This window comes from Callorhinchus milii, unplaced genomic scaffold (assembly GCF_018977255.1).
Source record: "Callorhinchus milii isolate IMCB2004 unplaced genomic scaffold, IMCB_Cmil_1.0 Scaffold4, whole genome shotgun sequence".
Lineage (NCBI taxonomy): Eukaryota > Metazoa > Chordata > Chondrichthyes > Chimaeriformes > Callorhinchidae > Callorhinchus > Callorhinchus milii.
In genome coordinates this window covers 3,311,176-3,383,264 of record NW_024704745.1, presented here as the reverse complement: position 1 = coordinate 3,383,264, position 72,089 = coordinate 3,311,176, and positions in this window count along the sequence as shown.

The window sequence follows — 72,089 nt, the reverse complement described above, 5'->3', positions numbered from 1 at the left end:
TGTAGGAACATAGGAGTGTACAGGATGGTAAGAGACAATTGTGGTCTATCCAGCAGAATCATGAATCTTAAATAAATACATAAATAAGTCTTTATTGGCAGTCAATAATAAAATATGTAATAATCCTTGCATTTGATATAGCGCCTTAGCATGTCTTCGAGACGTCTCAAAGCGCTTCACAGAATATACTGTAAAGTGAATTGACTGTATACTTTGTGGACAATTCGCGACAGCTAATTGCGCCCAGCAGTGCACCACAAGTAGTTGTGAATTGAGTAACCAAATTACTATTGTTGTTATTGTTATGTTTGGAAGAATTATTACCCTGGAAAGCGATCCACTAATCAACTAACAACTGGGTTCCTACTTACTGCTAGGTAAGCAGAAGCGTGTACGTGGAAATCAGGAAATTTGCCTAAGGTTTCGCCCAGCCCGGGAATCGAACCTGGGTCCTCTCGCTTGCGAGGCGAGTGCTCTAACCGCGCTACAGGATTCCACAGTATGTGGGTGTGGGTGCATGTGCGCATTGGACTATACTTGCAACTGATCTGCATAAGTGTTTGGAAACACTGAATTTTAACCCTGGATTGAGGAACATTTATTCGGTTGCTGATTTTAAGGTAGGAATGTAAAAGCAGACAAGGTATGCAGTACGTTCACTGAGAAGATCTTTTTTTTTAAAAAAGAATTGGGCATGAGGTGGGGTGGGAAAGGGTGAAGGAACAGCTACTCTTTATGTCCCTGGGAGTGGAATTTGATTAAATAATTCTTTAACTCGCTGTTACAGATTTCAGGCTTTACTCAGAATCTGCTCAGCTCTCTGCTGCTTCCTGGGTGGTGGTAAAACTGTGATGTCTTGAATACCAATAGTGAAAGTGAACATATGTGAACCTGTTCCTAATCCTGCTAATCTGCCTTCAAAAACCTCTCTGAAAGTGCAGGCAACTTCCAGATTTAAAAAGCTACTGAGCATTTTAATGACAAATAATCTTTGTAAAGGAGTGCCTCAGCTGGAGACGCAGTTTATAAACTACAGCAGGTAGAAATAACTGCCGTATTACCTCGTGTAATCTCTACTATTCAGTGTCAGATTAAGCTTCAATGCTACGTGAAATAGACTTCTCTTTAAAACAGGAGGCTTTATCCAGACAATGACTATTAAGCAGTAATTACTGGTGACACAGAGTTACCAGTGGTACAATTGTGGCTGTGGTGCTACAAGGTCTTTGCATTGATTAGACAAAATGAATGGATTTTGCTGAGGTTTCCCCCCCACCCCCCCATCCCACCTTTAAATTCCATCTGGATGTGAAAGGTTGTGAGGAGTTTTTGCAGGGTACTATTTCTAAACGACTGATGGACTTGGTTAGTTCAGTTCTATTGGCATTTCTTCGCTTTGCAATTATCGTAATTTACGAACACAAGATCAGTTTGGAAGACGAAGATTCTTCGACTTATTTGGTCTCATCCTTTCAGAACATCCAACTTTTTTTGGTCAACCGGGTGTCTGACGCATGTGGAAACCCATCCCCGTGCTTAAGAATATCCAAACCAAACTGAGAATTCCATGCATCCCACCTACACGTTGGAATGGGATGCACACTCCCTCCCAGAGGGATGTAAACTGCTCATCCAATTCCAGTGAGTATTAGGCACAGGTTGGCAATAGCCAAGGTATGGGGACCCCAGAGTGTGCTGGAGTCTAACCAGTTAAAACGGCATAGTTTGCCATTGATATCACTGTCTGGCAAGCTTTCCGCTGCTTGTGGAGTCCTGTAGCTCAGTGGTTAGAGCACTCGCTTTGCAAGCGAGAGACCTGAGTTCAATTCCAGGCAGAGGGCGAAACCTTGGGCAAGCTTCCTTACTCCACACAGAGCCTAATAATAATCCCTCCAAAAACCAAAAGCAATAATAAATTGGTCATTTTCAATCTACGACTGTTTGTGGGACATTGCTGTGCGCAATTGGCTGCCGCGTTTGCCCACAAATATACAGTCAATTCACTTTACAGTGTGTTCTGTGAAGCGCTTTGGGACGTCCTCCTGACGTGAAAAGCGCTATATCAAATGCAAGGATTATTATTATTATTATTATTGTCCAGCTAGTACCACACTAGCCATCAGGGCTTTGGCTTGCAGGGTTAACATGAGCTGAGTGGGAGGATTCCCTGCCCCATGTTCCCATCACAGGATCAAGCTGCTTTATTTAAAAAATAAGTCACTTCCTGGACTCAACTGCCCTTCGAGGTAACTTGGTCTAGTTGTTAATTACCTTCTGGGTAAAGAAATACTTCCTGATGTCCATCTCTAAATTGCCATTCACAACTTAAACCTATGGTTCTCTTGTATCATTGATCTTGTTTCCATAGGTAAGGCTATTGTATTGGAAGGCAAATCATTCAACAAAGCAGAGACTGGCTGGGTCATTTTTAGTACCTGCACTCTTTGTTCATAATGACAGGGATCATTTTTTGTTTTACATAGTTACCAATTTACCTATTAATCTAATCCATCTGCCTGCCAAAATGTAGCCTTGAGTGAGTCACATAAACCACAAGAGGTCCAAATCTATTCTGCCTGGTTGTATTTCCAAAGTTAACAATGAATTTAGAGTCGGTGGATGCTGAATTCATTCAAATTGTTAAGACTGAGGTGGATAGATTTTTGTTAGGTAAGGGTATCAAGGGATATGGAGCAAAGGCGGGTTGAAGTACAGATCAGCTATGATCCAATAGAATGGCCTCCTTCTGTTCCTATGTTCCCATGTCCAATATCAAACCTCCTTAACATGGATTGTTACCTTTATATGAAGCCAAGGCATCGCATTAAGAATATCATCTTCATAATTAGGAAACGTTTATAATTAAAACCGGGGTATGAATTTCAGTGCTGTACTGGGATCAGGAACATTGTATAATGGGATTTGGTACAGCCTTTGAAATAACTCCAATTCCATTGGGGCTTGAAATTAATTGGCAAAATAAAATATCTAAAATCTAAAGTCTTGGTGAGGGAAGCAATTAAATATGATGCAAGATGAAGCAATCAAGACTTGTTAACCAATTCCTCTCTCTGCAACCTTGATGGCTTGCGATTATACCAAGGTTACCTGCTGAGGTCTCTATTCTGAAATGTCCAAACAGCATCTGGTTATACATTAGCTATAGAAAAAGTCTGAGATATTATAGTAATAATCCTGGCATTTGATATCGCGCCTTATTACATCTTCAAGACATCTCAAAGCGCTTCACAGAATATACTGTAAAGTGAATTGACTGTTTTTTAGTAGGCGAAACACAACAGCTAATTGCACACAGCAGTGCCCCACAAACAGTGGTGGATTGAGTGACAATTTTTTTTCTAGAAAGGGTTTATTACCCCGGAAAGCAATACGACAATTGACTAACAACTGGGTTCCTACTTACTGCTAATGTAAATAGAGGTGATGGATTACAGAAACCTGCCTAATGTTTTGCCCTGCCCAGGAATCAAACCCGGGTTCTCCGCTTGTGAGACTAGTATTCTAACTAATACACTACAGAACTCCACAATGATTACAATGCGATAACGTGCTACGCTCAAATATAATGTGCATTTTATATAATGCCCTTCACGTATGGTACCACCTCAGATCGCTGGGATACAGGAATTATTATAATCTCCTTTCATACTAAAGGTGCCTCCAGCTCTGTTCTGCTCAGGAAAGTCCATCTATGTAGGAGTCCTGTGTCCTAACTGTTATCCCAAACAGGACATTGAATGCTCATAGCTTTTCCCAAGGCTACAAATGTTATTCTCTCTCACATCTCCAGACGTTGATGTCAGTTCAGCAATGATTTTCACGTAACTCAGAGATTCACCTCAATCATTCACAGAGCTTCAGAACCTGACTAACTAACACCACCAAAAAAAACAAATTACATTTGTATAGTGCCTTTCACATCGGTTCCTAAGGCACTGGACAGTCAGGGCTTTGGACATGAGCTGGGGGTTGGGATCAGGAGGAGTGGAGGGTAAGGGTAGGAAGGTGAACAAAGGCACGGTCGAAGAGGAGGGTCTTGAAATGGGTCTTGAAGGAGGCAAGGGAAGGAGCAAGGCGAAGGGACTGGGATGGAATTCCAAAGGATGTGGGGCAGAGAGGCTGAAGGCCCAACAGCTGATGGTAGGGCGGGCTGAGCAGGCGACGAGGATCAGTTAAGTGGAGGGAGCGGGCAGGTTTAAATGGTGTTAACAAGTCACTGAGGTAGGGCGGGGCAAGGCCGTGGAGGCCTCTGAAGGTTAGGGCAAGGATTTTGAACTCTATCCTCTGAGGGATGGTGAGCCAGTGGAGCCGGGCAAGGGTAATGGGGTCACAGAGCCTCGTGCGGGAGAGGACATGAGCTGCAGAGTTCTAGATGATCTGCAGCTTGTGGAGGGAAGAGTTGGGAAGGGCGACAAGCAGGGTCTTGGCGTAGTCGAGCCTAGACGTGATGAATGCGTGGATGAGGGTTTCGGCAGCCTGAGCGGTGAGGCAGTGTCGGAGCCGGGCGATGTTGTGGAGGCAGGGAAAGGCAGAGCGGGTCATGGGATGGATATGTAGAATGAACAGTTGAGGGTCAAACAAGACATCAAGGTTCTGGACTGGCTCAGTGAGGTGGAGTGTGCATCCTTGGATGACGTACTGGTTTAGAGATTGCTCCACATCGCTTTGCCAGGCATCTCTCCTCAAAGCCAATTCAGTCATTGGGAGATTGTTCCCCTTTAAGCCCATCTCCAAAAAAGATGGCTTACCTTTAAGACTAAAGTGAGCCTATAAATCCACTCCTTTCACCTGTGCTGATTTTCAAGAACACATGAAAATCCCCTTGGCTGATTGGCAATACATACAAGCTCTAACAAACAGCTAAAGCTAAAGTCCTGTGGATTAGTGGTTAGAGCGTTCGCCTCGCAAGAGAGATGATCTGGGTTCGATTCCCGGGGAAGGGCAAACCTTAGGCAAGTTTCCTGACTGCACATGTCTCTGTTTACCTAGCAGTAAGTAGGAACCTGATTGTTAGTCAATTGGCGGACCGCTTTTCCAGGAATTGAACAAAGATTCTCTCACTTGCAAGACGAGTGCTCCAACCAATAAGCTGCAGGACTCTACTACAGCATTACAATACTCTACCTCAATCTGCCAATCGATTAACAACCGGGTTCCTACTTACTGCTAGCTAAACAGAGGTGTGTGGAGTAAGGAAACTTGCCTGAGATTTCGCCATGCTTTCGTATCACTTCCACCAGTAAATCAATATGAAGTGGGACACTGACATGGACTTCACTTTTACTTTGACATTTTCACCATCTAATAATAATATATTATACAGAATAATATTACATTATAATAATAATAATTTGGTCAGTCAATCCATGACTGTGTGTGGGACACGGCTGAGTGCAATTGATTGTCACGTTTCATCCACAAAACGCGCAGACATTACACTTTACAGTGTAACCTATGAAGCGCTTTGTGATGTCTTGAAGACGTGATAAGACGCTGTATCAAATGCAAGGATTATTATTATTATCAAGTTGAAAAGCCACTTTTTAAGTAGTAAAGCAACCCGTTCAGGAATATGAATCTGTTAGGTCTTGTGGATTACTGCAATGGAATCCTGTTGTGTAGTGGTTAGTGTGCTCACCTTGCAAGCGAGAGGACCTGATTTTGATTCCTGGGCAGGGCAAAACCTTACTCTATACTGTTTATCTAGCAGTAAATCGGAACCCGGTTGTTAATTGATTGTCAGATCGCTTTCCGTGGGTAATAATCTCCTAAAAAAAANTGTGATCACTTATTCAACGAGTGTTTGTGGGACATTGCTGTGCGCAATTGGCTGCTACGTTTTGCCCACAAAATACACAGTCAATTCACTTTACAATATATTCTGTGAAGCGTTTTGGGACATATCAATGACGTGTTAAGGCACGGTATCGAATGAAAGGATTATTTATATCCTTCGAGGTTAAAGGGTTCTTTCTTGCAGAAAAGAAACTGATTTTGAGACACTCCGCACAGAGTGAATAACTCCACTAATAATCCTTACATTTGATGTAGCGATTTTCATGTCAGGAGGACATCTTAAAGTGCTTTACAGGATATATTTTGAAGTGGAGAGACTGTATATTAGGAATCTCCAAGTAGGAATTTATAAACACTCGTTATTCAGCATAGCAGGTTTGATATTTTTAAAAATCTGAATATATTGCATTTTACAGCGCTTTGAAATGGTGACCCTGAATTTTACTTGGCCATTTTTTCCCACCAAAAGAAACAATCAGAATTAGACACTCCTGTACAAATAAAATTCAAAGTTCATCTGATGTCGCACAAGCCTGCTGAAACAAGAGACTGAGACATATTTTTTATTATTATGCGTTGAAGAAAATAATAATCCTTGCATTTGATAAAGCACTTTATCACATCTTCAAGACATCTCAAAACTCTTCACAAAATATACTGCAAAGTGAATTAACAGTATATTTTGTAGGCGAAACGCAGCAGCCAATGGAACACAGCAGTGTCCCACAGTCATGGATTGAACGACCACATTTTTAAAAAAACTATTGATTTATTCATTTTAAGTGATTATTACCTCCAGAAAGTCAATCCTCCAATCGACTAACAACTGGGTTCCAATTTATTGCTGGGTAAACAGAGGTGTGTGGAGTAAGGAAACTTGCCTAAGGTTTCATCCCGCCCGGGAATCGGACCCAGGTCTTCTTGCTTGCGAGGCGAGTGCTCTAACCAATACCCTACATGAAAGAATTTGCATTGCTGAAAAGTCCCTATAAGTCATCACGCTCTCCAAAGTTGGCGCAACACAATGTGATTATCTCTTGTACTAAAGAGACTGGGGATGGCTTTCAACCAAGCCCATTAATTGCAAACCAGAACACAATTGACAGGAGAGTGGTGCTGGGTGTGATTATCACTTGCCAGATGAGAGCTATTAAGAAAATGGAGAGAGTTGTCTTCAGAGCACAAATATTTTCCTAACTATAATGCCCTCTTACAGGCTGTGAAGTGGATGGGCATTGTTATGCCTCTTACATTCACACGTCAACCATTTTTAACTGCCACGGGAGACTTCTAAGTGCAATTCAGACAAAGTTACCACTTGTGGCTATTGTCGTCTTCTCCATTCGGAGAAGGAAATCCACAAGTCCTTGTGTTTGTTCGTAAATCTGGGCGAAACATTTTTCTGTATAGTGTGTGAGTGTGTATGTGTGTGTGTGTTGGGGGGGAGGGGGGCGGGTGGGAGAGGGTAATTAATAATCACCCTTATTTCAGGAATGTCAGATAAATGGATCTAGGGTAGGGAAGGTTTTAAGATTCCCCTTGTTTTGTTGTGTTCTATTCTTTTTCTCCTCTCGTTCTTTGTTGGAAATCGCCATAGAACAGAGAATGTTTTTGTTAGCCTGGATTGGGAGGATTGTTTCACATCATCAGACTATTCATCGCTTCCCCTCCCATGTTGTAAAACACAAGCAAGTGCCAGCTAAACAGTGATGGCATTGTGCTCACTGTTTAGCTGGTGGTATATTGATACCACCCAGCTTCTACCTCAGCCAACGAATACCCCCCCACCCCCTTCCCTCCTTTCTCTCTTTCTCTCTCTCTCCCTCTCGTCCCTTCCCCTTCTCCCTATGATCCCTTTTTGTGTGCGTAAAAAATAAAGCACTCGCTGAAAGGAAGGCCCTATTGCTTCGTTCAACCAACGCGGACGTTTAAAAATAAAAAAAAGGGGCAAGATTGATGGGAGAAAGTTCTTCAAGAAAAACGGTATAATTTTTTTTTCCAGGCCAGTCAAGGGCAGTTGTTCCATTGTCCGAAGGCCATGCGTTTTGTTCATTATCTCTTACTCTCTTCTATTATCAGGAAAACCTGGAAAGAAAGGGATAGAGAAAAGGACAGGATATAGAGGTCAGAGGTTCTCATTTGACCACCTAGGTGTTCCATTTTCTAACGCCAAAAGGATGGTTAGGCCAGAGGGTGATCTTCAGTAATGCAGCAGAATGTGTTGGGTTAAAACAATAAGGATTGGAAGGCGTAATTTATAGCACGACCCCCTCCCCCTTCCTCTTTAGCGCCTGGATGTATGAAAAGTGGTACAATTTACTGAAGAAGTCTTCCCTGAGACAAGGGGCTGTTGTCTTGGGAATAAGCTTAGCTGAGTCCAGGCATGATGGGAGCAGCTGCTGGTGTTTTGGCTGGCTTGGGATTCTGTGCTGGTAACCAAACTGATTCGAAGGGGCAGTGGACGTGGCGTTAGATGTGAAGAGATAGAGGAGAAGGGAGGAGTGAGGAAATGGAGAGAAAGAAATTGCGTTGTGTGGGGGGGGGAGAATTTTTTTTTAAAAAAAAGGAGCAAAACAGCAGAAAAAAGAAATATGGGCCAAAAGTATTGCATTTCCTTGAACAACATTCTGTAAAAAAAAAATCATACACACACACAAACACACATGCACGCGTAAATGAATTAAATGGTGAACAAAGTACCTTTGACAGGCAGCTGCATCCAGCAAACACACAAACAAATGCTTTTACCCAGCAAATGAGAAAAAAAGAAAGTAAAATTGATAGAAGCGAAGAAAAAGAAGACGGGGGTGGTGGGGGGGAAGAGGGGAAGGGAGAGAGAGAGAGAGAGAGAGAGAAGCTATCGCCTTTCAAAGCAGCTGCAATGATCATAATGAAAGTCTCCAAACAGGTCATATAGGTGATGATGGCTGACAAAACTCCTATTGACTCACACTGCATTACTTCAGCTTATAATCTCCCAGCAAGACAAATTAGGGCTCAAAAATAACTAACCGTCTCTAAAAATAAATATATTAAATTATCCATCTTCCTGCATTTTGGTTTAACATTAATAACAACTATATTAATCCTTGCACTTGATATAGCACACTATCACGTCTTTGAGACTTCTCAAAACGTTTCCTAGAATGTACTGTAGAGTGGATTAACTGTATATTTTGTGTTCGAAACTATACACTGTTTATCTCTCTCTCTCTCCCTCTTTCTAACTGAAGAGGATGCTTGAGAGTCCTGGAGTCCAACTTCCAGCAGTATAAAGGTCATCACTACACGGAAAGCAATTAACGTGACCAGACAATGCTATTTTTATAGGAGATTGAGGGGGGGGGGGGTGGGGGTGTGGGTGATAAACAAACAGTTGTCCACTCGTGAATCGTTGCTTTCTAGCCTTTGATGGATTGAAAGCTCACTCACTGTACGCTTATGGTGACAGTTGGATTGCCAACTTCGCAAACCATTATCACTGTTAACATCTGACAGGTCTTAATTAATATGCCTCTCTCTCTCTGTGTTTCTCTCTCTTTCCCTCCCTCCCTCCCTCCCTCCCACACAAAAAAAAATAACGATGGCTGAATAAAAGAGGGACAAACTGAGAAGCCATTGTTATGGTCTTGTATGGCCCAATGCTGGCAGATTGCAAAGCTTGCTTCATGCACAGTTGCAGGTAGCAGCGCCCTGCTGTTAGACCCCGCTGTCTAGCACGCTTCTCAAACCCTGGAACAAAGTGTTTTCAATATTCTTCTCTTTGTACGGATGATCAACACAGACCTATTCACTTATGATGAGATATTAGTGCTCATTTAGAGGCAACAAAAAAAAACACTGAAGGAGAAAATTAAGTTCTGCGAATGCGATGGTAATTTTGCAAGTGCAGGCGGGGGTGGGGGGGGGGGGGGGGGAGTTTGAGGTGGGGGAGGGAGAGCACATCATTGATGCTCCACGCAGACAATTCCTGTTAATTGAATAACCCGCTTGCAACAAGACTGCATTCAATTCTCAAGCAGGCGCACTTTGAATTAAAAAAAACGGCAGTGGGTGGATAGTGGCAATGATGCCCTGGCATGCTTTTAACTCTGCCGCCAAATATAAACAGTTTTATCTTTTTTTAATTTGGATCCTGCTCTGATCATAATAATCCTGGCATTTGATACAGGGCCTAATCAAGTCTTCGAGACGTCTCAAAGCGCTTCACAGGATAATAATAATAATAATAATAATCCTTGCATTTGATATAGCGCTTTTCACGTCGGGAGGACGTCCCAAAGCGCTTCACAGAACACACTGTAAAGTGAATTGACTGTATATTTGTGGGCGAACGCGGCAGCCAAGTGCGCACAGCAATGTCCCACAAACAGTCGTAGATAGAAAATGACCAATTTATTATTGTTTTTGGTTTTGGAGGGATTATTATTAGGCTCTGTGTGGAGTAAGGAAACTTGCCCAAGGTTTCGCCCTGACCTGCCTGGGATTGAACTCAGGTCTCTCGCTTGCAAAGCGAGTGCTCTAACCACTGAGCTACAGGACTCCACATATACTGTAAAGCGAATTAACTGTATATTTTGTGGACGAAAAGCGGCAGCCAATTGCACAGCGTCCCACAAACAGTCGTGGATTGAGTGACAAATTTTTTTTTTTTAAGAGCACTTTAATATTAACGATTGATGTGATGTCAGACTTGCCATGTGATAGTGGGACCCAATTCACTTGTAAGGGTTTATCAGGCAGGGCAAGTTTATCAACATAGCTAACTCACTTGCGCTCTCTCATACTCACCTGAGTATAGTGGTTAGAGCACTCGCCTCGCAAGCGAGAGGACCTGGGTTCGATTCCCGGGCAGGGCAAGTTTCCTTACTTACTCCACACGCCTAATAATAATCCCTCCAAAACCAAAAAGAATAATGAATTGGTCATTTTCAATCTACGACTGTTTGTGGGACATTGCTGTATGCAATTGGCTGCCGCGTTCACCCACAAATATACAGTGAATTCACTTTACAGTGTGTTCTGTGAAGCGCTTTGGGACGTCCTCACGACATGAAAAGCACTATATCAAATGCAAGGATTATTATTATTAAGTAGGAACCTGGTTGTTAGTCAATTGGCAGATTGCTTTCTGGGGGTAATAATTCCTTCTAAAAAAAATAATAATAATTTGGTGACTGAATCCACGACTTTGTGGGACACTGCTGTGCGCAATTGGCTAACACGTTTCACCCATATAATATACAGTCAATTCACTTTACAGTATATTCTGTGAAGTGCTTTGAGACATCTCAACAATGTGATGAGGCGCTATATCAAATGCAAGCATCATGGTTATATTTATATTCTACTCGCTGTACCCGTAGCAGCTTCACTTGCAACCAAAGGATCCAATATGGAATGTAGATTGACACACAGACAGACATTTCATCTTTATCTATACTCATCCGGGAGGACTTCTGTGGGAGGACTCATTTTGGTGCGCTGTTGCAGTCCTTTCAGCATTGAAGTGCAGCCATGCTGTTCTTTGTTCTTCAGTTTCATTTAAGGGGCCATCTCTCTTTTGTCCAGCATTTTTATTTATCCTTGAAAGTTTTGATTTTCGCTTAGGCGTATTTATAATGATAAGAAAAATGTAATTTTGCTGTTCCCGCGGCTTAGCTTCGTCTGTGTTCTTTATTTTGTTCCTGCCGACGCTTAGCTACATGTGACGCAGGATGCCACAGCGCCATGGTCAGCCAGCGCAGCTACCAGATACAACTGCAGCATGGAATACATTCGCAGGTGCTCTGTGAGACACGATGCCGCAGCCCCACTTTGACTCTACGGCCACCAGGTGTAACTGCAGCGAAAAAAGCAAAACTGAAATACATTTTAGATTATAATTCATAAACCATAGGAGATACGCGAAAACAAATATGCCCATGTCACTCTCAGATACAAGACCTTTCCAATGAGATATAAATCATGTTTCTGTGTGAATTAGTTATTGAGCTCCTACTTGAAGCGCAGACAGCCATTGTTGTTTTATTAGTATATACAGATACTCTATCCAAAAACAGTTAAATCCTCAAACCAAGAGAGGCTGATGCCAAGTTACATTGGAACGCGGAAAAAGCGCATGGCACCCACCAAGGCAAGATAAAACAAAACACAACGCTCTCACCACACTTTTCAACAATTCGAACATTTATCGAATTTATTGATATATCAATATCAAGCGGAAGAAAAGCCAACTGAGTTGATCATGAAGTTTTTTTGATTTCATCTTTTATTCGTGTTAAGCTCTTTGAGACATCCTCCCGACATGAAAAGGCACGATTTTAACGTAAATTGTATTGTATTGAGGCTAATAGAATATATAACCACTGTTGAAAGTCTGCGTTAGAACAGTCTTATTAAGAAAGGCACAGCATCAAGCCAAAGGCAAACATAGTCCTTATTGGAATATTTTTACCAAGTGGATCGAGCGTAAATTTTCTTTGAGGATAGCAAACTCTGTACCACCATCACACCAGTTCTAGCCAGGCTCCACTGGCTCCCTATCACAGAACAGTTCGATTTCAAGATTCTCACACTTGTCTTCAAATCCTTTCCCGCCCTGGCACCTCCCTACCTCTCCGACCTGTTTACTCCCCAACCCACTAGCTGCCGCCTCCACTCAACCGACTCCAGCCTCCTGCTTGACCCTCGTGCCCTCCATTCCACCATCAGTGGCTGTTTTCAGTCACTACGCCCAAAACTCTGGAACACTCTACCTCTATCCCTCTGCCTTGTCCCCTCCTTACCCATTCTTAGGTTGCGCCTGAAGACCCTTCTCTTTGATAATGCCTACGGACACCTTCCCCTGGCTCGGAGTTGTGCTCCACCACTGTAAAGCGCTCTGGGATGCTACCCTGTGTGAAGCTTCACTATAGAAATGCAAGCCGTTGTTGTAGTAAACAATTAAGGACTATTTTATCATGGGTTTTACAATCAAGCGCTGCATAGTTTAAGCCAACCCCACCCATGCCTTCTGACTCCATATCTTTTAATCTATTTCTACCGCAGATTGTGAAAGATCAGGAGCAGATGGCACATATTCAATTGATCCTGTTTCAGCAAAAATTTACTGATAAGATTATAAAATGTCTGATACAAATCTTCCTGCCGATGCACCTCATTAAAATTCTGCAACAAACTCATTTAAATTTTTAAATCGTGCCCAATTATTTTTTTCTCGTCATCTCTCAACTGACGCATGCCTCTCTGCTCATGGTCTTGGAAATCGGGAACTCTCTCCTTCCCCCAAAAGGCTGTGGATGCTGGATCCATTCACATTTTCAATACTGAGGTGGATAGATTTTTGTTAGGTCAGGGTTTCAAGGGATATGGGGCAAAGGCAGGTAATTGGAGTTGAGGTGCAGATCAGCCGTGATCTAATAGAATGGTGGAACAGGTTCGAGGGGCTGAATGGCCTACTCCTGTCCTCATGTCCCTCCTTGATCTGGGATGAGGTTCCAAGAGAGCCAGTTGCTCTCTGGCACCCACCCAAGTGACCTTTGATGATTTGTAAAGCCTTGGTAGCCCAATGGACTGGAGAGGGCATCACAGCTTCTCTTTGCCCTTCTCCGCCCGGTCACCAAACACACACACACACACACATTCATTTCCACTAGAGGGTGCTGAAGAGGGACCAAGAGCAGTCAACTCAGCTGATTTTAACCTCCCTAACCTTGGGAAGGCCAATTCAGCACTGACTGCGACCAGCAACTCCCAGTCCATATCATGCATCTTTCACCATCTGGCCTTTCAATGGATGGTAGTTTTACAACAACAACAACAAGATTCCATTTATAAAGCGCCTTTCACGTCAGGAGGACGTCCCAAGGCGCTGCACAGTTGGGTCATGACCCGAGCAGGGGGGAAATGGTCAGGGTGAGGGGAGGGAGCGAGGAGGGGAGAAATGGTCAGGGTGAGGGGAGGGATGGGAGGGAGCGAGGAGGGGGAAGAGAGTCGAGAGGGGAGCTGAAGGCACGGTCAAAGAGAAAGGTTTTGAGATCGGCCTTGAAGGAGGAAAGGGAGGAGGCGGCGAAGGCACTGGGGGATAGAGTTCCAGAGCCTCGGGGCTGAGAGGCTGAAGGCCCGACCACCAATGGTAGGGCGATTGGGGCGGGGGATGTGGAGCAGACCGGAGCCGGAGGAACGGAGGGTACGGGCAGGTAGGTAGGGGGATAGTAGGTTGGAGAGGTAGGAGGGCGCAAGGCCGTGAATGGCCTTGTAGGTGAGGATGAGGATCTTGAAATCAACATTGAATCAAATTTTAGCATTGAATCACAGTCTGTCCAGCACCAAAATAGACCATTCGATGCATTAAAGAACAAATCGCACAATACTTAGTGAGCACTTATCTGCTTAGCTAAGTGCCCAGGCAGAGAGATTTCACTTAGCCAAGTGCCCAGAAGGAGAGTCTTACCCCAGCATGGCTTACCTGTATATGTCTGGTGATGGTAACCCCAAGATACCAGTAGGTTGTTTCCCTACTGCCTGTTTGTGGGGCACTGCTGTGAGCAATTGGTTGCCACTTTTCAGCCACAAATATACAGTCAATTCACTTTACAGTATATGCAGTGAAACGCTTTGAGACGTCCCAAAGACGTGATAAGGTGCTATATCAAATGCAAGTATTATGATTATTACAAACAGCATATTAATAAAGGAGATTTATCAGAAGGATACCAGAGTTGCATGAGGCACTTCAGTTATGTGGAGGCTGGGATTGTTCTCCTTGGAGCAGAGAAGGTTAAGGGGAGATTTAATAATGGTGATCAAAATTATGAGGGAGTAAATAGGGAGAAAATGTTTCCTCTGGCGGGTGGGTCGGTAATCAGAGGGCATAGATTTAAGTAATTGGCAAAAGAACCAGAGGGGAGACGAGGAGAAATATTTTTACCCAGAGAGTTGTTACGGTCTAGAATGCACTGCCTGAAAGGGTGGTGGAAGCAGATTCAAAAGTAGCTTTCAAAGGGGAATTGGATAGGTATTGAAAAAGAAAAAATTGCAGGACTATGGGTTAAGATCTGGGGAGTGTGATTAGTTGGATAGCTCTTTTAAAGAGCCAATACAGGCATGATGGGCTGAATGGTCTCCTCCTGTGCTGTATGATTCTATAACTATTCAGAATTAATAAGGAAAGTATGTTATGAAATACAACAAACTTCCTGCCCAATGCTTATTAATTTGGGGAGGGATGGGAAAAGAGTCCAGCAACATACAACAACAACGTTACATTTTGAAAGCGCCTTTCAAGTCGGAAGGACATCATAAGGTGCTGAACATTGTCATTTCAGTGATAGCCTGGCCAACTTTTGGAGTGAGGAAATATGTGGGGTATAAACACCAGCAGAGTTGGGACAAGTAACCTGTTTCCTGACTGTACAGCCTTTATATTATATAATGATAATCCTTGCATTTCATACAGCACCTTATCAGGTCTTTGAAATGTCTCAAAACACTTCACAAAATATACTTTAAAGTGAATTGACCATATATTTGTGGGCAAAATGTGGCAGGCAATTGTGCACAGCAATGTCCCACAAACAGTCATGGATTGAGTGACCAAATTATTATTACTACTTTTTTTGAAGGAATTATTACCCCTGGTAAAGCAGTCCACCAGTCAATTAACAACCAGGTTCCTACTTACTGCAAGGTAAACAGAGGCATGTGGAGTAATAAAACTTTCCCAACATTTTGCCCTGCCTAGGAATCAAAATCAGGCCCCCTTACTTGTGAGGTGAGTGCTCCAAACATTAAGCAACAGGACTCCAACGTTAAGTTTAGGGTTGCCTCACTTTGTGCACCCAAAGACTTGTTGGCCCTTAGCCTATGGCAATACATTCTCACAATAACAACACAGGCCTCAGTGCCACTTCACCGGGTCTCTCCAGCTGGTATGTATTAAGGTTAATGGTAGCTTATTACTCTTTCATTGGATGACTGAGCACTGCATTATCACCTGAAGGCCCCAAATTGGTATCACTGGCACATTTAATTAAGGATGAATGGATTCTTGTTAGTGTAAAGATATCTCAGGTTGGAACATGCTGCAATGATATAAATGACTAGTTGATCGTTTTCACATCCTCGCTACAGACATTGATCCTAAAATTCCACCCAACCTTTGCCTGAAAGATTATTTTGCACAAAATTGTTATATAAGACCATGCAGAACTGTGGAACATTCTTAAATTTAGGCTTAATTTGGAAGGTGGTTTCTTGTTTATCTAGCAGTAAGTAGGAATTCGGTTGTCGATTGGCGTTTTGTTTTATAATCCCTTAAAAAAACACGTGGTCACTAAATTCACGACTGTTTGTGGGACACAGCTGTATGCAATTGACTGCCATGATTTGCCCACTATACAGTATATTCTGTGAAACTCTCTGAGATGTCTCAACTACGTGATAAGGTGCTCTATCAAATGCAAGGATTATTATTATGATTATTATTATTATAAAAATCTGAGTTCTTTAAATAAGTACTTTATCTACAGTTTTGCCACTGAATAAACCTTGAACAATTTATTCAACTGTGCTTTAACACAGAACAGCACAAAATTACAGCAGAAAAAACACAAAATAATAAGAATCCTTGCATTTGATATAGCGCCTTTTCATGCCATTGAGAAATCTCAATGCACTTCACAGAATATTCTGTAAAGTGAATTGACTGTACATCTTGTGGGTGAAATGTGGTAGCCAATTGCGCACAGCAGTGTCCCACAAAAAATTGTGGATTGAGTGACCAGATTATTTATTTTTTTAAGGGATTATTGCCCCAGGAAAAATGTTCTGCCAATTGACTAACAACCGGGTTCCTACTTACTGCTAGGTAAACAGAGGCGTGTGGAGTAAGGAAACTTGCCTAAGGTTTCACCACGTGCCGGAAAATCAGGTTAGTAAGACTGAAAGAGTGCAACGGGAAAACTTCAATTTTTTTAAAAACACCAAGTGAATATCCTAGTATGAGTTGCGCAGTGAACACACTTGCATCATTATGCACCTGATCCAAAAGAGGAAGGCAGATTTGCTGATCGCACATTTTAGTCGCTGGCCTCTGTGAACAGTCTCTTTAAGAGCCGTACATACAAACTAGTTCATTCAAGTGGTTCTGACAAACAAGTCTTTGAAACACAACGTAAATGGATTTGTGGGGCAGTCTGCAGCTGCGCTGGCAATCGCTTTAACACTGGAAACATGGCTTCTGTGTTTTCTAAATCTGATACCGTTTACAATAGTTAAACCCAATGCTTTGTTCAGTGAAAAAATACAAAACTGAATGGAATGAACGACTGGAACAGTAAATCTTGGCGGTGTCACATCATTCAGCCCTGGTCGAACCAGTCTCTCCCTCACCCCCCCATTAGATCAGTAATTAAGAACACACAAAAGGAAAATCACCTTCTGAAAGAATGGGCAAAAGACGAGAGGAATAAAGGTACAGTATATTAGTGGAACCCGCTTTGCCTCTCGATGGGCGAGAGAAATTTCAGTGGATTATCTGCGTGTTAAGTAGATTAGCAATGGATTGTCTTCAACGATCCTTTTCATCAAAAAAGAATCAAGCATCTTCAGGACTAGGGTGAAAGTGTGCAGTCTGCAGGAAAGCGCAGCTCAAATCAGCTCAGATCACACAGAGAGAGGGGTGGGGGGGGGTGGGGAAATCAGCCTAGAAGCGGAGATAGACAGAGCTCTGAGAAAAGTTAACCATTCGATTGCGGTAGAACACTCTACTCCCCTTCTACTCACAAGGGACTGTGTCAATGTATTAATGTATTCCACAAGAGAAGTTGGTTTATTTATTAATAATAATAATCCTTGCATTTGATATGCGCCTACCACATCTTCGAGGCATCTCAAAGCGCTTCACAGAATATACTGTAAAGTGAATTGACTACATTTTGTGGGCAAAACTCAACAGTCAATTGCATACAACAACAACAACAAGAAGATTCCATTTATAGAGCGCCTTTCACGTCGGGAGGACGTCCCAAAGCGCTGGACAGTTGGGTCAGGACCCGAGCAGGGGGGAAATGGTCAGGGTGAGGGGAGGGAAGGGAGGGAGTGAGGAGGGGGTAGAGAGTTGAGAGGGGAGCTGAAGGCACGGTCAAAGAGAAAGGTCTTGAGACCGGCCTTGAAGGAGGAAAGGGAGGAAGCAAGGCGAAGGCACTGGGGGATAGAGTTCCAGAGCCGAGGGGCTGAGATACAGCAGTGTCCCACAAACAGCTGTGGGTTGAGTTACCGAATGATTATTATTTATTTATTTATTTTTGAAAGGACTATTAAGCGATCCATCAATCAACTAACAACCGGGTACCTACTTACTGCTAGGCAAACAATGGCGTGTGGAGTAAGGAAACTTGCTTAAGGTTTCACCCTGCTCAGGAATCTAACCCAGGTCCTCTCGCTTGCGAGGCGGGCAGACTAACCAATACACTGCAGGACTACACTCCATATGCACCAGTCCTGGTTAACTGTACCTATAACTGGCCAGTCTGCCTTGTTGTATTCCCAGTGGGTTGAATTATACCAGGATACTTACTACATACCTTTCTATTCCTCAGTTGCTGGTTTATTAACTTTAGGGTCTAACTTGTGGTATTTTGTAAAGATTTCTCAACATTGATTTTCCCCCCAAGTCAAACGTTTCAGATATTCCATAATTAGCGACTTAACAAATAAACCTTTCTGTTTAAAAAATACCAAACAAAATTAAACCCTTCTGTGCACTTTGTGGCATTCTGACTACGTTTTGAAGAGTTCATTAAGTTTAGTGTGTTGCCTGCTTGAGCTTTGGCATGTGAGAATGTGGCAGAATCCTAGCAGCAAAAATGAGACCATGTAGACCATGATAAGCTTTTTCATCTTGTACTGAACAGTAGAATCAGAGGACATGACCTGTGATTGAAGGGGGGTAAATACAGAACAAATCTGCGGAAACACTACTTCAGTGAGCGAGTGGTAAACATGTGGAGCAGGTTCCCTAGGGAGACAGTGGAAGCAGAAAGTGTTGATTCTTTCAAGAACAAATCAGATCAATATCTGTTAGGAAATGATACCTCGGGATACAGTATATAGTTTCGGACACAATACATGGCAGGACCTAATAATAATCCCTCCAAAACAAAGCAATAATAAATTGGTCATTTTCAATCCACGACTGTTTGTGGGACGCTGCTGTGCGCAATTGGCTGCCATGTTTCGCCCACAAATATACGGCCAATTCACTTTACAGTCTATTCTGTGAAACGCTTTGAGACGTCGAGAAGACGTGAAAAGAGCTATATCAAATGCAAGAATTATTATTATTAAGGCGAACTGGATGGACCTTGGTCTTCTTTCGCCAAACAAATTCTTATGTTCAAAAAGGCCTTGTGTTGTTTGTTCAACAGAATTCTCAGAATGAACCAGAAACATAGAGCTTTTTAAAAATATATGTATAGTTCCCGATAGATTGTCTTAGAATCATATAAATATACAGTAGTTTCTGGAAACGCATTTTGTTGCCTTCTCCTATATTTGCTGTTCTCTGCATCACATTCTCCGACCCTGCTATTCTCTATATAATTTACTCCCCTTTCCCTGCTAATCTCTGTATAACACATTCCCTGTAACTGCTATTCTCTGTATAACACAATCCTCTGCTGTACTTTCAGCCACTACGCCCTGAAACTTTGAAAATCTCTCCTCCAATCCCTCCGCCTTGCCCCATCCTTCCCCGTTTTCAGATCATGCCTGAAGACCTTGCTCTTCAACCGTGCTTACGGTCAGCTCCTCACTCCCCCCAGTTTGGCATCAGGCTCCGCCACTGTTAAGTGCTCCAAGGCCCTGACCCGCATGAAAAGTGGTATATAATGTGATTTGTTGTTGTTGAACATACTGTATGACAGAGTGAGTGTGTGTATAATTCAATATTACATTTGTATAGCACCTTTCATGTCATGAGGACATCCCAAGGTTCTGGACAGTCAGGGATTTGGACCCAAGCTGCGGGGAGGCGAGTTGGGATAAGGGAGGGTGAGGCGCAGGGAGGGTGGCTGAAGGTGCGGTCGAAGAGGAGGGTCTTGAGACGTACCTTGAAGAAGGCAAGAGAGGGAGCAAGACAAAAGGAATGTGGGATGGAGTTCCAAAGGTTGGGGGAAAGAGGCTTAAGGCTCGACTGTCGATGGGCGTAGAGCAGACCGGAGCCTTCTGAAGGAAGGAGCAGACAAGTCGATAGGTGTCAGTAGGTCACAGGGGTTAGCAATGTCCATCAGAGGTTGGGGCACGGCTGTGATTTCCCCCTTGAAGAAATTGCTGCTTGACTGATATGGCAGAAGGCTGGTTGCAAGCGCTCTTAGAGCCAGAAGTAGCTGAGCCGTAGTCAGCTACTTCTGTCTCAGCAGCGGAATAAGGAGAGAGCGAACCAGGACAGTGTACAGGGGAGAAATTGTGTACGTTTCTACTGCAAATGAAAGAACGGTAGAGAGAGAAAAGAATTAACGACAACAAAACAACTTGCTGTTTATATCGCGCTCTTCACGCTTAGGAACCCGGTTGTTAGTAGATTGGCAGATCGCTTTTCCAGGAGTACTAATTCCTTCCTTCCAAAAAAAAATTGGTCATTCAATCCACGACTGTTTGTGGGGACGCTGCTGTGTGCAATTGGCTGCTGCGTTTCACCCACAAAATATACAGTCAATTCACTTTGCAGTATATCCTGTGAAGCGCTTTGAGACGCCTCGAAGACGTGATAAGGCGCTGTATCAAATACAAGGAATATTATTATTATTATTAAGGCCGTGATCTTAAGGCTAAGACCACGAGAAATCTCAGGACTGTGATATGCCAGACTCACGCCACCTCCTCAGGGCAGTGTGTTGCTCCCTCCACTCCCCTTCCCTCCGCGCCACCTCCCAACAAGTCTGCAGGGCTACGGGGCGTCAGCGGGGGGGTGGGGGGGGTGGGATTGATTTGGACAGCTCTTTTCAAAGAGCCGGCAAAGACACGATGGGCCAAATGGCCTCCTTCTGTGCTGTATAATTCTAAGATTCTATGATGCAGTGTCACGGAATGGATCACCTGTGGACTTAGCCAGACGTTACATTCAGTGAAACAAATGCAGCCCCATTCTCTCTTTTTCAGCTGCAAATGCTAAGACTGCTGTTGGAAAATATTTGTCACAATCAAGCATCAGATGGTGACTCTTTTCCCACAGCTTGTGGGACTGAAAACAGTGAACATTACACCCATGTTTTACTGGCCAATCCCTCAGTGTGAGATTGAAGCTAGTCCCCAGTGCTGGTTCCCCTTGTTCCCCGGCTCTTTGTTGCTGCCTTTATCCACTGTTTTTTAGCACCAGAGACCATTCAGTCACCATTCAGTATTGTATGTCACTTCACATATGGTTCATCCGCTCCAAATGTGTGCATGTACCCAGAAAATGCAGCTTTTCATTTTGTATTCTCTGTGTAACAGAAAAGATTAAGATGTAAGCTTAGTGAATGCAGCGGGAATTAGTTGGACAGATGAATAAGGGAAAAATGAATCTGAAATGACGGCGGATTTAGGATAATGATTGTGGGAGGGCGTAAGAACTTGGTGGTAGGTTGAGCTGTTTTAATCCTGGATTGTGTATTCGACTGGCAGCAGAGACATGACTCGAGGAAACTTCAGAGAGAGAAGGAGAGGGAGAGAGAGAGAGAGGAGGAATGTACAGTAAACTGTTCCCTCTTGCCAGTCGTCAGTCTTGCCTCTGCCACTTCATGGCAATAATGGGGAACTTTTTAATGATCATTTTCTCTCTCTCTCTCTCTCAGAACAAGAAGGACTGCAAGTGGTTAAAATTAACTCTTCAGGTGCCAAAGATGTTTCAGCAACCTTCAACAAAAACACCAATCTCCCCCCAAACCCCTCACATCCCATCTCTCTCTCCCTCTCCAGGCAAATCCTCTGTGCAGACATGCGATCGCAACAACAACAACTTATACCTCCAAGGCGTTTTTCACATAGAAGGAATGGCCCACACCCCCGCCCGACCCCACCATCTACGGTCGGACCTTCAGCCTCTCTGCCCACCCCCCTACCCTTTGGAACTCCATCCCACAGTCGCTTCGCCTCACTTATAGGCCCGTCTCAACACCCTCCTCTTCGACCGCGCCTTCGGTCACCCTCCTACTCCGACCCTCCTCCTGCCCTCCACGATCTCCTGATCCCAACCCCCAGCTCGGGTCCAAATCCTTGACTGTCCAACCCCTTGGGTCATCCTCCCGATATGAAAGGAGCCATACAGCTGTAATTTGTGGTGGTAGTTGTTGTCGTCTCAAGGCATTTTTAAGAGACTGAGTGGGAGCCTGACACGCAAGATGGTCGGTAGTGGTGGGGATAGGGAGTGGAAAGCAGCCGATAGCACAGTCAGGGAGGTAGATCTTCAGGCAGGATTTGAGAGCAGTGGGAAGGAGCGAGGCAGGGGGAATTCAGTGGAGATTTCCAGGAAGTGGGGTGTTGGGGTTGGGGCGCGGGGGGTGTTGAAAGTGGCTCAAGCTCACCTGTCGACACTAGGGAAGAATAGTGGTAGTGAGGGGAAGTGTGGGAGAGGGGGACATGAAGCAGAATGGAGTTAGCAAGTAGTAGAGAGTGGCAGTGGAGTAGGTAGAATTCTGGCAGGAATTTTGCTATCGTGGAGTCCTGTTGCTCAGTGGTTAGAGCACTCGCCTCACAAGCGAGAGACCTGGGTTCGAATCCCGGGCAGGGCGAAACGTTGGCGAGTTTCCTTACTCCACACGCCTCTGTTTACCCAGCAGTAAAGTAGGAACACGGTTGTTAGTCGATTGGCGGATCACCTTCACGGATGTAATAATCCCTTCTAAATAAATAAATAATAATAATCTGGTCACTCAATCCACAAATGTTTGTGGGATACTGCTGTGCGTAATTGGCTGCATAAGCTTACGCTTAATAATAATGATAATAATAAAGAGCATGATGAGTGAACAGGACAGTGCTGATTAAACTGGGTGACTTGTATGAAAAAACCCCAAGGCATTCTCTGGGATGGATTTTACAACAACAATAATAATAATAGTATTATACAATAATAATCCTTGCATTTAATATAACTCGGAGGGCATCTCAAAGAGCTTCACAGGATTAAAATACAATACAAATTATATATAATAATAATCCTTGCATTTGATATAGCGCCTTGTCACGTCTCCGAGACGTCACAATTAACAGAATATCCTGTAATGTGAATTGTGTGCAAAACACGGCAGTCAAATGCGCTCAGCAGTGTCCCACAAACAGTCGTGGGTTGAATGACCAAATTATCCTTATTTATAAGTGATCTGCCAATCGACTGACAACCACTTTCCTACTTACTGCTCGGTAAGCAGAGGCATGTGGAGTAAGGAAACTTGCCCAACATTTTGCCCTGCCTGAGAATCAAACCCAGGTCCTCTCGTTTGCGAGGCAAGTGCTCTAACCACTGAGCTACAGGACTCCATTTACATTTATACAGCGCCTTTCACGTTGGGAGGATGTCCCAAAGTGCTTAATAATTCTGACTTGACACCCGAGCTTGGGGAAGCCGAGCGGGATAGAGAGGGGAGAGGTGACCGAAAGCACAGTTAAAGAGGTAAGTCTTAAGGCAGATCTTGAAAAAAGTGAGGGAGAGAGCAAGTCGGGATGGATTTGTGGCAAAGTGAAGAGACTGTGTATTTCGGAGACAAACACACCAGCCAATTGGGGCACATACTACATACTTAGCAGTAACTAGGAACCCGGTGGTTAGTCGATTGGCAGCTCGCTTTTCCGGGGGCAATAATCCCTCAAAAAATATATAATAATTTGTTCACTCAATCCACGACTGTTTGTGAGACACTACTGTGCGCAATTGGCTGCCGCTTTTTGCCTGCAAACATACAGTCAATTCACTTTACAGTAGGCTCTGTGAAGCGCTTTGAGACGCCTTGAAGACGTGATAAGACGCCTTGGGACGTCCTCCCGACGTGAAAGGCGCTCTATAAATGCAATCTTGTTGTTGTTGTTGTATATCAAGTGCAAGGCTAATTATTATTATAATACATACAGCCATGAAGAGAACGACCAATATCTTCAATGTGTAAAGAATGTGTCGGTTATGGGATCCCTTGCTGTATTCTCCCCACATAATGATCCCCAGGATCAGTTACAGCAAATGTACTTTGTGATAATATCCCGTGATGTTTGTTTTCGTTTGTTTTCTGAATTTGAAGATTATCAACCGAAAGTTACAGGGCAAAGTGTGACTGTAAGGATTTTATACCGGTGCTCATTTAATATTTTATTCAGTGTAAACAAAATCCACAGTAAGAACTCAAACAAAAAAATTAGAGTGTTACCAAAAAAAGTTTGTGCTCAGACTTCTAAAATGTGCTGTTGTCCCCGGGTGAATCTGGGCTTTCACTTGAATGCTTTTTGGCCTCTGATTCTTATTTTGTTAATAATAATAATAATAATAATAATCCTTGCATTTAATATAGTGCCTATCACGTCGTCAACGTACTGGTTAGAGCACTCGCCTCGCAAGTGAGAGGACCCAGGTTTAATTCCCAGGCGGGGCGAAACATTAGACAAGCTTCCTTACTCTACACGCCTTTGTTTACCTTACACTAAGTAGGAACCCGGTTGTTAGTCGATTGGCGGATCGCTTTCCGGGAATAATAGATAGATAGATAGATAGATAGATAGATAGATAGATAGATAGATAGATAGATAGATAGATAGATAGATAGATAGATAGATAGATAGATAGATAGATAGATAGATAGATAGATAGATAGATAGATAGATAGATAGATAGATAGATAGATAGATAGATAGATAGATAGATAGATAGATATCTGTTAATAATTTGGTTGCTCAATCCACGACTGTTTGTGGGACATTGCTGTGCGCACTTGGCTGCCGCGTTCGCCCACAAATATACAGTCAATTCACTTTACAGTGTGTTCTGTGAAGCGCTTTGGGACGTCCTCCCGGCGTGAAAAGCGCTATATCAAATGCAAGGATTATTATTATTATTATCCTGCGAAGCGCTCTGAGACGTCTCAACGGCGTGATAAGGCGCTATGTCAAATATTATTATTATCACGTCATCAAGACCTCTCAAAGCGCTTCAAAAGGGCTCGGGATTTTCAGGTAATATGGAGGGCACCGCATTGTCATCAAAAACCTCCACACGTTCACAAACTCGGTCGGGGCTTAAACAGGAGGGTGGGATATGGGTGGTGATTTGCTATCGTAGCTGTCACTCATCAGAGAGAGCAGGCTCTGGACGATGATTGACGGGTCTGAGTTGTCACTCACGCTGAGGTCAAGCTCTGGGATAATAATAATAATAATCCTTGCATTTGATATAGCGCTTTTCACGTCGGGAGGACGTCCCAAAGCGCTTCACAGATCACACTGTAAAGTGAATTGACTGTATATTTGTGGGCGAACGCTGCAGCCAATTGCACACAGCAATGTCCCACAAACAGTCGTAGATTCAAAATGACCAATTTTTNATTATTGTTTTTGGTTTTGGAGGGATTATTGTTAGGCTCTGTGTGGAGTAAGGAAACTTGCCCAAGGTTTCGCCCTCTGCCTGGAATTGAACTCAGGTCTCTCGCTTGCAAAGCAAGTGCTCTAACCACTGAGCTACAGGACTCCAAATGGTCAGTGTTGGGAGCCTGTCATGGGGGTGCGCAGGAAAGACTTTTCCCATTATAGCCAATCCGCCACGACTGCGTGTACTGTTATAGGCAACAGCAGCAGCCGATTTGCACACAGCAATGCGCCACAATCATCTGTGATTTCATCAGCACCTTGGAGCCCCGAAGTGTCACCTACTACAACAACAACAACTTGCACGTACATGGCACCCTTCACCACAGGATTGTATCTCGGAGCGCTTAAACCCTATAATGCTTGCATTTGGTATAGCACCTTATCACGTCTTTGAGACGTCTCAAAGCCCTTCCCAGAATATACTGCAATGTGAATTGATCGCATATTCTGTGGGCCAATTGGTTAGGAGTACAGCGATAATAAACCTCGAGACACACAAGTCTCCTAACCAATTGCGCACAGCAGTGTCCAACAAACAGTCATGCATTGAGTGGTCAAATTGTTGTTCTTTTGGGGATTATTACCCCTGGAAAAGCGATCCACCAATCGACCAAAAACGGGTTCCTACTTACTGCTGGGTAAACAAAGGCATGTGGAGTAAGGAGACTTGCCTGACGTTTTGCCCTATCTGGGAATCCCGACGTGAAAAATGTACAAATGTAATTTGTTATTGTTGTCATTGTCGAATCAAACCCAGGTCCTCTCGCTTGCGTCATGAGTCTACATTTGTAATTTGCACTGAAGAGTATATACCTGGTTGAATCTGGCGAGCCATAATAGAAGTTTGAGATCTGACCCTTTCTGCTTTATATTAAAGAAAAAAAAGTTTGCACAGGGCAAATCATGGTCACATCACAACCTGTGAACCGGGTGAAGCAATGTTACGACAACAGGAATAACAAAACAAAAGCTCCAATGATTTTGATGCCTATCAGGAACACAGAATACATGTCTACATTTTATAATAAATAAAATATAATATATAAAATAATAATCCTTGCGTTTGATATAGTGCCTCATCACGTCTGAGATGTCTTAAAGCGCTTCACAGAATATACTGCAAAGTGAATTGACTGTATATTTTTGTCGGCGAAACGCGGCAGCCAATTGCGCACAGCAGCGTCCCACAAACAGTCGTGGATTTTACAACTGTTCAACAGCAAGAAGTATGCAGATTATGGCAAGACGCCCCCGTGTGTGTGTTGTGCATGAACCGAGGCTGTCATCTGTCCATCGAATACTTGTGTGTCTGGAAGTTTATTATCGCTGTTCTGGCCTTTTTAAGTCTCTTTCTTTGGTAAATGCTGGGCTGGGCCGTGGAAAATCAGAAAACAAACTGGCATTTGGGAGCAAACACCCTTCCCCTAAAAGGGGAGGAATTTGCCTTTCAGCTATTATTGCAGGGTTACTTCCAGCTCCCTACCCTTTCCACAGTAACAGGCTGCAAGAACCAACAGGAGAATTTGACAGCTTCCTGAGGAAGGAGAGGAATTGGTTTATGTGGGCTTTCTTCTAAAACTGTGGCACAAAACCTGCCACATGAAAGCTGGGGTTACTGTACTTTACAGTGAAATGTGCTCGCCTACAAAATACAGTCACTGCACTTTACAGTTTTCCCCTATAAAATAATAGTAATCCTTGCATTTCACCCAGCCCTTTATCACATCTTTGAGATGTCTCATAGCGCTTCACAGAATATACTGTAAAGTGAATTGACTATATTTTGTGGGCGAAACAGTACAGCTAATTTGCACGCAGCAGTGTCCCACAAATAGTTGCGGATTGAGTGACCAAGTTATTAGTTTTTTTTACATTTTTTTGGAGAGATTATTACCCCCAGAAAGCGACCTGCCAATCAGCTAACAACTGGGTTACTACTTACTGCTCGGCAAACAGAGGAGTGAGAAGTAAGGAAACTTGCCTAAGGGTCCTCTCGCTTGCGTGGTGAGCGTACATACCATTAAGCCACAGGACTCCAAGTTAACATGGCTGTGTAACGCTTCATCCTGTACAACAGTATATACAACGGGGAAGGACAAGTTCGATTGTCTTGTTCGATTCCTTGCGCATTATTACAGAAAACCAGAGGGTCCCCAAAACATTTCTCATGGTTTTCATCTCAAGACCACTGTCCTAAAATGTAAGTTTGTGCAGAACATTTTTCAACCCATTCTAAAACCCAGGATATCCCTTAATGGTTGGTTGGGTAACAACTAAACTAAAAGGTAATGGTTGGTGCCCTCGCCTCGCAAGCGAAAGTACCTAGGAACCCAATTGTTCATCGATTGGAAGATCGCTTTCTAGAGGCAATAATACCTCTCCCCCACAAAAAGGTTTGGGTCACTCAATCCACGACTGTTTGTGGGACGCTGTTGTGCGCAATCGGCTGCCACGATTTGACCACAAAATATTCAGTCAATCCACTTTACAGTATATTCTGTGAAGCACTTTGAGACATCTCGAAGACCTGATAAGGCACTGTATTAAAATGGAAGGATTATTAGATTATTATTATATAATGGACACTCCCTGATCCTAGAAGGTAACCAAGCAAAAATATCCATGCATCCCCAAAACCTCCTCCATTCCACGTTGACATCCCTATCTCCTTCCCTTCCTCCCTCCATCCCGTCCTCCTCGAGCACCCGCTGCATAGACACTATTGTGTCTGTGGATTATTTGCTAATCTCGGTTTGCGGCCCTCCCTGCAGCATCCAGTATTCTCCACCACCGTGCAATTTTAAAGTCCCAGTTTTTACTACAACAACTTGCATTTATATAGTACCCACACACAGGGCAGCGTCCCAGAGCGCTTGACAGTGGCGGAGTACAACACCGAGCCAGGGGGAGGTCTAAGAGAAAGGTCTTCAGGCGCGACCTGAAGTGAGTGGGGAAAGTCGGGAGCAAGGTAGAGGGATAGAGGGAAAGTGTTCCAGAGTTTCGGGGTGTAGCTTGGCTTAAAGCTTGGCCACCGATGGTGGAACGGAGGGCCACCTCCATCGACAATTGAAGAATCAAGTTAATAGGATGGAAACTGAACCCAATTATGTGCTGGCTCAGTTGATGACAACAACATGCACTTATATAGTGCCCTCCACATCAGGCGGCGTCTCAGAGCGCTTAACAATGGTGGAGCCCAAGGCCGAGCAAGGGGGAGGGGGAAGGTGACCGATGGGGAAGGAGGGGGGTGTGGGGAGTGGGGGGCGAGGCGAAGGGGTTGAGGAGGTTGTTTCAGTCATTCCAGTCTGATACCCGGTCTTTCACACCGACAATGAGTTGACTATCGGAGACGGGAGGTAGACGAACAAGGCCACTGAGGCTCTTGTTTACTCGTGCGCCAACAATGAAATACTCTTTTTTAAAAACAGAGTAAAATACATGGAGGGCTCCAGATGTGTCAAAGGGAGGAATGTCACAATCATCCGCAGCTGTAAACAGCGCTTAGCAAATGAAAGACAAAAGTGCAATCTGAAATGAATATTTAAACACGGATTAATTGAAGTTACCGGATCGTACGGTGGCTCCCACTGAATTAATCCGCCTCTCTGCCCATTACCATTTCACTTATTAATGCTCGCAGCCTCTCTCTCCGTCTCCCGCCATCCTTTGTGGATCAACCCAGCAGTTTGCTGAAAAGCCAGCTCAGCTCTGAGCTGCACCTGTACCATTCGCCTCACCCAGATGGACATTTCCAGCCTTCAAAAAGTTCTGCTCACTTTGTTTTCTCTCAGTCGTTCAACTAAGTCGACAGCACTTCATCACATACACCACAATTGAAGAAACCAGTTAATAGCATGGAAACTGAATGCAATTATGTGCTGGCTCAATTGCTGGGAGTGCTCTCACCTCTAAGTCAGACATTTGAAGGTTTGTGGAGTCCTGTGGCGTATTGGTTAGAGCACTCACCTCGCAAGCGAGAGGACCTGGGTTCAATTCCCGAGCAGGGCAAAATGTTAGGCCATTTTCCTTAATGCATTTACCTAGCAGTAAGTAGGAACCTGGTTGTTAGTCGATTGGAGGATCGCTTTTCCGAGAGTAATAATCCTTTTAAAATATAATAGTAATTTGGTCACTCAATGCACGACTGTTTGTGGGACCCTGCTGTGCGCAATTGAATGCCACGTTTCACCCGCAAGATAATATAGTCAATCCGCTTTGCAGTATATTTTGTGAAGCACCTTGAGATGTCTTGAAGACATGATAAGGTGCTATATCAAATGAGGATGCAAGGATTATTATTCAAGCCCTATGTCGGGACTTTGAACTCTAGGCTGACGGTTGGGGTGGGGAGACAGGTAAAGTAATGCTGCCTTCTTGGCAGCGCTCTTGTTAAACTGAGGTCCCCTCTATCTGTTCAAGTGGACGTTAAAGATCCCATGGCACTATTTGAGAGTTTCTCTCTCCCCGTGTCCTGGCCAACAATCCCACAGATAAAATTGGTCATGGCTATTTGGGTGACAATGTTCTGTACAAATTAGCTGTCACATTTGCCTACAAGATACACGATTACTACACTTCACAGTGATATCCTGTGGAGGGCTTTGAGAAGCCTCGACAACATGAGAAGGCATCATCATAAGAATAAATCATCCTTGCATTTGATATAGCGTCTTATCACATCGTTGAGACACCTCAAAGCGTTTAGAGGAATATATTGTAAAGTGGATTGACTGTGTACTTTGTGGGTGAAACTTGGCAGCCAATTATGCACAGCAGTGTCCCACAAACAGTCGTGGGACACTGCTGTGCACAATTGGCCACACTTTTTTACTTTTTAAAGGTTATTACCCCCGGAAAGCGATCCACCAATCAACTAACAACCGGGTTCCTACTTATTGCTAGGTAAACAGAGGCGTGCGGAGTAAGGACCTGGGAATCGAACCCGGGTCCTCTCTCTTGCGAAGCGAGTGAGCTAACAACTATGTTACGGGACTCCATGCCATGTCAAATGCAGAGGGTCATTATTATTAAGAGAGAAGCTGATATGAAATATCAGAAGCAGAGACACCATGGATGATAGGCACCTTCAGCAAGTTCAGGCAGCGAAAGCCATGCCACCTACAACGGTTCACACCCTCTCCACCTTGCCTCTGTGCATCTGTAATAATAATAATAATCTTCGCATTTGATATTGCGCCTTATCACACTGTCGAGACATCTCAAAGTATTTCACAGGATATGCTGTAAAGTGGAGTAACTGTGTATTTTCTGGGCGAAACGTGGCAGCCAATTTTGCGCACAGCTGTGTCCCACAAACAGCCACGAAGTGAGTGACCAATTTTATTTGGGGGATTGTTGGCCAGGACACAGAGAGAGAGAGAGAGAGAGAGAGAGAGAGAGAGAAACTCCCTTCTCTTTTCGAATAGTGGCACGGGATCTTTAACGTTCACCTGAACAAGCAGACGGGACCTCGGTTTAACGTCTCGTCCAAAAGACGGCACCTCCGTCAACGCAACACCCACCCCGGCTGGAGTGTCAGTCGGGTGTCTGACGTGTGCAGAAACCCATCAACAGTGCTTCAGAGTCTCCAAACCAAACTGAGGATTCCAAGCATCCCACCTGCACATGGAAATCCCAGAGATAAATTGTTGGAATGGAATGCGCTCTCTCTCCCCGGAGGGACACATCCTGCTCACCTAATTCTGTTTGCCAGAGTTGGCAAGAACCAAGGTTTGGGGAGCCCAGGGTGTGCGTTGGGGTAACTGCTGGAGTCTAACCAGCTAAAAGCACGTAGCTTGCCACTGATATTGCTGTCTGGCAAGCTTTCCCGCTGCTTTTCCAGCGTTACGGCTTGGGCTTGCAGGGTTAACAGGAGCTGGGTGGGATGGCTCCGTGCACCCTGCCCACCCCCTCCCACCCACCCACCCATGACTGGTCTGCCCTCCCAGGTCCGGCTAATAAGACAGTCATCAGCAGTGCCCTGGAATATTGTGGACCCGCCTGGCTCAGGAGCTGGGCTAGAGGCCGTCACAGAGGGCTGGCTCGATAACGACATCCCATTCCCTGGCCTGCCACTCAACCTTCTGACTCAGAGGTGAGAATGCTACCAAGTGAGCCAGGCTGACGCACATGTTTTTCAGCCCTATAAGTTTTAATAACATTCAGAATAAAAGAAGCAAAAACATTTCAACAATGGACACAGTGAGCAAGGCAATGCCGCCATCGAGTTGCCAAATGTGTCATTGCGCCTTCCTGTGTGTGTTAATACATACAAGGAAACGTCTGCCAACAGGTACATTGGAATCCCGTAGCTCAGTGGTTAGAGCACTTGCCTCGAGAGACAAGCGAGAGAACTGGGTTCGACTCCCGTGAGGGCGAAATGTTGGGCAGGTTTCCTTACTCCACATGCCTCTGTTTACCCAGCAGTAAGTAGGAACCCGGTTGTTAGTCGATTGGCGGATCGCTTTATCGGGGGTAATAATTCTTAAAAAAAGATAATAATAATAAATTGGTCACTTCAATCCACGACCGTTTGTGGGACGCTGCTGCGCGCAATTGGCTGCCGCTTTTCGCCCACAAAATACACAGTCAATTCAATTCATTCAGTATATTCCGTGAAGCGCTTTGAGACGTCTCGAAGACGTGATGAGGCGCTGTATCAAAATGCAAGGATTATTATATTATTACATCGGCGTGGCAACACCATCCACTTTAAGCAGCAACACTGTACACTGTGCTAGCAATCGAATTGAGGCACATCGTTAAGAGGAGAGAACGGGTACTTACACACGTATATGACTGACCGTCTGGCAACTTTCAGTTCGTTACAGGACTCACTCAAACAATTATTTCTTTCTTATTTTTTGTGAAAATTATGAAGCTCCCGGAAAAGCAATTCGCCAGTCGACTTACAACTGGTTTCTACTTACTCCTTGGCAAACAGAAGCTTGTGGAGTGTGGAAAATTGTCCAAGGTTTCGCCCCGCCCGAGAATCGTACCCAGGTTCCTCTCGTATGCGAAGCGAGCAATCTAACTAATACCCTACAGGACTCCACAGATTCTACCCAGTTGGCTGCACTCTAGCCTCCAAGTCAGAAGGTTGTGGGTTGAAGCCCCAGGTTCGGGACTTTGAACTCGCATAGTTATAGGCTATCGCTCCAAAGCAGTGCTGCCCTCATACATGCCCTCATTACAACCAGACTCGACTATGCCGATGCCCGGCTTGTCAGCCTTCCCAACTCTTCCTTCTACAAGCTGCAGATGATCCAGAACTCTGCAGCTCGTGTCCTCCCTGCACCGTGACCCATCACATCCACCCTCGCCCACTGGCTCCCCATCCCCCAGAGGTTTGCGAACAAAATTCTCATCCTCACTTTCAAGGCCCTCCATGGCCTTGCCCTCTCCTACCTCTCAGACCTGCTAACCCTTTAACAACCTGTCCGCTCCCTCCACTCAGCGGCTCCAGCCTGCTCCATGTCCCCCGCCTGGCCCCACCCATCATCGGCGGTTGGGTCTTCAGCCTTTCTGCCCCCTCCCTCTGGAACTCCATTCAACATTCCCTTTGCTTCCTCCATCCCTTGCTTACTTCAAGGCATGTCTCAAGACTCTCCTCTTCGACCGTGCCTTCAGCCACCCTACTACCCCCACCATCCCTGCCCTCCACCCTCCCTGACCCCAACCACCACCCCCCAGGTCCTTATCCCTGACTGTTCAGTTCCTTGGGACGTCCTCCCGCTTTACAAATGTAATTTTGTATTGTACTGTTGCTTTTGTTTTTTTTTGAGACACTAAACCAAGTTTCTGTCTGCCTGTTCACGGGGATATAAAGATCCCATGGCACTACTTGAAAAGCGATGGGAGTTTCTCTCCAGTGTCCTGGCCAACAATCCTCCAGCTAAAGTCCATCTGTGCACAAACTGGATGCCACGTTCGCCTCCAAAATACAGAGTCGCTACAATTGATAGTAAATCCTGTTAAGAGCTTTGAGACGTCCTCCCGACATGAACGGGACTACAGTATATCAAATGCAAGCATTATGACTGTCGCTGTTATAATTCATGCAGCGCCTTTCAAGACACGAGGATGTCCTAAAGGTGCTTAACAATCCTGGCTTGGGATTGAGAGCCGAAGAAGATAAGGAGGGGAAAGATGATTGATAGCACAAAGAGGTATCTTTTGAAATAATACATACGTATATATGTAGGTACATATACACACGCACGCACACACGCATTTGTGCACTGGACAGTCAGGAGCTCGGGGTTGGGTGGGCACAGGGAGGGTTTGGGTCAGAGAGTGACTGAAGGTGCAGTCGAAGAGGAGGGTCTTGAGATGGGCCTTGAAGGAGGCACATACACACACACACACTCTCTCACACACACAATATACTGCTTTGGAGCAAAGCTGCAGAATAGCAATGTGGAATGAAAAGTCTGATGTACATCTTTTGCTCTGCATCATAATAGGACCATGAAAGAAAAACAAACACATTCTGTACATTCGCCAAGTAATCTTTTAAAGGTAGCCGTGTAACTCATGCAGCATCTAATAGCTTTCCATAGAGCATGGGGTATGAATGGGGGGCGGGGGGGTTGGAACACGCCTAAGGTGATTCACAACCGCTGTGATTAGACTGATTGAGTGCAAAGAACAACAAGAACAACGCATTATATTTACACAGCGCATTTCATGTCAGGAGGACGTCCCAAGGTGCTGGACAGTCGGGGATTTGGACATGAGCTGGGGGTTGGGCTCAGGAAGTGTGGAGGGCAGGGAGGGTAGGGGTGGGAAAGTGGTCGAAGGCATGGTCGAAGAGGAGGTTCTTGAGATGGGCCTTGAAAGAGGCAAAGGAGGGAACGAGGTGAAAGGACTTTGGGATACAGTTCCAAAGGGTTGGGGCAGAGAGGCTGAAGGACCGACCGCTGATGATGAGGCAAGCCTGGGCCGGGACAGGGAACAGACCGGAGCCCAAACAACAACAACCTGCGCCCTTCACTTGGGATAGCATCTCGGAGCGCTTAACAAGTGGCAGAGACTGACGCTGAGCCAAGGCGAGAAGGAGAGATGACCTTAGGCACGGTCAAAGAGGAAGATCTTTCGCTGTGATCCGAAGCTGGGCAATGAGGGGGGGCAAGGCAGAGGGATTATGACAGAGAGACAGAAAGCACGCTTATTGCTACTGCACCCAACTCCAGATGGTGTCAGGACTAGGGCTCCAGCATAATTCATGGCTGCTCAACACACCATCCCCTTCCCCACACTCCTTTATGCAGATTTGACAGCAAATCTTCCCATCAAATTTGCACCATTAAAAACTCTGCGTTCTCGCCCCATGAACCTCTTTGAGACGTCCTCCCATCGTGAAAGGCGTTCTATCAAAGTGCAAGGACCATTTTATTTATCAGAAACCAATAGACATATATTAGCTGCCTTATGAACGCTAGATAAGTTGTTCTGAAAGTCCACCAGAATCTAATAGAAATCCTCTAAGCATTTTTTAATAGGATCGGCCATTAAATAGCTTCAAGGTGCTGCATTGTGAATCTTTCCCCTAGGCACAAAGTGAGTCCAGATTGGATCTGCCTGTTTTCTATTGCACACACACACACACACACACACAGTGTATCCCCAGCAGACAAGCAATATAATAAAGCCTTCATTTCTATCTCCTTGTGGGCCCAATTAGAATACAATGGAAAGCAATGGTTACGATTTCAACCATAAACAAAAGGCTTTCTCTCGCCAGTCACTAAAAGATTGAAGTTCGTATCCACAGCTTTTTGGAGTCAAGGAAATATGTTTCTGTTTGCAAAATCTCCCACAATAAATGTGGACGTTTGTGGCCAAACTTGCCAGTTTGGTTATAGTTATAATGATAATAACAATTATAAACATAACAATTCTTGCATTTGATAGAGCAACTCATCATGTCTTCGAGACGTCTCAAAGTGCTTCACAGGATATACTGCAAAGTAAATTGACTGCGAATTTTGTGGGCAAAATCCGGCAGCTAATTGCACACAGCAGTGTCCCCCAAATTTATAGTTAAAAAATACACATCAGAGGCCTGAAATTCCACCTGGTCTTAATCTGCAAGGATATTTTTGTTACAATTATTTTTAAAAATTGGGCAAATTCTTAAATATTCTCTCTTAAAATTTGGAAGCCAGTTTTCCATAGTCCTTTTACAAAGCGAAGGGTTCCTACTTACTTTCAGGTACATGGAGGCGTGTGGAGTAAGGAAACTTGCCTATGGTTGTGCCGTGCCCCGGAATCGAACCCGGGTCCTCTCACTTGCGAGGTGAGGGCTCTGACGCTCCACATTATGATATCCCATTATGTTTTTGTTTACAGCCCTGTGTGTTTATCCGATTTCCTTTTGAATGTTCTGATTTCTCTGTATATTAATTGTAAAATGGATTTTCTACGCAAAGGAAATGATTGCTTAAAATTGAGAGCACAGTTGCATTGCAAAGGCTGAAGTCAACGGACTTTAAGCTTGCTAACCTTTGGCCAGGCCTTTAGATCATTGGGAGAAAATTGGGTAGTGAATCTTCACAGCACCCAGGCAGCCAAGAGCAGCATTAGCATCAGTAACAACTTGCATTCATATAGTGCCTTTCACAAAGGGAGGACGTCCCAAAGCACTGGACAGTGAAAGGTTTGCACCTGAGCTGGAGTTTGGAATCAGGAGGGTCGGAGAGCAAAGAGGATGGGGGAGGGAGGATGACCGAAGCCACAGTTGAAGAGGAAGGTCTTAAGAAGGGCCCTGAAGGAGGTAAGGGTGGGGGCAAGTTTAAGGGGCTCCGGGATAGAGCTCCAGAGGGTGAGGGCAGAAAGGCTGAAGGCCCGACTGCCGATGGTGGAGCGGGCAGAATGGGGGACCTGGAGCAGGCCAGTGCCTGCTGAGCAGAGGGAGCTGGCAGGTTGGTACATTTCAGTAGGTCACAGAGGAAGCAAGACCATCCAGGTGAGTACAAGGAATATGAATATGATCCTCTGGGGATGGGGAGCCAGTGAAGCCGGGCGAGAATCGGGGTGATCGGCTCATTATTGCGGGAGAGGACAAGAGCTACAGTGTTCTGAATAACTCAGGCAGTGGCCTGGAAGGAAACAGCACTATTCCTTCTCCGAGTCACAACAATGCAGTGACAGAGGAAAGAGGCAAGGGGGTGGGGGGGTGCGGGGGAGAGGAAAGAGTTGCCTGGGGAAAACGGAAAGAAACAGAACAAGTAAAGAACGGTTCCCTTGCTGAAATAGAAGAGCCTGACATAATATATAACATGTCTATAAAAATTAGGTTAATTTCCACAAGGGTAATAGTGTTAAAATGGGATTATTTATCATTGTCGTCTAGGGAGAGTGAGATGGTGCATGAAATACGGCATGGTGCAGACTATTGGGACTTTGTGGATCTCAGTGCGTGACTGTACTAACTTCCCATCCTAATGCAGAATTCGCTAACATTGGTGAAGGGTACATGGCTTTTTAGCCACTACGCCCTGAAACTCTGGAACTCTCTCCCTCAATCCCTCTGCCTTGCTCCCTCCCTCCTTCCCTCCCTCCGCACCTTCAAATCCCACCGAAAGACCTTCCTTTTTGATGGCGCTTAAGGTCACCTCCCCCCTGTCTCGTTGTCAGACATCGTCACTGTGAAGCACTCCTGGACGCTACCCCAAGTGAAGGACGCTATATTGTAAGCCCAAGTTGTAAGATCCCTATGTTTTCAATCGGAAGCTCTGCAATGGGAAGAAGAAGACGGAATGTGTTAAACAGACATCATCATAATAATAATAATGCTTGCATTTGATATAGCGCTTTTCATGTCTTCTAGACGTCTCAGAGCGCTTCACAGAATATACTGTAAAGTGAATTGACTATATATTTGCGGGCAAAACACGGCAGCCAATTGTGCACAGCAGCGTCACACAAACAGTCGTGCAATGATTCTTAATAATAAAAATAATGATTATATATTTTTTTTAAAAATTGAGGGATTATCATTCCCAGAAAAGCGATCTACCAATCTACTAACAGCAATCTACTAACTAACCATCTACTTCCTTACTGCTTGGTAAACAGAGGCGTGTGTGTGGAGTAATGAAACTTGCCCGAAGTTTCGCCCCGCCCGCCCGCCCGGGAATCGAACGCAGGTCCTCTCACTTGCGAGGCGAGCGCTCTAACCACTGCGCTACAGGACTCCGCGATGAGATAAAGAGAACGGGAGAGAAATAAAGAGACAGGCTGCAGGAGTACAGAAACGAAAAATATATAAGAGACTGCAACCTGTTTCAGGGGACAAAACGAGGTCAGAGAGGCAGGATTCTGTACACAGGCTGCTGAGAGTGAAGTGGGCACCAGTATCACAGACTGTTAGTTGATCCATACAGTAAATGTTAAAGAGGTGGAGGGCGTTCAACACATGTTTTGAAGCTCCGCAGCTCTAGGAGTACCGTGTGTCGCCCATAAAACACTGACACAAAATCCCTGCTGGAAACCTCGCTACATAATAAAAATACAGATGAATGGAGCCCGGTCACTACAAAACAGTCGTCTGAACGAGAAAGTTGGAGGGGGTTTGGGGTGGGGGGCGTTGGTCAGAGGCAATTTGCACACAGCAATGTCCCGCAAACAGCTCTGGAGTGAATGAGCAATTTTGTCGTCGGAGGGATTATTATCTGGTCACCAGGAGAAACTCCCTTCTCCTTTCGCCACGGGATCTTTAATGTCCACCTGGACGTGTAGATGGGGCCTCGGTTTAACGACTCAGACAAAGGCGACACCTCCGCAAATGCAGCGCTCTGCCTTAGCATTGCATCGGCAACTGCGTATTGGTTAGAGCGCTCGCCTCGCAAGCTAGGGGACCTCGATTCCCCGTGCACGGGAAGCCCTCAGGCAAGTTTCCTTACTCCACACACTTCTGTTTACCCAGCAGTAAGTAGGAACCCGGTTGTTAGGCGATTGGTGGATCGCTTTTCCAGGGGTAATAATCCCTTCAAAACAATAAATAAATCAATAATTTGGTCACTCAACCCACGACTGTTCGGGGGATACTGCTGCAAGGAATTGGCTGCCGAGTTTTGCCCACAAATATACAGTCAATTCACTTCATAGTACATTCTGTGAAGCGCTTTGAGACATCTCGAAGACGTGATAAGGCTCTATATCAAATGCAAGGATTATTATTATATATTAATAAATATATATATTATATTATTACTTGAACTGAGTATCCCAACGTGAAGGTTAGCAAAGGGTCTTTTTACTTCCACATTCTGTAAAGGTTTGAGCTGCAGTAGCTTCTAGTTATATATTTATAACTCAATCATATATGCAGCATGTGCAACTTTGCAACTTCATACTCAGGGGATGCTGTAGGAATATCATTAACGGTGAGCGAATGAATGTTCACAGTTAAATCTGCCACTTCTTCTTTGGGCTCACTAGTTATGAGTCAGCTTTAAAGAGGCAATTGCTATTTTATTAGGAGTTTTCGGGCAGTTTCAGCTCAGTTCTTGGAAGAGTCTGGTCTCATTAGTCAGTCACGCTGCCTTCCTTAAAGTGTCCCCACTGGATCATCCAATGTATCCGTTACTCTATGGGATCCAACACGCGGTATTTCGTAAAAGGTTTCCTTAAAAAGATGTTGTTCCGTACCAGGTTGGAGGTCACGCCTGCCCACAGGAATTCTGCTCACGCGATCCAAAGCTCCCGCAGGTCATTGGGAATTCTAACAGGATTCCATCTTGAGGAATGACGTTAATAATATGATGATAATCATAATAATCCTTGCATTTCATATAGTGCTTTATCATGTCTTCAATACTTCTCAAAGCGCTTCACGGAATATACTGTAAAGTGTAGTGCCTGCTAGGTAGAAGCACGTGGAGTAAAGAAACTTGCCTAAGGTTTTGCACCGACCGGGAATCGAAACCAGGTCCTCTCGCTCGCGACACAACAACGACAACTCGCATTTAAACCGTGGCATTCACGTGGGCCACCTTCTCGGATCAAATTGGATTAGATATTTAGTGCCAACTGCTTCCAAATGCGCTGCTACTGGGTTTGCACCCAAGAGGAACTGACTGGGATAAGGTTGCTTAGCCCCCTCCTCCCCCTCCACACCCCCACACCCCAAACCCTCCACTCCTATCTTTAGAGACAATGGAGAGAGAAGAGACATTCACCCCATTAGTTTGGGTTGCACTCGAGCCCTGATGTGAAAGGGCAGCCCCTGAACTTAGTCTGTCACGTTAGCTCCATTGCTGACAATGGGTTAAAGCTTCTGAAACATTGGCATTCAGAAGGTAGAAGGTTATGTTCCTCCACCCATTCCACCCACCTCACCCACCCACCTCCACCTCACCCACCCACATCCACCTCACCCACAACTAGCCATTCTTCACTAAACAACTGCTAGGTTCCAGCAACTAGTTCCTGTAAACAGTTCCGAGAAAGGTCTGTGAGCCGCCACACGCGAGTGAAGAAAAAAAACCAGCAGCGAGTCAGGTAGATAAGAAGAGTTGCGGTCGTGACCCTTTAATAACCGGCCAACCTGTCTGCTTAGCCATGTAGGACTCTTCAACTGGTAGTCGTGAACCCGCCTAACACTGCAAACATTGTACTGGAGCAAAGCGAGACCTGGCTGTCAGCTGCTGCCCGCTGCCAATCTGAAAATTATATTGAGAAATCAAAATCGTCCCCAACATGACACATACACGCCATTTAGTTTGTTAGTGTACGGGAAGCTGTCAGATGCAATTACCATCCCAAACTATGGGGGGCTGGCACTGGGAACAAGGCAAGCCAGCCTTAAGGCTTGTGCGTGTATAAAAAAAAATTAATTCAATTTGGAAATGACACCATTAAATAATGAACCTACCCTTGGGGAAGTTTAATTTAAGTCACTCATAGCATGTTATGCTGGTGCAAAGAAACTAAACTGAGCATCGACTGGTGCCAGTTTATATTAATAATTCTGCTTGTTATTCGATGATAATTCCTGCAAGAATTGACATGAAAATCTCCTGGTTTGGGGTCCCTCAGGGAGTTTCGATTGAGTCTTTTTTGATCTGGTTGCTCATTGATTCGGGGTCTGATGTAGTGCAAGGTTCCTTATTAGTGGCGTCTGTCACCGGAGTAATGTTTTTTTTGTTATTTCTGTCGTTTGTTCAGTCTGACATCATGTCATTACAGAACGGCTCTCTTCAGGCCCTGCCGTGCCTGTTCGTTAGCGTGTGTTTAATGAGCAGCTTAATTGAGCTGTCTTGTAGGCCACCTGTCACCCTCACACCTTATTAACATACTAATGGTCCAACATTGTACTCAGTGACAGGCAACAGGGTTTGCTGATTTGACGTCTGGACAGAGGGATCCTGGAAAAACAGGCTAAGGAGTGTGTGTGTGTGTGAGTGTGTGTCTCTGTGTGTGTGTGTGTGTTGGGGGGTGGGAGGTGGGGAGAAGGTTAGTGACTGCAACTGAAATGTAACCCTTCGCATCCCAAAATAGGACCTTCACCCTAATTCTGATCCGAAACTGATTTTGCAGTCTTTTATTATTGTTTTCTTTGGGTGGGGGGGGGAAGAGATATAAATCTTTCAGGCACCTATTGCCATATCCCCCATCCGTCCTCTTTCCATCCATATATTTAGAATAATAATAACAATCCTTGCATTTGATATAGCGCCTTATCAAGTCTTCGAGACGTCTCAAAGTGTTTCTAATGTTTCACCCTGCCTCGGGAATCAAACCCGGGTTCGCTCGCTTGCGAGGCGAGTGCTCTAACCACTACGCTACAGAACTCCATATGGAACATTATTGAATTGGAACACTATTAAATATGGAACATTATTCCTTCAGAACACCTTTTTATATTCTCTACACTTGGAGACCACAGTGTTGTTTAGAGATCAGCCCTAATGTATGATAATTGCATTGATCAGACTCCTGTAAATCCCACGCACTGAACTAGGTCAACTGACCTAACTAGATGAATAATTATCAGATTAAACTTTCGCATTGGGACACGAGCTGCAAACCGACCACTGATCCTCGGAACAGGGTTCATGGAACAAAGAGAAAAAGCGGATTTCATAATAAAACGTGGAGTCCTGTAGAGTAGTGGTCAGAGCACTCGCCTCGCAAGTAAGAGGACCTGGGTTTGATTCCTGGGTGGGGTGAAACCTTAGACAAGTTTCCTTACTCCACACGCCCGTTTACTTAGCAGTAAGTAGGAACCTGGTAGTTAGTCGATTGGCAGATCGTTTTTCTGGGGTAATAATCCCTTCAAAAAATAATAATATTTGGTCACTCAATCCACGACTGTTTGCGGGACATTGCTATGTGTAATTGGCTGTCGCTTTTCACCCACAAAGCACGCAGTCACTACATTTTACAGTATATTCTGTGAAGCGCTTTGAGATGTCTCAATGGTGTGATAAGGCGCTTTATCAAATGCAGGGAATATTACTATTTATCCACGTTGGTCTTTAATATGTCCATTACATGTTCTAATGTCATTAGCTTGAACCAAAATAAAAGGGAGAAACTGTAAAATACAATTACCAGCTAAAAACTGAGGAACAATTGAATATAATAACAATAATCCTTGCATTTGATATCGCCCCTTATCACATCTTCGAGACATCTCAAAGCGCTTCACAGAATATACTGTAAAGTGAATTGAACTGTATATTTTGTTGGCAGCCAATTGCACACAGCAGTGTCCCACAAACAGTCGTGGATTGAAATGACCAATTTATTGTTATAATCCCCAGAAAAGCGATCCGCCAATCGACTAACAACCTGGTACCTACTTACTGCTGGGTAAATAAGGCAGTGTGACGAGTATTAAGGTGGAAAAGGCAGAAAGTATCACAGAATCTTACAACACAGGAGGCCATTAGACCTATCGTGCCTGTGCCAGCTCTTTGAAAGAGCTTTCCAACTCGTTGCACTCCCCCGCTCTTACCCCATAGCTCTGCAAATTTGTCCTTTTCAAGTACATATCTAATTCCCTTTCGAAAGTTATTATTGAATCTGTTTTCACCACCCTTTTTAGGCAGTGTATTCCAGATCATAAAACCTTGCTGCATATTATAAATTCTCCTTGTCTCCCCTCTGGTTCTTTTGCCAATTATCTTAACTCTGTGTCCTCTGGTTACCGACCCATTCGCCAGAGGAAACAGTTTCTTCTTTTCTACTCTATCAAAACCCCTCATAATTTTGAACACCTCTATTAAATCTCCCTTTAATCTTTTTTGCTCTAAGGAGAAAAATTCCAGCTTCTCTCTTCTATGCACATAACTGAAGTCCGTCATCCCTGGTATCATACTGGTAAATCTCCTCTGCACCCTCTCCAAGGCCTTGGCATCGTTGCTAAAATGTGGTGCCCAGAATTGGACACAGTACTCCAGCTGAGGCCTAACCAATGCTTTGTAAAGGTTTAGCATAACTTTCTTGCTTTTGTACTCTATGGCTTAATTTATAAAGCCAAATATTAAATGCGCTTCACAAAACAATCAGTCGGACATTATTGTAAGTCTCTACTTGTTACCAATGCCACTCGGCAGTCACTACTATATTCCTCAATCAATTGATAGCACCTTGCACATCGTCAAAATGTCTCAACGCACTTCATAGCATTTACTGTAGAGTGGAGTCCTGTAGTGTAGTGGTTAGTGTGCTTGCCTCGCAAGTGAGAGGACCCAGGTTTGATTCCTAGGTAGGGCACAACCTTAGGTTTCCTTACTCCACATGCCTCTGTTTTCCTGACAGTAAATTGGAACCCGGTTGTTAGCCGATTGACGATTCGTTTTTCCGAGGGTAATAATCCCTTAAAAAGAATAATTTGGTCACTAAATCCATGATTGTTTGTGGGACACTGCTGAGTGCAATTGGTGCCATATTTGACCCATAAAATATACAGTCAATTCACTTTACAATATATTCTGTGACGAGTGTCTCAAAGACATGACAATACATTAAATACAAGGATTATTACTATTACACATTTTTCCTCTCTCTCTAAATGTTCTTCTCCTGGTTCTAAAAAAGGCACAGATCGACTGAAACTTGCACCAGAGAGAACATGTGGGTACATTTCAGTTTTCCGTTTTGTTCCCATCAAGGTGAAGGGTGCAGGTAACACAAAGCAATTGATCACTTTTCCACCAGCAACAGCATCAAGCATTCTCCCAGGTCAAATGTAGAATAGCCTGGATGTAAAGCAAGCGTCCCTTGTAGTAATAGTAATAATAATAATGATTCTTGCATTTGGTATAGCATCTTATCACTTTGGTGAGACATCTCAAAGCGCTTCACAGAATATACTGTAAAGTGCATTGGCTGTATAATTTGTGGGCGAAACATGGCAGCCAATTGCACACAACAGTGTCCCACAAAGTCGTGGTTTGCATGACCAAATTATTATTAATTTAAAAAAAATTCAAAGGATTATTACCCCCGGAAAAGCGATCTGCCCATCGACTAACATTCCTACTTTCTGCTACGTAGACAGAGGCGTGTGGAGTAAGGAAACTTGCTTAATGTTTTGCCAGCTCCTCTCGCCTGCGCTCTAAACAATACGCTTCAGGAGCCTGCAAAAGTATGTAAGCTGCCAAACAATATACTCCGACCCTCAGATCTGAAGATCACCTGTTATTAAATATTCATTTGTCAATATGATTTCCACATGTAGGTGACATACATGTATATGTCTGGTTTGGAGATTCCGCATATCAAAAAAAAGTATAATACCAAGGCGATCACTCAATCCTTGGCTTTTTTGTGGGACTCTGCTGTGCGCAATTGGCTGCTGCCTTTCGCCGATTAACTACACAGTCAATCCACTTGACAGTATATTCTGTGAAGCGCTTTGAGATGTCCCAAAGACGTGATAAGGCACTGCATCAAGTGCAAGGTTTATTCTTCCTCTTTGTGATGTAATTTTCCTCCGAACATGTAAGAACAAAGGGAAGAGATCACTGTTCTTATCCTTTTTTGGCCTGGAGAGTATTTGGATGACGATCCAACCCAGAGATGGAAAAAATGACATTAATTTAATGCACTGAGCTGCTAGCAACTCAAGCAAAATAGACAGCCACAGCACATCTGGGAGGATGTCCCAAGGGACTGGACAGTCCGGGATTTGGACCCGAGTTGTGGGTTGGCATCAGGAGGGGTGGAGTGGAGGGAGGGCAGGGTAATGATAGTAATAACAATAATACTTTTTTTGTTATAGCGCCTTGTCAGGTCGTAGTGAGATGTCTCAAAGCCCTTCCCAGAATAAATTGTAGAATGGATTGACTGTATTTTGTGGGTGAAATATAGCAGCCAATTGCGCACAGCAGCATCATTTACTTCACGGCTATTTGTGGGACGTTGCTGTGTGCAAAATGTTTGCCAAGTTTGGTCACAATCAGTAAACTTCACAATAAATCATGCAAAGGGCTTTGACATGACTTGTAAGGCACGGTATCAAAGCCAAGGATTATGGAGACCTGTAGCATAGTGGTTAGAGTACTCGCCTCGCAAGCAAGAGGACCTGGGTTTGATTCCGGGGCAGGGCGAAACGTTGGGCAAATTTCCTTGCTCCACACGTCTCTATTCACCGAGCAGTAAATTGAAACTCGGTTGTTAGTTGATTGGTGGATTGCACTTCTGGGAGTAATAAACCCTTCAAAAAAAAAGTAAATAAAAATAATAATAATTTGGTCACTCAATCCATGACTGTTTGTGGGACACTGCTGCGTACAATTGGCTGCCACGTTGCACCATTTAAAACATTCACATTCCTTTACCATTCAGCATTTTCTGTATTCTTGTGGAGTCCTGTAGCGTAATATAATAAATAATAAATAATATAATCCTTGCATTTGATATAGCGCTTTTCACGTCTTCGAGATGTCTCAAAGCGCTTCACAGGATATACTGTAAAGTGAATTGACTGCATATTTGTGGGCGAAAATAGCGTTTTGGTTAGAGCGCTCGTCTTGCAAGCGAGAGGACCTGGGTTCGATTCCCAGGAGGGCGAAACCACAGGCAAGTATCGTTACTCCATATGCCTCTGTTTTCCGAGCAGTAAATAGAAACCCAGTTGTCAGTCGCTTCAAGGGGATTATAAATCCTTCAAAAAAAAATAACATTATAAAAATAAATAATTTGGTCACTCAATCCACTGCCGTGCGCAATCCACTGCTGCGTTTCACCCACAAAATATAGTCAATTCACTTAACAGTATATTCTGTAATGCACTTGGAGCTATCTTGACGACGTGATGAGGCACGGTATCAAATTCGAGGATTATTAATATTATTATTAGTAGTAGTAGTATTATTAGTTTCATTCTGCTTATCATTTAGTTGACAAAGTTTCACGTGCAATCAGCTAACCAGGATACCTTTCGAGCACATGTACAACCGGTCGAAAAAGTTTAGATTGAGTGAAATGTGATTTGGCATCCGAAGAGTTAACCTCCGGGCAAACAACAGGCTCCACCCTCGTGCTCTCCTTTTATTCCCCATTCTCCCACACGTTCCGGATTTTTTTGATGCTGAAAAGAACCTGGCTTTAATTTTTTTGGACGCTGCTAATTGAAACAGTTATCACCTGTCCGTCAGTTGACCTCGGTTCATAATTAGACGAGGCATAAGCTGCAGTCAGCTACACAGGGCCACATGGGCGAAACCTGTCCATCATTATCAATGCACCAGGCGGTGCGCGATTCAGAAAGTAACTTCTAACTTTAACCAACAATTGCCTAAAATACAACACACGGCTTTGCCCTGTCCATCATCATAAATATCTTCCGCAATGAGCATCTCAGAAGTCAACTTGTGTCTCGAACCAAATTAGTGATTCACAAAACAAACCTCCCCAACCCACAACCCCATACACGCGCACACACACGCGCAGGCACGCACACACACACACACACACACACACACACAAACGGGCAAATGTATTCTAAAGCACAGACTAGACTGAGACACAAAAGGCTTCAGATGTTTTGGTGCCAAACTCATTTGTCACAAGCAGAAAAATTGAATGTCCTCTTCCTCTTGCTAATCTTCCAGGCGAGAGGACTTTAAGAGGAGTGACAGTCTACATAACGGTTTGTTTCATCAGGCTACACCGCTGCGGCAGAACGCAGTCTAGCGAGCGCAAGTGGGGCAAGACTGATCGTGATAAGGTGCTATATCAAATGCATGGATTATTATTATTATCTTAAAGACATGATAAGGCATTAAATTGAATGCAAGGATTATTATTATTATTATTATTATCTTTCATTTCGGGAGGACATCTCCCATGGCGCTGGACCAAACAAAGAAGGGAAAGGTGGGGGTGGGGGAAAAGAGGTCAAAAGAGGTAGCTACAGAGAAACTATTTCCATCCTATAGAATGAAAGCTATCTATTCAAATTTTCAAGACTGAGGTGGAAAGATAATTAGAATAAGATTCCTTGCATTTGATACAGCGCCTTATTACACCTTCAAGACGTCTCAAAGTGCTCCACAGAATATACTGTAAAGTGGATTGACTGTATGTTCTGTGGACGAAACATGGCAGCCATTGCACACAGCAGCGTCCCACCAACAGTCATGGATTGAGTGACCAAATTATTATTATTTTTTTGAAGGGATTAGTACCCCCGGAAAAAAAGTGATCCGCCAATCGACTAACGACAGGGTTCCTACTTACTGCTAGGTAAACTTGCCCAACGTTTTGCCCTGAATTTTGTTAGCTAAGGGTATCAAGGGATATGGGGCAAATGCGAGTAATTGGAGTTGAAGTACAGATCAGATCATAATCTTACAGAATGTCAGAACAGGCTCGAGGAGCTGAATGGCCTATTCCTGTTCCTGTTGTGATCATCTGGAACAAGCAATATTGAGAAGCACTCCTCTGCAGATAAGAAGATTCCAGTTTCACAATGCTGAGCAGACAATGTGTACAAGCGAAGCAGAAAATGAGGATTTTCGACAGCTGTCCTGAGGATGATGTCCAAACAGCAGCTAGGGATTCCTACAACAACAGCAACAAATTCAGCCAGATGTCTGACACGTGCGGAAACCCATCAGCATCCAAATCAAGATGAGATTTCCAGGCATCCCACCTACATGTGTTAATCCCAGAGATAGATTGTTGGAATGGAATGCGCACTCTCTCCTCTGCAGAGACGCACCTGCTTACCTAATTCTGGAAAGTATTAAGCGGCAGGTTGGCAAGAGCCAAGGGCTGGCGGGGAGCTCAGAGTGTGCGTTGGGATGTCTGAGTCTCACGAGTTAAAATCGCATAGCTTGCATTGATATCGCTGTCTGGCAAGCTTTCCTGCTGCTTGTCAAGCTAGAACCACCCCATCCATGAGGGCTTTGGCTTGCAGGGTTAACAGGAGCTGAGTGGGATGACTCCCTGCCCCCAAATAACTCTCTGCCGCTGTATAATTGGCATCGCCAGATCTCACAGGTTTGAGGGTTTAACAGCCGTGTGGTTTGATGCCGAGCTGGAAAGCGGGAAAGTGACTGACAGCCGGGTCATTGTAAGAAAGAAGAAAGAGAACGCGCATTTTTTTTAACCACGCCTAAAACGCAAGCTTTTCACAAGGAATTACGGTCAAAGATAGTTGGCAAATGTTGGCAGCCAATTTGCACCCAGAAAAGTCCCACAAACAACCCTGGGTGTATGATCAAATTGTCTGGAGGATTGTTGGTCAAAACACTGGGATAAACTCCCATCATCCACAAAATATACAGTCAATTCACTTTGCAGTATATTCTGTGAAGCACTTTGAGACGTCTCGAAGATGTGATAAGGCGCTGTATCAAATGCAAAATCAAATTAATTATTTCTCACGATGTGCTTTGAGATATTTGTAGAATCCTGTAGCATATTGGCTAGAGTACTTGCCTCGCAAGCGAGAGACTTGATTCCCGGGTAGGGTGAGACTTAGACAAGTTTCCTTACTTATTATTATTTCAAAATTATATCAGATTAGAAGGTTTACTGGATTGGTAGCCCAGAGTCAGAAGGCATATCCAATTGAATGTTGGATCTTTGGGAAACTCCAAAGTTCATTCGAAAACATTCTCTGCACATTTACTATGATTAGTTTCATTTAATTTTTTTTAAATGAAAAAGAATACTCGGTGACTAAACCGTTGTATGACATTTGTACGATCGACGAGTTCCCCCCCCACTCCCCCCACCGCGGCTTCAACTTCTGACCTGAAACACAAAACCTGCACTTAAAAGCCAAAAAGTTCATCTGTGAAACCCCACAATAATATCCATTTTATCCACGCGCACTGGCGAAATAAAAAGAAAATCTTTAAGAGCCTTATGCACCCGGAGCTCAGCAGGTGCTCAGTTTACCAAGCAGAGGTCCTTCGCAAGGTAACTTTACTCTTTCCCGCTTTTGCAGAGGGCTGATCTCTTCGGCAAGGTCATGCGTTACGGCTTAGCCCTTTCCGCCAGAGTGTTGAACTCTGGGGGAGGTCAGGTTCTTGTCCTGCTGCGGAGTCGACCACTGAAGGAGTCGGTGTGCTCATCGCGTGGTCTGCCAGTGCCAGTTGATACTGCCTCACCCTGACCTTCAGTCACTCTGCTCCCGAGACCAGATGTCACGGGGGCCTCGGAGGCAGATGGCCTCGGGCCTGTCTCGCAGTGACCAAAAGGCCAAGAGTTATTAGATTCTGCAAATCATTCGCTCCCATTCCTAACCTTGCTAATCTCTAAGAAAGAGGCAGCTCTCACATAAGACAATAGACGAAAATGTGATAAGGCGCTATAATAATAATAATCATACTTGGGTTTGATCTAGCGCCTTGTCACGCCTTCGAGACATCTCAAAGCACCTCGCAAAATGTACGGCAAAGTGAACTGACCGTATATTTTGTGGGCGAAACGCGGCAGCCAATTGCGCACAGCAGTGTCCCACAAACCAGTCGTGGATTGAGTGACCAAAATTATTATTATTTATTTACTAATTTTTTTGAATGGGTTATTACTCCCGGAAAAGCCATCCTCAAATCGACTAACAACCAGGTGCCTACTTACTGATAAGTAAACAGAGGCGTGTGCAGTAAGGAAACTTGCCTAAAGTTTCGCCCGGCCCAGAAATCGAACCCAGGTCTTCTCGCTTGGGAGGCGAGTGCTCTAGCCACTATGCTACAGGACACCACCATATCAAATGCAAGGATTATTATTATTAAATCAGATTACAGAAAAAAAACAGCACCAGTTCCGAAATAAAATGCACACTGGTTCATTACGTCTCTGTCTCCGTCTCTGTTTATTTCCCTAACAAACAGCACGGCTCCGTAGAGTAGATAGCATGCTCACTCCTGAACCCAGAAGGTTGTGAGTTAAACTGCACATCAGGACTTTGAACTCGCAGCCTAAGCTGACATTCCAGTACACTGTGTGAACCTGAGCTTTGAGGCTGGGATTCCCCATCAGAACAGGCTGAGCACTGCACCGCAAGGAGGATAAGGAGACAGAACTGGAGGTCAAGCTTTTCTGGATCCCCAGGTCCACTGTCCACAAACTCCAGTTAACCCAAAACTCTGCCGCCCGCACTAAACTCCGAACCTCCCCCCCCACCCATCAGACCACTTCTTGCCAGCTTCCATTGACTCCCTCCCATACCCTCCGTTCCTCTGGCTCCGGTCTGCTCCACGTCCCCGGCCCCAAGCTCCCTACCATCGGTGGCCGGGCCTTCAGCCCCTCAGCCCCGAGGCTCTGGAACTCTATCCCCAGTGCCTTCGCCGCTTCCTCCCTTTCCTCCTTCAAGGCCGGTCTCAAGACCTTTCTCTTTGACCGTGCCTTCAGCTCCCCTCTCGACTCTCTATCCCCTCCTCGCTCCCTCCCTTCCCTCCCCTCACCCTGACCATTTCCCCCTTGCTCGGGTCCTGACCCAACTGTACAGCGCCTAGGGACGTCCTCCCGACGTGAAAGGCGCTCTATAAATGGAATCTTGTTGTTGTTGTTGTTGTTGTTGTATCACAGAACTGAACCATTTCAAGATTCTCTTACTCGTCTTCAAATCCCTTCGCACCCTGGCATCTCCCTTCCTCTCCGACCTGCTTACTCCCTAACCCACCACCCGTTGACTCCGATCATCTGGCTCCGTCCTCCTGCTTGTCCCTTGTGCCCTTTGTTTCATCATCGGTGGCCACACTTTCAGCCACTACGCCCCAAAACTCTGGAACAGTATCCTTCAATCCCTCCGCCTTGCCCCTTCCTTCCTCATCTTCACCTTCCTCTTTGACCGTGCTTACACCACCTTCAAGCACTCCGGGACGTTACCTTGCATGAGCGGCGCTATAAAAACACAAGCTGTTGTTGTCGTTGGGTATACCTGGTAGAGATTGGGGAGTAACTTCTCTCAGGTAGGTTAGGAGACCAACAGAAGGCAAAGGAGTGGGGGGGTGGGGGGGTTAAAAACAAACTAGCTGGAAGTTCACACACATCGTTACTGTGACTAACACGTATCAAACAGCCTGTAGCCAGTGAACCTTTATCAATATGTATAGCTTGAGGGTGCGAAGAGGAAAGAAAAAAAAAATCAATCTGAATTGATTGTGTTGCAGAGCTCAGTAAATACTCTGACCTTCCCAGGAGATAATTGTAGGAATCTGTGTACAACACATAACTATAATGATAATCCTTGCATTTGACACAGCGTCTTATCACGTCTTCGAGGCGTCTCAATGCGCTTCACAGAATATACTGTAAAGTGAAGTTATTGTATATTTTGAGGGTGAAACGCGGCAGCCAATTGCGCACAGCAATGTCCCACAAACAGTCGTGGATTGAGTGACCAAATTTAGAATCTAAGACAGCACAAAATTGCAGTTAAATCCAGTCTAAAGGAAGCCAGTTCTACTTTTAAACAAGTGCAGAAAAACAGCTTCCAAATTAAGCCGAACTTTCCCCCGGAATCTGCACCGTCATTCAGGCTAAAACTAGACGGAATTTTAGTCCTGCAGTGTCTTTCGGATGTTTTAATTTTTTTTTTCTGTTTCTGTCCTCCTCCATCTTTCCCCGAAGAGAGTGTGCGTTCCATTCCAGACACAGGAAGATTCCCTTTTGGAAGTGGCATAAATATGTGGAACTCTCAACCTGGTTTCGTAAGATGGGTAACCCGCCCCATTCCAAAAAAAAGAGGAAAAAGAGGAACTATTTTTATCATTTTCATTACTATCCTTCTGTCCATCTTTCCAGGTGGAAGTTAGAGACCTGTGTCACTGTTCGCAAAGAGAAGGGAGTTTCTCTCCCGTGGTGTCCTGGCCAACAAGACCCTAAATAAACCTACGTCACTCACTCTATGGTTATTTGTAGGTCAGCGGTTAGAGCATCGCCTCGCAAGCGAGAGACCAAGGTTCGATTCCCGGCAGGGCAAACTGTTGGGCAAGTTTCCTTACTCCACATGCCTCTGTAAGTAGGAACCAGATTGTTAGTCGATTGGCGGATCGCTTTTCCGGAGGTAATAATTCCTTCAAAAAAATAATAAATTAGTCACTTCAATGCATGACTATTTGTGGGACACTGCTGTACGCAATTGGCTGCCGTGTTTCGCCCACAAAATATACAGTCAATTCACATTCTGTGAAGTGCTTTGAGACGTTTCACTACTCTGTTGTGATGTGCTGCGTTGCTCAATGATGCATCACCAAAGCAGCCAATGTCAAAGGTAATTTACAGTGTCACATCTCAATTTTCGTTCCACATACAATCTGCATTTGGCATATTTTAATGTCGCTGAATGGTCGACAATTTTGCAAATGTTACATTACTCGTAGGCTTTAATCAATTTGAGAGTTGAGCTGCAGGTGATTATCGTCCTTGTAAAACTTTTATTATTAGAATTTGCTGTTCTTTGCACAAAGAAAAATCTGAACAGGTTGATTGGTGTGTTATAGATTTCACCCCCCACTTTCCAATCCCACCTAAAGATCTCCCTTTTTGCTTGTGCTTACGGTTACGTCCCCCTGGCTTGGTGTCAGGCTCTGCCAGTTGTCAAGAAGCTACCCTTTGAAGGGCGCTATATATAAATGCAAGTTGTTGTTGTTGGAATACAGTAATAATCCTCGCATTTAATGTAACGCCTTATCGCATCTTTGAAACGTCTCAAAGCGCTTCACAGAAAGTGAGTTGACTGTATATTTTGTATATTGAGTGACAAAATTATTTATTCATTTTTGGTAAACAAAGGCATGTAAGGCGCAAAAGGAAAATTGCCTAAGCTTTCTCTCTGCCTGAAAATCGAACCAAGGTCCTCTCGCTTGCGAGGCGAGAGCGCTAACCAAATGTACGGTCAATTCATTTTACAGCATATTCTGTGAAGCACTTTGAGACGTCGAGAAGACATGAAAAGCGCTATATCAAATCAAGGATTATTATTATATTATTGTTATTATTATTATTATAACCACCACGATATCCACTGCTTAGAATATGTGTGAATGGAACTGCCACCAATGAGGGCCTGGCCAACCTGGTTCTTTCAATGCCTTGAATGCCAAATGGTAATTCCATTAGTCTGTTCTGTTAAAGAGTATTCAAACCATGTACATTTCTAAGATTGCCCATTAAAACTCCCAACTATGGACAGTGAATGGGAGTGCAACCCCCATCCCTAGGCTTGCACTGTCTAAGGAGATAAACATTTGTATTCGAAACCTTAAACTCAGAGGTTTCCTCGCACCAGCGAAAGGCGAGCGATACCGTGACTTGTCACACTTTTCACAGCCACTTTGAATGATGTGCTTGTCAGAGTGAAGGGGAATGTTGGATAATAATAATAATCCCTCCATTTGATGGAGCACCTTATCACGTTTTCGAGACATCTCAAAGTGATTCACAGATTATACCGTAAAGTGAACTGACTGTACATTTTGTGGGCGAAATGCGACAGCCAATTATGCACAGCAGTGTCCCACAAACAGTCATGGATTGAGTGATCAAAATATTATTATTATTTTACTCTTGAAAGGAATTATTAAAAAATGGACTATTAAATCAATGGACTAACAACCGGGTACCTACCTACTGCTAGGCAAACAGATGTGTGTGGAGTAAGGAAACGTGGCTGAGGTTTCGCCCTGCCTGGGAAGTGAACCCAGACCCTCTCGCTTGTGAGGCGAGTGCTCTAACCACCAAGCTACAGGATCTGGTGGTAGTGATTGAGGTGGCGGGAGTGGGGGGGGGGGGGGCAGAGGGCTGGGAGGGCGAGGGGAGGGGGAAGAAAGAGACTCGAGTAATCATATGAGGTCTGAGGGTGTGAAGCTGCTTTGTCGCCTGCACCTTTTTAAGCATTGATCAATAGGGGCCCCACAGCTATTGAATTCTGTTCCTCTTGTGGGACGCGCAATTGTTCAAAGGTGTGGCTCATTTCAGCATTTAATCTGGGGTGAATGGAGCCTCTGTCCCCGTTTTGTTTTGACCCAGCGATCGTCAGCAGCTGGTCAGTGAAAGGTAACAATGACCACTGGGGGTGGAACAGGGTCTGCGCTGTCTGGCTCTCCTGCAAACCCAGCATTGACCTTGGATGGTTCCATAGCAGGGTGCCTTGTTCGTTCCCAGTGGGAGCCCCAGCCTCCAGAACCGCGACAGCCCACCGGGACACTACCTGAGCCTTTTGTCCTCTCGCTTTAACAACGTTTCGACCCGATACGCACGCAGAACGAGCCACGCGGATTTGAGCCAATATGTGCGTAGGCTGCCAAAAAAACAAACCGCACACACTACACAATAAAAAAAACACCCTCCAAGAAAAAGAAACCAATTTACAAACTAATTCTAAAGCATCCATTAACCATGGAAGTTTGAATCCTCTGTTTGAAGTCAGCTCACTTTAGCATATGGTACTTTTCAGCCAGCGATGAATGTGGTCCCACTGGCTGGGGAGAGGGAAACACACTGCGACTTGGCTTCGTAAGACCCCGAATGTCAAAGATGCTGAAAGAGCTCCCCTTGTTGTTTCTTTTTGTGTGTGTGTGTGCGTGTTGTTTTGTTTAACAGGCTTTTTGTTTGCATTATGCAGAGCCGGTCGGAAATCAACGCAAGCCGACTGGTGCGTTTTTAATAAACCGTGCAGAGCGAGCCAGGCAGCGAGCCGAAGATTGATCACTTTCATTTAATTTGCCATTTGTGACTGGAGAACATAACACTATGATCTGCTTAACCTCAGAGTCCCAAAGGCATACTCATTATCCACTGCCCTCCATTTAAAGCACTATATCCCCCGGTTGCTGGGATTGCTGAGGCAGCTCTTTCGATAGCCATTCAACAGCTCAGTCAATCGATTCCCGGGCAGGTAAGTTTCCTTACTCCACATACCTCGGTTTACCTGGTAGTAAGTAGGAACCCAGTTATTAGTCAACTGGCAGATCACTTTTCCATTGATAATAATCCATTCAAAAAAAATGATAATAATTTGATCACTCAATCCACAACTGCTGTGCACAATTGGCTGCCGTGTTTCACCCCCAAAATATACAGTCACTACGCTTTACAGTATATTCTGTGAAGCACTTTGAGACATTTCAAAGACGTGATCAGGTGCTACGTCAAGTGCAAGGATTATTGTTATTATCATTATGAATAATCGCTGCCCAATCTTACCGTGACTCTGGGAGGTAATGTTGTTGATGGGGGGGGGGAAATGAAATTCAGAGACCGAACATTTCTCATGGTCTTAGACTAAGCGCTTCACAAATGTATTGTAAAGTATATACTTTGTCGGTGAAACACAGCAGCCAATGGCACGCAGCAGTGTCCCACAAATAGTCGTGGATTGAGTGACCAAATTATTATTAAAGCGATCTGCCAGTTGACTAACAACCGGGTTCCTACTCACTGCTGGGTAAACGGAGGATGTGGAGTGAGGAAACTTGCCCAACGTTTCGCCCTGCCCGGGAATCAAACCCAGGTCCTCTCACTTGCCAAGCGAGTGCTCTAACCAATAGAATACAGGACTCCACTCTATTTGTAAGATGCGCTCACAAATAACTGCAGCAACAAACTTTAAAAGTAAAATTTCATTTTAAATCTTCAGCAGCCTGTTAGTCAAACTCTCTCAAAATTGTGTCTGGATCCATTTTTGGATTTTATAGGTTGATTAGTAAGTCGCACAGATCACATAAGAGCAGAGTAACAACACAGAGTTTTTAAAAAAATATTTGTGGGTTTTATTCGACAGATATTGTAATAAATCACAATTTGAAAATGTGATAACCTTTGCATATGATATAGCAACTTTCACGTCGGGAAGACGTCGCAATGCACTTCACAGGATCTACTGTCAAAGTGTAGTGACTGTGAATATGTTAAAAAAAAGCCATTGATAAACTGCCAGAGTGAGGTATTTTCAATGAACATATTACTTCACTAACAATAATGGAAAAGAGAGAACTTTACTGATTTACATAAGGGGCAAAGCCATTCCCCTGATAGCTTATAATTGAGGGGGGAAGAGACAAGAAAAGGAGAAGAGGAAGAAACATCTGCTGAATGTAAATTAAGACAAAATTTATATTCAATATTAAAAAATTGTACAACCAGTCAACAGGCAAAGAAAGCGCAGCCTTCAATCTAAATCAAAGAAGTTAACTTAAGATTCTGAAGAGAATAGATAATGTAAACCACGATAAGCTGTTTTATCTTGTACTGAACAGTAGAATCAAAGGACACGGCCTGCGATTGAAGGGGAGGGTAAATTCAGAACAAATCTGCGGAAATACTACTTCAGCGAGCAAGTAATAAACGTATGGAACAGGCTCCCTCAGGAGACAAACGGGGGATGCAGAAAATGCTGTTTGTTTCAAGAACAAATTAGATAGATTTCTGCTAGAAAATAATCTCATGATAATACAGTATACAGTTTGGGACACGACATTTCAAGCGACTGCCAGGATGGTGGAAGGTGAACTGGATAGACCTTGGTCTGCTTTCGCTGAGCAAATTCTTATGTTCTTAACATTCTTTCGGTGCCTTGGGACGTCCTCCCGAAGTGAAAGGCGCTGTACAATTATAATTTGTTGTTTTAAACAGTCACGTGAAATGTTGTCCTGCTTCCCCTGGTAAAACTAGATATCTTTTGTTCCACCAGCTTTCTTAATGTAAAATGACCGGATTACAATTGTGGAAGGAGCGAGGATTGAGGCTCTTACATGTTAATGGAAAATAAAAGTCTCAAATTGTACCGAAACACACACACACACAACACACACACCCTTCCCACCCCACCCACCACACACAAGCAAGTCTCGACTTCATGCACGATGTAACAGATTAACCCGACTCTTCACAAGTTAAGAAAAGGGGAGAAGGGAGCGAAGAGTGGGAGGTGGGGAGGGAAGGAGAGAAAAAAATCTGTTGTCAGATTTGGGTGTTTATCAGCTATGTTCCAGACACTTGACCTGATGTTACGGACACCTAATCCGCTGATCTGCATGCTGGGAGCCTTGCGAGGCTCAGGCTTCCAAACACACATGAAATTGGCTGTCGCACTTGTGCTAATACACAGAGGCCTCTGCACATTGTTTGCAGCCAAATGCAATTCCACTCACAAAACTGACAGCGAGGACGAAATGCGGGGCAGAATTCTCTGAATCATCCCAGCTAATGAAACAAGCCTGCAGCCATTATTCGAGCTCAGCGCTCAAAGGCTTTACAGCTTTCCTTAGCACGGAGCTTGTAAAGGTTAAAGTTGTTGAGGCGCAGGCCACAAAAGAATAAATAGTTTGACGCTGTCAGCTAAGACTGTACAAGCCAGTTGGCACACAAACAGTTACAGCATGTGTGCTCTTGTCATTCGAGATCCAGTTTGCTTAAGTCCAGCAATTTGTCACAACAAATTGCCTTGGCTTGAAGACGTTTGCAAGTGAATGGAAACCAAACAGACAGAGAGAGAGAGAGAGAGAGAGAGAGACAGAACAAGCGAGTCGAAAGGCAGATATGATTAACCACAACATAGGTTAATGAGGAACTTAGCGGCAACGATTTTACATCAGCACAACTCTTTTGAGCCCTGGATTCCAAGAGCGTTTTCCATCAAATTACTTCACTAGTTGCTGTTTCTGCAAAAATCCATTATGTTCTGCAAAAGATCGCTCGCCTCGCAAACGAGAGGACCTGGGTACGATTCCCGGGCAGGGCGAAGCGAAACATTAGGCAAATTTCCTTACTGCACACGCCTCTGTTTACCTAGCAGTAAGTAGGAACCCGGTTGTTAGTCGATTGGCAGATGGCTTTTCCGGGGGTAATAATCCCTTCAAGAAAAATAACAATATAGTCACTCAATCCATGACAGTTTGTCGGACACGGCTACCTGCAATTGGTTGCCACGCTTTGCACGCAAAATATAAAGTCAATTCACTCTATAGTATATGCTGTGAAGCGCTTTGAGAATTCTCGACAATGCGATAAAGCTCTATATCAAATGTAAGAATTATTATTATTAAACATTGGCAGTCAAGTTGTGCACAGCAATGTCCAGGAGCAACCGTAAAGTGAACGGCCAATTTTATTTGGGGGCTTTATTAGCCAGGGCAACGGGAGAAATTTCCTTCCCTTTAGAATAGGGTCATAGGTCCTTGAGCATGCACCACCTGAACAGACAGACGGGATCTGAGTTTAACGTGTCAACTGAAGAATAGTCCCTCCAGCAATGCAGTGCTCTTCAGGATTGTCAGCAAGATCACAAACCCAACATGGGGGCTTGAATCCACAACAACACAACAACAACAAGATTCCATTTATTGAGCGCCTTTCACGTCGGGAGGACGTCCCAAGGCGCTGGACAGTTAGGTCAGGACCTGAGCAGGGGGCAAATGGTCAGGGTGAGGGGAGGGAAGGGAGGGAGCGAGGAAGGGGTAGAGAGTCGAGAGGGAGCTGAAGGCTCGGTCAAAGAGAAAGGTCTTGAGACCGGCCTTGAAGGAGGAAAGGGAGGAGGCGGCGAAGGCACTGGGGGATAGAGTTCCAGAGCCTGGGGGCTGAGAGGCTGAAGGCCCGGCCACCGATGGTAGGGCGGTTGGGGCGGGGGATGTGGAGCAGACCGGAGCCAGAGGAACGGAGGGTACGGGCAGGTACGTGGGGGGATAGTAGGTTGGAGAGGTAGGAGGGAGCGAGGCCGTGAATGGCCTTGTAGGTGAGGATGAGGATCTTGAAATCGATCCTCTGGGGGATGGGAAGCCAGTGGAGGCGAGCGAGGGTGGGAGTGATGTGTGACAATTTGTCAGACAACTTTCTGACACATTGTCAGGTGTGCTTCCAACTGAGCCAGGCTGATACCTGAAGTAGCCTCAAAATTTAAATGCACCGAGATTCTTATCAATAACAGTTTGAAAACTTCTGTGGGGGGGAAACTGTACCCACAAATTGAGGAGAAGGATTAAAGAAATGCCTGTTTTGATAGATGAGTGAATGGAGGGGGGAGAGAAATAGTAATAATAACAATCCTTGCATTTGATATAGTGCTTTATCACTTCTTCGAGACATCTCAAAGCGCTTCACAGAATATACTGTAAAGTGAACTGACTACATTGTGTGGGCGAAACGCAGCAGCAGCCAATTGTGCACAGCAGTGTCCCACAAACAGTCGTGGATTGAGTGACAAGTTATTTTTATTGTTTTTTTAAGGATTATTACCCCCCGGAAAGCGATCCGCCTATCGACTAACAACCAGGTTCCTACTTACTGCTGGGTAAACAGAGGCGTGTGGAGTAAGGAAACTTACCTAACATTTTGCCCTGCACGGGTATCAAACCCAGATCCTGTTGCTTGGTGAAGGCTCTAACCACTAAACCACAGGATTCCAACAAAGATATAAATATTTCTGATTTTTTGGTCTCGTTGTTGTCGGCTCATTTCCCTTTACATTCCTACTCATCCGTGCAATTCAAAGTTCTTTTCGCAAATGAGTTCATTAATGACTCTTCTGACCACTGCCCTACAGTAAGGCAAGATATCCTCCTATTACGATCTTCCTGCCCCCACCACTTCCTTCACGGACATCAGCAGTGTTTTTCTTTTGCAATGGAAGTCAAGGGACAAATACTCAGCTGTTGTTCCTCCCACCTTCAGGGAGATGTGCATTAGGAATCCCATTCAGAGTCAGGACAAAACCAGCGTTACAGTTAGGTGGCTGTGACTAATCCATGGGGGCGATTAGACAAGCTTGAGGAGCAATTGAAGAGTTTCGCACTTCAGCACCTCCTACGTTTCCGTTAGTAACTCTTCCAGAAAGTCGGTTCTGCATCGTTTCAAGAGCATTTTAACCGTTTGAATCAATTCTCCTCTTTCTCCCTCCCTCCCTCCCTCTCGTCCTTCTGTTATGGTGGTTTACCTCCACCCCATTTAATAATAATAATTATAATAATAATCCTTGCATTTGATATAGTGTCTTATCAGTTTCTTGTGATGCCTCAAAGCGCTTTGCAGAATATACCGTAAAGTGAATTGACTATATTTTGTGGGCAAAATGCAGCAGCCAATTGTACACAGCAGTGTCTCACAAACAGTCGTGGATTGAGTGACCAAATTATTATTATTTTTTGAGGGATTATCACCTTCGGTTAGCAGGACCTCTCGCTTACAAGGCAAGTGCTCTAACCAATATGCTACAGGACTCGGAACCCATGTAGTCTGTGCTAACACTCAAACGCAGTGCTGGAGAGTGTTGTGTCATCTTGGGTGCTGTCCTTCGGATGAGATGTTAAACCTATCTGCCTGTTTAGGTGGATGTACAAGGATTATTATCATCATACAATCATTGCATTTGATATAGTGCCTTGTCACATCGTTGAGTCACCCCAAAGGGCTACACAAGATTTTACTGTAAATAGTGCCATGGCATCTTTAACATCCACCTGAACAGGCAGATGTTTAACGTTTAACGTCTCAGAGAAAGATTAAACTGCCTGTTCAGGTGGATGTTAAAGATCTCAGAGCACTATTCAGAAAGAGAATGGAGTTTCTCCCAGTGACCTTAAGTGTTCTGGAACCCCACCCTACATGAGGAACGCTATATAAATGTTGTTGCTTTGGTTTTGTTGTCATAGGGAAATGCAGCCACTTTTGCACACAGCAGTGACCCACAAACAGCCAATGAAGTGAGTGATCAATTTAATCTGGGGGATTGTTGGCCAGAGAAACTCCCTTCTCTTTTCGAATAGTGCCACGGGATTTTTAACGTCCACTTGAACTGAGGCTGGATGGGACCTCAGTTTAATGTCTCCTCTGAAGGCCGGCACCTCTGACAATGCAGCCCACAATGCAGCCCAGCACTGTACTGGAGTGTTAGTCTGGAACGTGAGCTCAAAGTCCCTATTACATCTCTAACGTCACCTTGAACAGGCAGCAACAACAACAACAACAACAACAAAATTTCATTTGTAGAGCGCCTTTCATGTCAGGATGACGCCCTAAAGCAGGTACCAATGTTGAACCATCTCATTCAAAGGATGATAATCCTCATCGTTAATTTTTGAGGAATAATCATTTCAACAAAAGTAACACAGTGGTGTTTACTTGGGAATATTCATTTCTTAAACAGTAATGATCCTTTCATTCGATATAGCGACATCACATTGCTGAGATGTCTCAAAGCGCTTCACAGGACACACAACAACAAAATACATTTGTACAGAGCCTTTCAAGTCAGGACGACGTCCCAAGGCACTGTAATATACTATGAAGTGAACCGACTGTATATTTTGTGGGCAAAACACAACAATAACAACTTGGATTTATATAGCGCCCTCCACGCCGGACGGTGTCTCAGAGCGCTTCACAAGAATGGATCCCGGGGCCGAGCCGGGGGGGGAGAAAGGAGAGAAGAGGTCAGAGAAGGGGGTTGCAGAGGAGTGGAGGGATTTGAAGACAAGGGTGAGGATCTTGAAGTCGATCCTCTTTGGGACAAGCAGGCAGTGCAGACTGGCAAGGCCTGGGGTAATCGGGGAGTGCAGTTTGGTGCGGGTAAGAATGAGGTCGGCAGAATTTTGTATGGTACGGCAGCCAATTGTGCACAGCAGTGTCCCACAAATAGTCATGGATTGAGGGACCAGATTATTATTATTTTGAAGCGATTATTACCCCCGGAAAGTGATCTGCTAATCAACTAACGACCGGGTTCCTACTTACTGCTAGGTAAACAGGGGCACGTGGAGTGAGGGAATCTGCCTAAGGTTTTGCCCCGTCCAGGAAACGAAGCCGGGTCCTCTCGCTTGCGAGGCAAATGCTCTAACTGCTACGCCTCAGGACTCCACTTCTCCAATAACTTCTATAAATTATTCAGGATTATGAGGAACATTGAAATGAAATCAATCAGCTGAACATCGGGGAGAAGTTAATTGCTGCAGCTAACCAGTCCCTCGACCTCTCTGCCTTTAAATCTCCACTGAATGTAAACTAATCCAATTTGTTACAGAACTTTTGAAACCATGTGATATTCTGCGCTTGACGCTTTCACAACTCTCACTCCAGCGGGTGACAGGAAGCCCAGTGTTAAACAATGCACATGACTGATCACTGATATCACAACTTTGGTGCTCTCCTCAGTTAGACAGACAATAAAAGTCCAGTTTGCTGCAAGCCGTCGCTCGTAAACAGGGTCAGCCAGAAAGGATCAAAGTCTTATTGCTTCTGACCTTTGGGTTTAATGGCAGTGACCTGCAAATATCAGGACCGCAGGTATCAACAGAAGGTAGGTGTAAAGGCCAGCCCTCACTAATCCCTATTTAAAATCACAAAATGAGCATGTAGGGCAGCAATTGTAACAGCAGAGGCAATTGTACACTTCGACCAGTTATGCGGTGATTTCGATCCGTTATTCAACTGTAGGATTAATCGTGGAGTCCTGTAGCAAATTGGTTAGAGCCCTCACTTCGCCAGCTGGAGGATCCGGGTTCGATTCCTGGGCAGGGCAAAACCTTGGGTAAGTTTCCCTACTCCACACGCCTCTGTTTACCTAGCAGTAAGTAGGAACTCGGTTGTTTGTCGATTGGCGGATCGCTTTCCGGGGGTAATAATCCCTCCAACAAAAACAAATGTGGTTATTCAATCCACAACTGTTTGTGGGGCATTGCTGTGCGCAATTGGCTGCCACGTTGCATCCATAAAATATACAGTCAATACACAGTTAATTCACTTTACAATATAATAATCCCTTCAAAAAAAAGTGGAGTCCTGTAGCTTAGTGTTTAGAGCACTCGCCTTGCAAACAAGAAGACCTGAGTTAGATCCCCAGTAGGGCGAAAAGTTGGGTAAATTTCCTTGCTCCACACGTCTCTGTTTACCTAGCAGAAGGAAACTGGTTATTAGACGATTGGTGGATCGCTTTCTGGGGTAATAATCCCTCCAAAACAATAAATTTGAAAAAATATTAATTTGGTCACTCAATCCACGACTTTTTGCGGGACACCGCTGTGCGCAATTGGCTGCCACGTTTCGCCCACAAAATATACAGTTAATTAACTTTACAATATATTTTGTGAAACGCTTTGAAACATCTCAATGACGTGATAAAGCGCTGCATCAAACGCAAGAATTATTATTATTGTTTTAATCCCCCACCCTCCTGCAACTCACCTGTGCTATCATTCCGGCTGGAGTTGTGGTAGTGAATGCTGACGGGTTACCTGCTGCCCCTAAACCTTTTTAAAGTGATGTTGGCACCTTCACAAAGGTGTGCTTATTAAATCTTTCTTTGCCTGCAAAACACGCAACCAAGTAACCTAAAGTGGGTCAAAAGATATGATCAGATCTTGCAAGGTCTAATTGTGACAAGAAAATAGCACAGCTCATTCATTCTCCCACCCCCTCAAATAAAATTGATATTCCATACCACACTGATCTGTATTCCCTTGTGTTTAGAAGGTTGAGGCTGATCTGATTGAGGTGTTTACAATAATAAAGGGATTCGATAGGTTTGCTACAGAGAAACTATTTCCTCTGGTAGGAGAATCCAGAACAAGGGGGTGGCATCTCCTTAAAATTAAAATGGTCTTTAGGAGTGAGATCAGGAAGCACTTTTTTCACGCAAAGGGTGGTGGAAATCTGGAAATCTCTCCCCCAAAAGTCCGTGGACTGCGAAGCACTCCGGAACACTACCCCGTGTGAAGGGCGCTACATAAATGCAAGTTGTTGTTGTGGATGCTGGATCAATTCAAATTTTCAGGACGGAATTGGAGAGATGCTTAAGGCAGGGTATCAAGGGATATGGGGCAAGGGCGGGTAATTGAAGCTGAGGTACAGATCAGCCATGATCTAATAGAATGGAAGAACAGGTTCGAGGGATTGAATGGCCTACTCCTGTTCCTATGTTCCTAAATATGGTTTGTTCAAGAAGGTGCCATAAGTTTCAGCCTGGTTTAGTTGGAAGCCATTTTGCCTCTGAGTCAAGGTTAAAAAAAAAAGCCTCTTATTGGCACTTTCAGTTCACAGTCCCAGGCTGACACTCTGATACAGTGGCAGTGCATTGTCAGAGGTGTTGTCTATCAGGTGAGATGTTGCTCTGCGTTCCAGTCTGTCTATTGAGCTGCATGTTAAAGATCCCTTGGCCACTATTCAAAAAGAGAAATGCCGTTACTCCCGGTGTCCTGGCCAACAATCCCATCGGTAAAATTGTCCACTCACTTTGTGGCTGTGCATAGGACATCGTTGTGCGCAAATTGCTGCGTTCGCCTACAAAATATAGTCGCTACACTCCACAGTAAAATCCCGTGAGGTGCCTTGAGACATCCCACTGATGTGAGAAGGCGCTGTATAAAAAGCAAGAACTATTATTACGATTATGATTTGACGAATACTAATTATACAGTTAAGTCTTTTCCCCTTTAAAGCCACCGACATTCAAAAAGAGAGAAACTCCTGTCTGCTCCCCCCACACCCACCCCTAACCCCATCCCCATCTCGAAAGAAAGCAAAGTGAGTGTCAATCAGTCTTTGAAAGTAAGACGGGAGCCTGCAAAGGGAGTCCACTCTTCTCTTACCATATGCCTTCTCTTTGGAGGCCACGCTGGCACTCTGAAGTGCCAGCACTTGATTCCCTCCATTACCTGGTTTTAATTAACCTCCTGAAGCCCCTTTGTGCGAATGGTGATGTCAGTGGTTCGGCTGAATAGAAACGGCCCCCATCAAATGCGTGCTGCGAGCTCCACATGAATGGGCCGCTCAACCTGGGAGCCGTTCCCTCCTTAATCCCGTGTTTAGGAGCACGAGCTGCGGACAATGGGAAACTCTTCCAGCCTCTCTAATCTTGATTCCATTTGACACATCCAGCCCCTTCGGCTGACCCCGGCAAGAATACCCTACCCCGATGTGCTCCAGATAAGATTATCTCCCCAAGTGTCATTGAGATAAAAACAGTTGCAGAGAGCTCTGCCTTGGCAACTACCAGGCCTGAGAAAACGGCATTACCAAGCAACCTTCTTTAAAATGTCATTGTGTCAATGCTCCAGGCAAGCTGTTTCTTTCCACCGGACACACAGGAGCTGATGAAAAGCCTGCGAAAAAAAAAACATTTGACCATTTCCCTAACCCGACCCTAAGCCTTGCCAAAATATTTTTTTTTGGCTTCATTATCAACTTCAAAACACACAGGCGATCCACTTTACAGCATACTCTGTGCTGTGCTTTGAGACGCCTCAACGATGTGATAAAGCGCTATATCAAATGCAAGGATCGTTTATTACTTATTTGTTTAAGAACGCCGTGCCGATTTTGCAGGAACTTTGCTCCGATCTGCGATGAACTTCCGGAGTGGAATTCCCGATGGTCGAAAGAGGGGAAATTTGAGCACAGTTGCACACAGCATTGTCCCACAAACTGTCGCAGATTGAGTGACCAAATTATGCATTTCTTTCTTTATTTACTTTGAAAGCAATATTACCAATGGAAATGGAATCCAGAGCCTCTCGCTTGCTAGGACAATGCTCTAACCAAAACCCTACAGGACTCCACTATATATAAATATGTATCACTGACTCCTGTAGCTCAGTGGTTAGAGCACTTGCCTCTCAAGTGAGAGACCTGGGTTCGATTCCTGACAGGGCAAAACCATGGGCAATTTTCCTTACTCCACACGCCTGATAATAAACCCTCAAAAACAATAATAAATTGGTCACTTCAATCCACGACTGTTTGTGAAATGCTGCTGTGCGCAATTGACTGCCACGTTTCGCCCACAAATATAGTCAGTTCACTTTACAGTGAAGCGCTTGGAGACGTCTGGAAGATGTGATAAAGCGCTGTATCAAATGCAAGTATTATTATTATTACTAAATAGCATGATCAAGCTATTGCCACAGCTGGTTTTGTGAGTCCATCAAAGCCTACTCCCCCCCTCAGAAGAGCCACCACACCAATAACAGCCACTGCAAGCAACAGCAAGCAATCTACTATATTAAAGAAATCCCCTCTGGAAACGGCAGACTTGGCATATTGTCTCATCCAAAACGACGGCACCTCCATCAATGTAGCGGAGCTCCCTCACCACAGCAGTGTCAGCCTAGACTGAGTTCAAAGTCCTAATAATAATAATCCTTGCATTTGATATAGCACTTTATCACTTTGTTGAGATGTCTCAAAGCGCTTCACATAATCCCTTATAAATTGGAGTGACTGTGTATTTTGTGGGAGAAATATGTCAGCCACAGCGCACAGCAGTTCCCACAAACAGTCCATGGATTTGTGGTGTACAGCATCCTTAAATAACCTCTTAAATTTCGTCCACATGTATACAGTCAATTCATCTTACAGTATGTTCTGTGAAGGGCTTTGAGATATCTTCAAGACATGAAAAGCGCTAAATCAAACGCAAGGATTATTATTAAATTTGAATGTGAGAAGAATATTGGCCAGAGCTCCAGGGGACAACTTGCATTGCAACGGAAAACATCTGACTTAGACACGGTTGAAGAGGAAGGTCTTCAACCGTGACCTGAAGGTGGGAAAGGAGGAGGCAAGGTGGAGCGACAGAGGAAGAGTGTTCCAGAGTTTCGAGATGTAGTGGTTGAAAGCGCAGCCACCGATGGTGGAATGGTGGGCACGAAGGACAAGCAGGAGGCCGGAGCCACAGCCAGTCGAGCGGAGGCCGCGGGTCGTGGGTTGAGGAACAAGCATGTTGGAAAGGTAGGGAGGTGTCAGAGCATGAAGGGATTTCAAGACGAGTGTGAGGAGCTTGAAATCGATCTGTTGTAAACCCCGACGTTGCTTCAGATTGGTGCCAGGGGATCTTTGTTATCCACCAGAAAAGGTAGACAGGACCTTTATTTGATGTCTTACTTAACCAAAGGATGGCATCGCCAATAACGCTTTTAAATTGTTACAGGTAAACAGTGCCCTCCGCTGGTTAATCATATAAATAACAGTGCGTACAGGTGGAGCCGGCTGGTGACCTGGGACTGCTCCAGTGAAGGCTTTCCCCTGGGTTGCCTGTCCGCATGCACAGGAAGCCAGCGCACCATATTTCCTGTAGCCAGGAAGATCTTTTTAATCAACATCAGTGCACTTGCTATAATAATGCCCGTTTGCTGCTTTGTTGCCGAACACACGACTGTTTGTGGAACACGTCTGTCTGTCCGCCTGTCTGCCTGCGTGTCTGATTCCTGCAACATTAAAGAAAATAATAATAATAATAATAAATATTGGACATAAAAAAATATAAGTTCTTGTTGATCATCACATGTCCAATATTTCATGTGTGCTAATGCTTAGGGCTTATTGTGGCTGATGGTTTTCATGTTAGTGCCAACGAAAAATATGTCGAGGAAAAATATGTTATGAAGACAGTGGAGTCCTGTAGTGGTTAGAGCACTTGCCTCGCAAGCGAGAGGAACTGGGTTTGATTCCCGTGCAGGGCGAAACATTGGGCAAGTTTCCATATTCCACACGCTTCTGTTTACCTCGCAGTTGTTAAGACGATTGGCAGATGGCTTTTCCGGGGTAATAATCCCTTTTAAAAATATATGTTATTATTATTATCCTTTCATTTGATATAGCGCTTTTCACGTCTTCTAGATGTCTCAAAGCGCTTCACAGAATAGACTGTAAAGTTAATTGACTGTATATTTGTGGGCGAAACGCGGTAGCCAATTGCGCACAGCAGCAAACAGCCATGGATTGAAGTGACCAATTTATTATTGGGTTTTTTTTCTTGAGGGATTATTATCAGGCGTGTGGAGTAAGGAAACTTCCCCAAGGTTTCGCCCTGACCATAATCAAACCCAGGTCTCTTGCTTGCAAGGCGAGCGCTCTAACCACTGAGCTACAAGACTCCTATGTCCTAATAGGGACCTCGCCAGTCTCCCCAGCTCCACCATTCAAAAAATCCAGCTCATTCAGAACTCTGCTGCCCGTATACTTACCTGGACCAAACCCCGTACCCACAACTCACCAGTTCTGGCCAAGCTCCACTGGCTCCCCATCACTGAACGTATGGACTTCAAGATCCTCACACTCGTGTTCAAATCCCTTAATTCCCTGACACTTCCCTACCTCTCTGACCTTCTTACACCCCAATCCACCATCCAGCGCCTTCACTTGACTGGCACTGGGCTCCTGCTTGTCCCTCACGTCCTCCGCTCCACCATTGTATATATCTGGTCACTCAATCCACAACTGTTTGTGGGACGCTGCTGTGCGCAATTGGCCACAACGGTTTTCCCACAAAATATATAGCCAATTCACTTTACAGTATATTCTGTGAAGTGCTTTGAGACATCTCAAAGACTTGATAATATCAAATGTTAGGCTTATTATTAATCTATTGAAACCAAAATATGACAAGTTCACAATTCCTGTTTCAACCCAAAAGACACCAAACACTGACAATATAATGAGACCCCATGTAATTGGGGGCGGAGGGGTCATCACTGCTATATTAGAGGCCGAGTGTCCTCAGTTATATATAGTTTCCATGGCGGAGAGGGGGAATAGAATTGTTCCATTGCAACACATTTATCTCTGGGATTCCCATGTGGAGGTGGGATGAATAGTTTGGTTTGGATTCTCTTAAACATGGTCATGGGTTTCCAGTGTGTCAGATACCCACCCGGCTGACCTCCAGAAAACAAATACAAGATTTTTAAATGAATATATTCGTTAATTATAGAAAACACGGAGAAAATTCCAAAAAGTAAATTCTCTTTTAACCTGTAATGTATCATGTAGGCACCGGGTGATGAAGTTGATTCCTGGACACAGCCTTGAATGTTTACGTGTATTTTTGACACCAGGATCAGAGAAGACCCTGAGGGAGGCCAGTCGTAGATCTCCCCTCACACCAGCTTCAGGTGAAGATGTAAAAAAATAAGAAATTCCTCAATGATAACACCTCAGAGAAATAAATGAACTCTCCTGTCCTAAGAAACACCACAATCGTTTTAGGTCTTTAGGCGGGATTTGAAAGTGGGGAGGGACACAGCAAGGTGGAGGGATTGGGGGAAGAGAGTTCCAGAGCTGCGGGACATAGCGGCTGAAGGCACAAACACCGATGGTGGAACGGAAGGGACGAGGGACGAACAGGAGGCCGGAGCCGGCCGAGCGGAGGCAGCGGGTGGTGGAGTGGGGGGGGTAAGCAGGTCGGAGAGGTAAGGAGATGCCCGGGCGTGAAAGGGATTTGAAAATGAGTCAGAGGATCTCGAAATCGATCTGGAACCACAAAGCAGACAACAATTCACAGCGCAATAACATGGTGTGGCTGTAGGTTACAGTATGTTCGTCTGCCTGGACTTGGCTGGTGTTTACCCCATTGTGCCTGTAGCTGTTGTCAAGGCGGGGAAGCAGTGAAGTGATGCTGAATTGGTGCATTTCTTTCGGTCAGCCAGGTGTCTGACACACATGGAAAAACAAGTCGTCATCCAACAGAGAATGATGAGCTGGCTGGTTTAACTCAAGAGGCCTCAGATGTCAGACGAAGGTGGATAAGAAACTAACACAAAGAAAGTATATGAGGCATAACCCTGATTGGGCAAACTCAGGGGTGGTTGCACGGGACAAAAGAGGATAACTACCCTAGCTTTAGAGCAGTTGGGCAGCAGACTCAGGTGATAGAGAGAACCTTCGAAAACGACTCTCATCTGAAGCCATTACGATCGACTGCTCCGGAGCCCGGTAGTATACGTTTTAATATACCTGTATGTATTAGAGCTTTGTTAAAGTTACTTCAATTAATAAAACTACTGTTGAACCAGTATTGGATTGTCGAGTCATATTTCGAACCACGGGATCGGAAATCCCAACACCAGCATAGTACTTAACAGTCTCCAAACCAAATCAGACTGAGCTTTATGCATCCAACCTACATGTGGAAATTCCCATGGAATGTAGTAGAATACACTCTCTCTGGAGGGACACATCCTGCTTCCCTAATCTCAGAGAGTATTAGGCGCAGTTTGGCAAGAGCCAAGGCTTGGGGGCCCCAGAGTGTGCGTTGAGGTAACTGCTGGAGTCTAACCAGCTAAAAACACAGTTTACCATTGATATCGCTGTCCGGCAAACTTTCCCGCTGCTGGTCCAGCTAGGACCATCCTAACCGTTAGGGCTTTGTCTTTTAGGATTAACAGGAGCTGAGTGGGAAGAACCCTACACTGACTGATCTGCCCTTCCATGTCTTGCCAATGAGCCAAACTGTGTTATGCTTTCATCAGCAGTGCCCTGGAATATGGCGTACCCTCCTGGCTCAGGAACCAGACTGGAGACCGTCACAGAGGATGAACTCAATTCCAACAATCTGTTGTCCAGCATGTCACCTTGGAGCTCATATAACTGGTGTAGCACCTTATCATGTCGGTCAAACATCTGACAGCTCTTCCTTTTTGTTTAGTTGGTAAACGCAGCAGCCAAACCCACGCAACAATATCTCCTAAACAAAAACAACACCACAATATCCTCTGACAAATCTTTAGATGTTTAATATCCACTTGAACAGCACAGAGAGGAACCCGGTTTAACATCTCATCTGAAGAGAGGCATTTCTTGAACGATGGTTACAGTGAAAGAGAAACGTTGACACAGATAATAAAATAATTAAAAAAACAAAAACAGAAGTCGCTGGGAACACTTGCCTGACCTGCTGAGTGTTCCCAGCGACTTCTCTTTTTGTTTTCAGGTTTCCAGCATCTGCAGCATTTTGCGTTTTCTTTCTATTTAATTCACTGCCACTTCTCTTCTAGGAAAGCCTACCTTGAAGAAGTTCTGCTCTTCTCTTCGACGTGATGTTCGGTCTTCCCTTTTACCCTGCTCTCCTTCTTTGCTATCTGTTTCCCGTATAAAAGATTACACTGAAAATACACATTGTTTAGAGATATTGAAGTGATTTGGGAGATTTCAGTGAACGCAGCCCTGGTCTGTGAGACTGGGCATTCATTGCTGGAGAGAGAGAGTGAGAGAGAGATAGCAGCCCATATCCCTGGCTCACAAAGTATTAGCTCACACGCTGGATGGAAAGTCGGATTCTCTCAACGCTAGCGCAGAGCCGAGCTGGCCATGAGCTTCACAACAACAACAACAACAAAATGACATTTATAGAGCGCCTTTCACACACAGATCAAGACAGAATTGGTCACATTGTGCTGCCACGCACTGGGTGTCAGGCTCCTCATGCTGTGAATGCTGTGAAGGGGGGATCATTAGCTGTTTCTGTGCTGGTGGCTGATTATGTTGCCCGGCGGCTACAGTAGATCATTATCTGAGCCACTGGAAAATCGCCTGAAATGTTTTCACGGAATCCATGCTTCTCCCCCTCACCCCCTGCAAAGGACAGTGAAGGTGTGCGCGGTGCGGGATGGGGGAGGGGGCAGCTCGAGCAGGAAATGGGCTTCACTCGTGGGTGAGTGACTGCGCCAACCTTCCTCCCCCACCCACCCCCCCGGCCCCGACTGTCTACGGGCACCTGTCTGTGTGTCTCTCTCTCTCTCTCTCTCTGTCGCTCTCAGTGTCGTCTGACTCTTGTCTGTGTGTTTGAGACAATCTCGGAGTAAAAGCTGATACATCAAATACGACAATCTACCATGTGTTCCTTCACAATCTTCATGTTTAGTTTCTATCAACAAAGTGAAAAGATGTAGGTTGGCAGTAAAATGCGCCCCTCAATAGCCCCAACAATAACTTGCACTTATATAGCGCTTTCCACGCAGGGTAGGGTGGGGTAGGTGGCAAGGGGGTGGGTCATAAGCACGGTCGAAGAGGAAGGTTTTCAGGCGGGACTTGAAAAAGCGGTGGGGACAAGGTAGAGGGATTGACGGAGAGTGCTCCAGAGTCTCGGGGCATAGTGGCTGAAAGCATGACCTCCGGTGCAATTATCGCCCCATCATGGAGTCCTGTAGCTCAGTAGTTAGAGCACTCGCCTTGCAAGCGAGACACCTGGGTTCTATTCCAGACAGGGGGAAACCTTGGGCAAGTTTCCTCACTCCACACGTCTAACAATAATACCTCCAAAAACAAAACAATAATAAATTGGTCATTTTCAATCCACGACTGTTTGTGGGACGCTGCTGTGCGCAATTGGCTGCCGCGTTTCGCCCACATATATACGGCCAATTCACTTTACAGTCTATTCTGTGAAGCTCTTTGAAATGTCGAGATGATGTGAAAAGCGTTATATCAAATGCAAGCATTATTATTATTATTATTATTATTATTATTATTATTATTATTAT